Source organism: Ischnura elegans, chromosome 2, assembly GCF_921293095.1.
Source record: "Ischnura elegans chromosome 2, ioIscEleg1.1, whole genome shotgun sequence".
In the NCBI taxonomy this organism is placed as follows: domain Eukaryota; kingdom Metazoa; phylum Arthropoda; class Insecta; order Odonata; family Coenagrionidae; genus Ischnura; species Ischnura elegans.
Genome location: NC_060247.1, coordinates 137,745,499 through 137,817,587, shown reverse-complemented (window position 1 = coordinate 137,817,587; position 72,089 = coordinate 137,745,499). Strand labels below are relative to the sequence as shown.

Sequence of the window (72,089 nt, the reverse complement as noted above, 5' to 3'; positions counted from 1 at the left end):
TCGTAATTAATAATTGGCAAGAGATACATTGTTTTTTCTTTCGGATATCATTTTCATACGTATTTTTAACGACAATATGTAAAAATCAGGGTAAAATTAGCATGTTTCAAACCTTCGGCATAAATGGGTTAAAGCTCTCTATTACATCATCAATCTATATTTTTACAAGATGCCGTGAAGGCTAGTACTACAGACAATTCAGACACATACCCAAATTCGAAATTCATTTAAATCATTCAGTTAATGAAATGGAAGGGAAGCTACATTAAAGAAGAATCTTCCTTGTTCAACCAATCTCCATCTACTTGCATATATAAATAAAGCAGAAGTTGTAGCCTACTTTTCATGAGTTGGTGACATCTGTATAGTGTTGTAGCTCAAATTGTCTACTCTTTGTAGCTGGTATGTACCACTCTTTAACCATTTCCACCCATAGTCTTGGTGATTTATTTAATAAATTTTACAACAGAAATCCCTAAAAATATAAGTAGTAGTTCTTACATTCCCCTTCCTCCAATCACCTGATGATATGGGTTGTGTACCCCTGCTTAACTGTGATTTCTGATCCTTACTTAACACTAGCACCGCGGATGGGACTTTTTTGTCCCATATGGGGAAAACATACAATTTCAGTTTTTTTTGTACACTAATTTTTTATTTACCAAAATTTAGAGTTTATTACGAAGGGGATCGATGCACAGATATCATTATTCTGCCAGTTAGAACCGTAGAAGGGAATAATCTTTGCACTGCGCCGGCCACCTACTCACGCAGCACCGGCCGCGTCACCTCTGCCCGGCACGTCTGCAGGTCTGAGCTTGCAACCAACACGCTTTACCTTGCAGCACATTTAAACATTAAACATTACCTAAACACATGTTTTGTTCACACAAACCACAAAAAAACCGTCAATTATACTCAAACGTGACAGGATAAACGTATTTTGTCAATGGGACAAAAAAGTCCGCTGTTTTGGTGGGGTTGGAAAGTTCAGCGGTTCTAGTGTTAAAGGCATTACAGAAAGACATGTTTATTTCAACACATATGGTGATACACCTATAGAGTGCAAAGTGCCTCTTTTAATGAGACCCATTTGATCTTGTGATTTATTCCTGGTTAGATTGGTTAAAACAATGAAACATTATTTTTAATATTAATACTGGAAGATATGAATGTTTTACCCTCCCCTTTATAATTACCATGGACATTTTTGGAAAAAAGGGGGGGGACTATATTCAGATAAATACGTACGGTGCTTTTAATTTGATCTAATGCTGGCATAAATTGCTGATTAGAACTTATTCCTAATCAAACTTCTGATTGCATCCACATCATCATATAATATTGCCTCGTCAAACTTTTTCGAAGAGTCTGTATCATCATGAATGTCTTGAGGGATGGTGATATTTGCATTGAAGGCTGAGTCTATGTCATTGTAGATGGCATCATTCTCCGCTCTCCTTTGGACTGTTCGATTCTCATTCTGTGCACCTTGGAGACTTCCTGACTCTCCCTGGAGATGTGCACAAACAAGATCCACATCTTCATATGTGCTTGTGTTGTCCTCATCTGGGATTGTTGTGTCTGAGCTTCTAATGTTGCTTGATGAACCACTTCCTTTGTTTATGGCTGTTACCCACTGCTCCATATCATTTGGTGAGCTTGCTATGAACTGTTGTGGAATAAATAGTAATGGCTTCATAGCATTACGTACAACCCATTTTTCGATGATTAATATTTTCATCCATACACATACATATTATTCCTTTACACTTTCCCATTGTGTTATAGCATGCTTCAAAACTTTCAAACACAAAAAAAGAAAAACAAAGTACATAATGGGTTTGCTTCCTCACAAATATTTTGGCAATTCATGTGCCTCTGAAATTTAGAAAAGCCTTTCACATAATTCACTAACTCTTCGTTAACCTTGTGGTATTCCATTATAAGTTTTTCCTGAATATACACAATTACTTATACCACTTTTTCTTATTTATATAAGAGCGCAACCCGGGTTTCAATGAATAATCATCATCATCAGGCGCTAATTATGATTTGTTTATCTTACCTAGTTACTTGATGAATTTTAAAACAGACGCCAGAATAGGGGAAAAGGATGGGTACAGATATTCATTTATAAGAGTACTGTCATGACTTTCAATAATTTTTAAAATTTCTAACTGTTCCCTAGAATCCAGTTCACGGCGGTCATTGCAAAAATTTAAAATAGTATTCATTTTAAAATCGCTTCTATGGCAGTTACATATTAGGTGTTTAGCAAAATTACTTTTTCATCTTTGTTATGTTTGTAAGCACTTAAATGTTCTTTCTTGCAGATTTCAAAACTTCTTCCTGTCTGTCCCACGTATGCACCATTGCAATCGCTGCATTTCAATGAATATACTCCACATATATCCAATTGGTCTATCTGATCCTTACATTTTACGATCAGTCTCCTTGGAGTGGCATAAGGTTTGAAAGTCATGCCGAATTTGTCCTTGGGTAAATGATGAGCTATTTTCAGAGAAAGTGCATCGAGGTACGTCACTGTGCACCACCGCTTCTTTTTATCCTCGTCCGCTGAGAACATTTGGTCGATAGCCAATCTTCTCTGTTTTTTAAAAATCAGTTTATCTATTAAATTTTGAGAATAACCGTTGGCAGAAGCAAATTGTTTAATGGTGGTGATTTCTTTCTTAAAGTCTTCTTTTGAAAGTGGTATGCTTAACAGGCGATGAATCATGGAATGAAAAGCCATATTAAGTTTGTGTGAGTAATGGTGTCTGGGATGACATGATCGGTATCACAGGGTTTCCGAAAAATGGAGAAGGAATGCCGGCATTTATCGAGTTTGATTGTAAGATCCAGGTAATTTAAGCAATGGTTGCAGTCTCTTTAACAGGTAAATGAAATTGTAGGATGGATATCATTCAAAAAACTCAAGAACATATGCAGTTGCCGATCAGTTCCATTCCAAAGCACAATAATATCGTCAACGTACCGGTACCAGTATACCACAGAATTTAGTATGCTATGTCTGAGCTAAAAATTTTCCTTTCCAAATTATCAACAAAAAAATCTGCAAGCAACAGAGAAAGTGGTGAGTGTTGTGGAATTTAAATATGTTGCTAAACATGTGACCTTCTTTTGTCCACTTCCCATTATCCCCTTCACTACTTGGTTTTAATGTGTTTTTTGTTTTTACCACACTATTACTTCCGGTTACCATTTTAATATGCGTCTATGTATTTTGTCGTACTGCAATAACCCTAGCAGTCCTATGGCATCCTGCGCCTTATTGCACTCCCAACAGGTCATGGGCCCAGCAAAATAACCAATTTAGGACTGTGAAATAAGTTTTCAATTCGAGTGCGTGCGTATGGCGTAAAGTGAATAATTACTAGCCGAGCACATGGCCGCGATAGCCGTTTAAATCTTTAATAATCCAGTGTTGTGTTTCCTCTCCATTCCAAAATGCAGAGTCAATCGACAGCTTTGTCGTTTCAAATTAAAAAGTTAACTGGTGCTGAAGATTATAAAACATGGTGCTTCGCTACTCGAATGTACTTAACACACGAGCGGTTATGGGACTACGTCATTAATGCCGTTGATGAAATGGACTTTAGCCAGGAAAAGAGTGAAATAGCTCTCTTGAAAATTTGCCTCCTAATTGATCCTTCTCTGTACGTGCATGTTTCGGAAGCGAAAAGTTCGAAAGAGGCTTGGGATAACCTCAAGGATCTCTTTGAGAGTAAGGGTTCTGCTGGACGGTTGTGTCACCTAAACAAACGCTTAGAGATGAAACTGTCAAATTATATGGGCATGTCAGAATATATTACTGACCTAGTGAGCACTTCTTTAAGTAAGAGCAAGTCTCTTTGAGTAAGAGCTTTACTGAGAATTGTGACGATTTTATAGATGTGAAGGAAAACGTTGTGCTGGTGCTGAAAAAGTTTTCTTGCTGCTGAAACTATTTCCGATCGGGGGTGGATGGAGTAGCTCCTGGTTGGTTATTGTTCTCAGCTTATTTCTTATTTCCGCTACTTATTCTATTTGTCCATTACACTACCATTCGACTGATAACTTATAATATCTTTTTAATGGCTCTCGATAAAACAGTATGTGCGATATGCATGAAAAAAGTATTAGACAGTGAAAAAGGTATCCGATGTGATAATAAATGTGATCGCTGGTTGCATTCAAAGTGTGCTGGCCTCTCTGACAGTGAGTACAAGTCACTCTGTAATAAAAATGAGAAATGGTATTGCAGTCGAGCCGCGATTGTACTCCTGAAGATGAAAATCCTCTGATCAAGCTATCAAACCAATTGGCGTCCCTAATTCAAAGTGTTTCTCAACTGGCTACTAAGGATGAAGTTGGTGCAATCCACAGTGGAATTGAGAAATTGAGGGAAAGCATAGAGCAGCGTCTTGCGAATTTTGAATCTCGTGTTGATGTTCTTGAAGTTAAGATAAAGTCCCTAGAAAATGAGCAAAGTGCTTCTGGTCTTAATGTCGAAGACTTGATTGGTGAAGTCAGTGATCGAAATAGGCGTGTGCTCAATGTTCTTGTGTTTAATGTACCAGAAAGCCAGAGCAGAGATCTTGCAACTAGGGTTAACTACGACGGGAGCTGGATGCTTGAGCTCGGACATGCTATTAACTACACTTTGGATTTTGAAGATTAACTACACTTTGGATTTTGAAGTAACAAAACTGTACAGAATTGGAAGACCTAAAAAAGATAAAATCCGCCCATTGAAGCTGGTGTTCAAAACTCCAACCGAGGTCAAAGCCTTCCTCGATAAATTTGCTGATGCCAAGTTAAAGGGAGACGGAGGCAAATTTTCTACGGTTGGTGCCTCCAGGGATAGAACTGATCGGGAGCGCAAGCACTTGAGTTCTCTGAGAGATGAACTTGAGAGGCGGCTAAAGGACGGCGAGAAGGATCTCACTATCAAGTACAAGAACGGAGTGCCTACTATTGTCTCACTTCCAAAAAACGGTTAAACACCCCATGTAACAAGTCAGTTTGTGCCTACTATCAAAACGTGAATGGGCTACGGAGCAAACTCACTTTGCTAAAAGAATCAATTACCTCTAGTATTTATGAAATCATTATACTCACTGAAACAAACTTTTCTTCTGAAATTCTTACTTCCGAACTTGGTCTAAGTAACTATAATATTTTCCGCAAAGACAGATCTAATGAAACTAGTGCCAAGATGTCTGGGGGTGGTGTTCTTGTGGCTGTCCATAAAAGTCACTTATCTTCAATGGTCACGTCTTCAGTCACCAATGTTGAATCAGTCTTCGTATATGCCTGCATCTATGGCAAGCCCATCTTGATCGGAGGAGTCTACATTCCCCCGCAATCCTCTAGTCAAATCGTTGCCAGCTTCTGTGACTCTGTGGAGGAGATCTACGCTTCTTGTGAACCAAATACCAAAATTGTCATTGCCGGGGACTTCAATCAACCCGATAATGATTGGACTGGTTCATCCCGTGTCGCTCCTAATAGTGCATCAGCTGTACACATTTGGAATTTGGCTAACTACATAAATGTGTTCCAGCTCAACTCTGTACTCAATACTCCTCCTGTGGAGTCCTCCTCGATCTCGTGTTTGCCTCTGATGCTGGTATTTGTGTTGTTGCCGCATCTGATCCCCTTCTAGCTCAGGAACCCTTTCACCCTGCTCTTGAATTCACTATACCGTTTGTCAGCTCACAAGTACCTAATCAAGATGTATTTATCCACGACTTTAGAAAGTGTAACGTTGCTGAAGTTCGGTGGTGGATTGAGTCATTGCAGTATCCTGATCCTGGGAGTCAAACAATTGAGGAGTTGTTTTTGCAATTCTGCTTGGAGCTTGGAAACTGTATCTGCACTAACTCCCCTCTGATGAGAAAATCTAGATCTAACTTCCCTCATTGGTTTTCACGTGATCTGAAGTCTCTCATAATCCATAAGAAAATCCTACACAAGAAATTAAAAAAAAGCATGTCAGATGTTGATTATCATGCCTTCAAGACTGCTAGAAGCCACTGCAAAGATCTTACTAGGGCATGCCTCAATAATTACCTGAGAAGAATTGACCTTGGAGTGAAGGACAACCCTAAGAGCTTTTGGGGTCATATGAAGACCCTTTGTCAGACCAACCCGATTCCTGGCAGACTCTACTTCGATGGGGTCTCGGTGGATGAGCCAAAGCTGATGAGTGAGCCGTTCTCCGACTACTTCTCGACTGTTTATGCACCTCCATCATCCAACCCTACTGAATATGAATATGAAACTGATGTTAATATCTCAACTCTGCTCGTGTCTGCACTTGAGGTAGAAGAAAAGCTTCTCTGTCTTGACTGTAATAAGGGTGCTGGGCCAGATAATATAACGCCTGCAATTCTGAAATCATGCAGCTCTGTCATCGCCCCTCATCTCTCTACCTACTTTAATCATTTCATGAAAAAAGGAATATTCCCTGATGTACTCAAACCAGGGTTTCTGGTGCCTGTTCACAAGTCTGGTAATGCGTGTGACGTGAAGAATTATAGACCTATTGTTATCCAATCTGCTGTCGCTAAAGTCTTCGAGAGTTTGGTGCTTGATGTACTGTCCTTCGCATTCAAGAATGTTGTCATATCTGAGCAGCATGGATGGAAGATCTACAGTTACCAATCTTTGCGTCTTCACTAATTATGTGTACTCTGCCTTTTCTCAGTATCACCAGGTCGATTGTATTTACTTGGACTTCGCAAAGGCGTTTGATAGAGTCAGTCATGATCATCTCATCTCCAAAATAAAGGCACTTGGCGTGTCAGGTCCTCTTCTTCAATGGTTCCGGAGCTACTTGACAGGACGAACTCTTCGTGTGAGGTTTGCTGCCCATGTCTCTGATTTTGTCGTCTATGTTACATCAGGAGTACCTCAGGGCTCACTCCTGGGACCATTCCTGTTTAGCCTCTTTGTTAAAGACATTGTACTGAACCTGTACATTATGTACCTGAACTGCAAGTTTTTGCTCTTTGCTGATGATGTAAAGATTTTTCTGGAAGTGTCTTCAGCAAATGATCAGCTCACTCTCCAAATGGATTTGGACAGGATTAATGTGTGGTGTCGTGAGAACGATCTTCATCTGAACGCAGCCAAGTGCCAGGTGATGACCTTTGGCAGAACAAAACTTCTGCAATCCTTCGACTACCATCTTAATGGAACCCAGCTGAAGAGAGTTCATGTGATAAAGGACCTGGGTTTGTACTTCACTCCCAATATGGATCCTGGTGAACATATTGCCAGGGCTTGTGCGAAAGCTAACAGAGTTCTTGGCCTTGTCACCCGTGCTTCAAGAGGTGCTTTCACTCCTGGAACAATCAAAATCTTGTATGAGTCACTTGTTCGTCCCATCTTGGAGTACGGGTCTATAATACGGTCACCATATCAAATTGGACATTCAAACTCGCTCAACGCAGTCCAGGAGAGATTTCTCCAACTGATGGGAGTCAGAAGCGGCTTGGACTATCGTAACGTGAATACAAATGAGATCGCTCGTCAGCATGGCATTTCTTCCCTGTCTTCCAGGAGGTCAGTCATCGGCCTGGTTTTCCTTTTTAAACTTGTCAATGGACAAGTAGACTGCCCGGAGCTCTTGTTGATGATCGACTTCCATATCCCTCATCGGACTAGATCAACCCAGCTGTTCGCCAAGAAACTGCAACTTACTGCCTACGCCTACCACTGTACCATACCTCAACTCATGCGTTTGGGTAATGCTTCCCAATTAGAGTTCTTCGGACCGTCCCTCCAGAATTTCAAAAGGCAGGCTCACAACTTTGTTTCTAATCTGTTGCAGTATTACTATTGAAATATACACTGTGTTGGATTCAGTCCTAGTGTTCTAGCAAATGTAATATAATGTTATATTATTTAAGTTATTTATTATTAAAACTATTTATCACTTGTTATTATACCCTATTATGGTTACTAATTGTCATAGTGTTTTTTGTATCGATATTCGTTATTGTTACTTATCATTATGGCTAGGTATTATCATTACTATTTGTTATTAAGTTATTTATTGTTGTTACTCATAATTATAATTATTCATTATTATTATTGTTATTATTAAATTATTCATCTTTTAGTTATCAAATGTATTTTAGAAATTGTAACTCCTTTATCCGCCCTTAAATAAATTTGCGAAAAAGAAAAAAGTTAAAGAAGCATAAAAAATGGCCTGAAGGGAGACTAAATTAAATTAAAATTAAACTTATCAAACTGCTAATTTATTAGTCTCGGCAAATAGCCATAGCAGCAGCAAACTTGTTACATGTGATGATTGTTAATTAATTTTGTTCAGCCATAACAAATCATGAATGTAAAATGGTGTTTCTCCTGAACTTTGGCACAGAAGACTCGGTCATATCGGCCAAAAAGGTCTCTCTGGTATCAAGGATATGATGACAGGTGATAAACAGTCAGATAATGGAAGTAAAGTCAATAATTGTGTTCCTAATGCTGAAGAAACCCCTGGTCAGAGCTTGAATTCTGATTCTTTAGCTAATCTTGATGACAATACAGTGCCTGAGCGTAGATATCCTACACGGATTCGAAACCCCAAGGTCATGCATGATTTTCATATGTACCATACTGAATTGTGTGAACTTGACATTCCTACTTCTGTTTCTGATGCACTTTCTCGGCCAGATGCTTGTAAGTGGAAGGAAGCAACGAATGATGAGTTGAAATCACTCCATGATAATGAAGCTTGGGTTCTGATTGATAAACCAACTAATGCATGTATTGTAAAATGTAAATGGGTTTTCAAAATTAAGAGTGGGTCTAATGGAAATCTGGTGAAATATAAAGCTAGGCTAGTAGCAAAAGGTTTTTCTCAGCAACCTGGTGTAGACTTTGAGGAAACGTATGCTCCAGTAGTGAGACGAGAAAACATAAGAATGCTCTTATCCATGGCTGCACTTAATGACTGGGACATTTTGCACTTAGATGTGAAAACTGCCTTTTTGAATGGAAAGCTAGACGAAACCATTTACATGTGCCAACCAGATGGCTTTATTGAGAAAGGGAATGAAGGAAAGGTCTGTCTTCTTCAGAAGGCTATTTATGGCCTTCGCCAGGCACCTAGAGCCTGGAATAAGACCATTCATAGCTCATTGATCAATCTTGGGTTGACTCAATGTAAAAGGGAACCGTGCATATATTTTAAGGTGAATGATAAATGTATCCTTATTGTAGCATTGTATGTAGATGACATGCTAATAATTAGCAATAATCAAGGTGAAACTGTTCAAATCAAAGAATCTCTGATGTCTCCTTATGAAATGCAAGATTTGGGTGAAGCTGAGTATTGTTTGGGTATGCGCATCAGGCGCGATAGACCCAATGGTCTTTTGATGTTAGATCAGACAAAGTATATTGAAGATCTACTCATGAAGTACAAAATGAGTGAATCAAATCCCGTTGGTACCCCAATTGAACCGAAGAGCAAGTTGAAGCCATTATCTAAGGGGGAGTCATCTCCTGATGTTCCATATCAACAACTGATTGGTGCTCTTTTGTATTTGTCTCTTTCTACTCGCCCAGATATTGCAAATACTGTAAATAGGTTAAGTCAGTTCAATACATGTTTCTCTCTTGAGCACTGGAATGTGTTAAAGAGGTTGCTCAGGTATCTGAAAGGAACAAAGGGCTTGTGTCTTGTGTATGGTAATGCCAAATTACCCCTGACTGGTTATGTTGATGCTGATTGGGGTGCGTGTGAAATGGACATACATTCTTATACTGCGGTTATGTATTTAGTCATGGAGGTACTGCTGTGTCATGGGCCAGTGTGAAGTGTTGCATTGTCAAGCACGGAGTCGGAATACATAGGGCTCACAGAAGCATTGTATTTAAATTCTGTTCTTTCTGAAATTTTTGACTGTCAAAACTGTCCTGTTCTCTACAATGACAATCAAAGTGCTAAAAACTTAGCCATCCATGATGTATATCACAGCAGAACTAAGCACATTGATATTAGATTTCATTTTATACGTGAAATGGTAAACAGTAAAAAGATTGACTCACAGTATGTCTGCACTGATGATATGATGGCTGATAAACTAACTCAAGGTACACCAAAACCTAAGCATTTCAAATGTGTTAAATTACTGGGACTGTCTCATGTTTAAGGGGGAGTGTTGTGGAATTTAAATATGTTGCGAAACATGTGACCTCCCAGTGAGAAATGGGTGGTGGAATCCACGTGGAACCCACGTGGAATCCACGTTGAGTGGTGGATATTTGGTGGTGGTGGATATTGAGTGGTTGGACCCACGTGGAATCCACATTGATTTCAAGTGGATTTGTGGTGATTATCATAAAATGTTAAACAGAATTTCTAATTTGTGGAACTTAACTCTCTGGTGACATTGCGTCATTTATCATCCTGAAACCACGCTGGTTATGTGAAAATGTATCGCACATTCTATTTTTATATTATTCGTGGAAAGGCAGCCATGAGAGCACATGAAAAATCGTAGACACATATATAGAAGGTTTAGATATAGAGTGGTTGAGGTTTTAATGGTTTTAGGACAGCACCAACTGCTGTTTTAATTTTTCCACCAAATTTCCACGTGGGTTCCACGTTGATTCCACGACCAAAAACACGTGGTATCCACGTTAATTCTCCAAGTGGGTTCCACGTGGATTCCACCACCCATTTCTCACTGCCCAATGTATTTTGTCGTGCTGCAATAAACTCTAGCAGTCCTATGGCATCCTGCGTCTTATTGCACTCCCAACAGTGAGCCCATAGCCACTACTTTGTTTGTAAAATTTACCATCGAACTTGAAATAATTTTGTGCCACACATATTTTGAGAAGGGTGGATAATTCGTCTTTCATTTTTTCTGCAATCTTGGCTGCCTCCAGGAGATCTATTGCTAGGCCAGTTTCTCCCTCTGGTGGCACACCAGTGAAAAGGTTGACGATATCAAAAGATACTAATCTTGAGTTTTTCGGAGGTATGATGTCTTTAATTTTGTCCACAAGATCAAGCAAATTTTTGATACCACGCTTAGACTTGAATGCGGTGTGCTGCGAGATCAGTTGAGTCCAGGGCTGGCCTTAGGGCGGGGCGGTCGCCCCGCCCTAAGGCCAGCAAGATATTTGGTAGATAGATTTGCAAGATATTTGGTAGATTTACAGAAGTTATAATTGCTAGCAAATTAGCAAATGACGACAGCTGTCATCATCCCTGAGAGCACAAGACACGAGGTAGACAAATAAAATCTGTCTAATTTGAGTATATGGGTAACTTAACAGATGGAACTTTGTTGTAGACCACGAATATATGCAACGTATACTACGATTGCATAAATTCTATACCATTGCATACAAATGCCTCCACTGCACAAATGCTCAACTATCACCCACTGAATCAAATCCACTCATCTAGGAGCACAACGATACGCATTCGCTCAGGTGGCAATAGCCGAAGCACAAACGCTCACTTCTGAAGGTTGGAGAATTGGAGGTGGGCTTTCATGCTCCAGCCATGGCCAGCTGAGTGCATTCGTATTACTGGGCTCCTATCATGGTGATTGTTGTGAGCTTGCACAATGGAGGTTGCAATATGTAGAGTGGTAGTGGTGGGGGCTGCTGGTGCTATGATGCATCTAAAGGTCTGGTTTTGCTGGGGCGTCCCTGGGCTGCGTCCGACTGCCGCGGCCGGCCGTCACTGACTCATTCTATGTACTACACTTTGTAGTGGTATCTTCGAGGCTGCTCGGCCGTCACGTTCAACGGCTGGCCGCCGCGCCGACGTCTGCGGCCTGGCTGCTCGTGAACAGCAGTCGAGACGCAGACGTCGCTGCAGTCAGTCGTGCACTTGATCGTGAGCTGAGCGATGCCTACCAAATTTTCTGCCGGAGAAAAATGTTCCTGATAGAAGAAGGAAGGAAATATGCACCTCTTTACGACCATGAAAATTCTAACTTTAAATATTACGCGATAAAGTAGAATTCCTCGCCCGTGATTACATAGAAATTAGGGAAAAAGCGAGAAAATGTTTTCTTCTTATATTTATTAATAAGTTTACATCATTGGCACACACATATATTTCACTTCCTTTGCTCATATACAATGGGTCTGTCAATGCTCATGAGTCGAAGTACATGTTCCTGCGCCCATTTGAAGCTCCTTCTTTATTGATAAACTTCAATAAAAATGTCTCTTATTTCAAAACCTTTTGATCCAGCGAAGCCCCCAGTTCTTCCCGAAGGGCGATGTTTGCTGGTGGGTCTACATTAGTATCGAACTCATATTATGGCCGCTGTTGCTTCTGTAATACCTAACCATCTTTCAATAAATTATGCAGACAGCATGCTGCTGTTACACTGTTCTGCAAAACAAAGTTCAAAAAATGCCGGGCTACAAATTAGGGTGTTTCTGACTAATTTTGGGTCGCTGACTCCGAAAATGACCTCCATTTTTACGAGCAACCCCCCCATTAGGGAAAACTACCCCGTATCAAAACTTATGGCTTTTCAAGTGACTTTTACTAATGTTATCTGCTTCTGATTGAAAAAAACTGACGTTTTAAGGCAATCAGGGTCCCGAGAGAGGCAAACCAGACTGGGGTAGAAAAGAATTAGGGGGTGAAAAATTGAAAAAAAAAAATAAAAAAAACATTAAAATAACCATTTTACTTCGCTCTTTATTGCATATGATAGGGTAGCTAATGGATAATGTTTTAAGGGATGAATACACTGTTCATCCCCCGCCCCATTTTGTAATGGATTAATATATAATAAATAAAATGTAAGAGGGTAAGGGGGTATAAAGAGCTGCCACAAATATCTGGAATATAGGTTTCCTTTAAAAAAGTGGCATATCTAACAGCAACCGAAGGTAATTCGTGGCCGTAGTTCAGTAAAACTATCCTTAAACTTAAGTTAAACGCGTGGGCACCGCCTGCAGCGCTACGGTATAGCGCTGTTGCAGTGGTTCAGTACCTATTTGTGTTTAAAGGGTTGTCTTCAACAAGTCGCTGAGCAGCCTCCATTGGTCTGGATCATTAATAATCGCTAATGCCCTCATCAGCCTTCAGTATCATTGCAGAAAATCATATCATTTTCATCATCAGTTGAAAAAAATTGAGTGATGGTTGACTGTCTGCCTCTGTAATAAGAAACATTCACACTATCGGCCAAAAGATTCCACTGCTGCAAGTGCGAGCCAAGAAGTTGTGGTTTACACTTAGGTGAGTCTAACTCTTGTATTAGATCACTCGGGACCTCTTGTGTTATGGGATGAGGTGCCCTTTTTGACTTGTCTGGGGTTCTTCCACATCAGGGCTGTAATCTTCATCTTGGTGGCTAGGACCAGCTTCCACTTACGGTGTAGTTACGTTCACTAAGACATCAGAATCATCGAAGGTGCTAGTAGCTTCATCTTTAGGGATGGGAATAGCATCACTATGCTTCACCGGCCGAAATGCAGATGGTAAATTCGGATAAATAAATAAATTGAGGATTATTTTTTTTAAACCCATAGTATCGGTTTGGCAAAAATAGCTATCCGTTTAACGGCAAGTGGGTTCAACTAAATCATTGGCACTCCGAAATTTAGGGAACGATTTCCCAAGTTTAGCCATTCACAAATCTTCTATGACAACCACTGCAACAAAATTAGTGCAGCCCACGATTTGTCTTGGTCACCAATTTTACACTCGAGATAAAGTTCATAAGATTTCCGCACAATTGCAGCCATAGCTTTCCTTTGGTCTTTAAACACTAAATAACTAGAGGTATTAGGGAATGAATGGGGATGATTTATGCAAGATCGCGGAACGATCGCGAGAAAACACTTTATCGCTTGCAAAATAACAAGCTAAATCGAACTTAAGCTAGAAATAACTTGGAAGACTATAACCCGACACCCAGGAAAGAGCGTGACATACTGAATAGACCTATAGTTTATATAATAGATGAACATCCGCAAGTGTGACTGCCAAGACTCATGAAGACACCTTAAAACGTGTCGAATTGTGTCCAAACGTGTGGTTAGTAACTCTTACAGTGCAATCCCCAATTTTTACCAATATATTTACAATGTATTTCCCAACGTTTTCGAATGTATTTAATGGAAAGGTCTCAGCTCTTCCTTTAAGGAGGACAACGAAGTCAAGTCATGAGCCCCCAAAACGCTGTTACAATAACATTTTGACAAATATGATTTGTGTCCAGATTTTTTTGGCAGCTCATTAAACTACCTCCTCTACTCACTCGTACCCCCTTATCCTCTTAAATTTTATTCTATATTAATCCTTCACAAAATGGAGAGGGATTGAACAGTGTATTCATCCCTTTAAAAATTTTCCATTAGCTACCATATCATATGCAATAAAAAGCGAAGAAAAATGGTTATTTCAATGTTTTTTAATTTTTTTTTTTCAATTTTCACCCCCTAAATCTTTTTTACCCCAGTCAAGTTTCAGTGGCGTCTTGCCCATAAGGACTCTCGGACGCCGCCCCTCCCAAAGATTTGAAAAAGGAAAAAAATAAATACCCATTAATTTATAATTATACATCTAAGTAATCGAAGTTTTTTTTCAATCGCATGCATCGAGAGTGTACGAAAAATACGAAAAAAAATAGCGCGAAAAGTTCGTATTTGTAGCCGCGGGGCGCTGGCCAGAACGTCCCAATCCATCCCAATGCAGTTATATGGAGAGTGGTAGTGGTGGGGGCTGCTGGTGCTATGACGCGTCTAAGGCTGTGCCTTATGGGAGTCTTGGGACGTCGTCCGGACATGCGCAGAGCGACGAGTGTTTTGGCATCGCTGCGCCGGCCGGAGCGGCGGGCGTATAATCTGGCACCTGCTTGGTGTTGCCATAGAATAGGCTCCTACGGAAACAGAATGGTCTCTGTTCTGGGTGTAGTCATACGATTTTAATTTTAAATTACTGTTAAGTATTGCTAAAGAAAATAAATTATTTCATTATGCTTGCATTTTCGGGCGTTCGAATCCCGGAACACATAAATTCCGACCAGTTAAAGACCGTATTTGACGCAGGAAAACTATTCTCGAGTATTAGCCACAGTTCCACAATGTAGTCCTAACTTCCCGATGATTAGAAATGCGGTACCTATTCTTCAGATAAATTTATCAAAAGACCTGCAGTATTGGAAAAAATCAGGTAATATTTTCCAGTACTGATTAATAATTTAGGAAATAGGTGCGTGCGTGATAGTGTAAGGATTGAACTTGATTTAACCCGTAAAACGTGACTTTAAATAGAGGAATTCAATGAATGTCAAGAAGTGCCGCGTGCAATGTACCTTTTGTGTACAGTTTCATCATTTTTCTAGCCGCCCATGTCCTATTACGTAGTTCATGTTCACCTAATTCCTCATCGGCAGGGCGGTAGCTGTCTGACGGAAAATGTCCACTTGTGTCTGATTTAAGGGGCTTCGAAGAGTTTATCTGAGTGCGGAGATCCTTACAGCTCCCATCTGTGGCTTAGAGCCGTCTTCTTTTACGTTCCAGAATTTATTTTCTATTTTATCATGGCAATGATTTCGAAGGCACGGTTATTCCAAGTGCGACCCGTTGGCGTTTCGTGTGTTTACCACATGTGAATCTTAGACTCGAGGAGCTGGTAGTTACGTCTATCGTTTGCTTGAATGCCTTTACTGACCTTAAATTCGTCCCTCAGCTGAATCAGGATTTGTGGACCACGGCTTCTATATCTCTTGAGTCGTCCTAATAGTAACGGCAAGACTCTCGGAAAGAACGGAGTGAAATGAGTTCAGACATCATTTTCGAGGAGTTAACTGTGCGTACTTGCAGATTAAGAAGTTTCTTAGTGCTGTGTGTACATTCAAGAAGGTAATTTAGAATTCATCAACTGTGCTCCTTTTTGTTTTCAATGAAAGTGTAGTTTAATAGGGAAAAATTGTCCCAATTCTGTGTGGAGGCACCTTGTTCTCCTTGATCGTATTTTTCGTTGGCCTACATTGTGTCTCCCCTTGTTTATTAAGTAAACCCAATCATAAGAGTCCTTTTCTTTTTTAAAGGCTAAAAGTATTAGTACCTCGCGACCCCCCCCCCCCCTTGAATTTTACTGTATCGGACACTAATCAACATTGAAACGAATAAACACATTTACTACAAGCACGATAAAAGAAGATAGACTTAGTGCCCTTGCCAAGTGTTCAATCGAAAAAAAATTGTTGCCCGGAGCTGATTTCAACGAACGTGTAATTAATCACTTTGCTGTACAAAGGAAAACAAGGATGGACTTATGCTACCAGCAATATAACTGACGGCAGGTAAGTAGAGTATTTCAGAATTGGTGAAAAATGTGTGAGAAATGTTTAATTATTGATTTGAAATCATACAGTATTCAAGAAACAACGACACCACAGCAATCGAAGGTTACACCTGCCATAACGTCAAATCGCGCGCATTCTGAAAGTGTTTCTTGCCTGGTGGAGGTCGTTGACACTCCCTTCCTACTCAGGTGTTACAAGTGTCATTGCTTCCTAAATCATTGCAAATATTGTATAGATTTGACAAATAACGCATTATGATTGCAAAAAGGAAAAAGAAGTCTATTACGGTCATATCCGCGCGAAAAATGTAGGCGCTAAAACGAAAAGTTAAGTATTTTCGTTTGTATTGGTAAAATATCGCAGCAAATATATTTTTATTCTTCAAGATCATTCATAAGTCAATCGAGAGTCCGGACTAAGCTGATCCGTATGACTGAGAGTCTACTGCATTTAGTATTTATTAATCAAGCTTTATTAGGGAAACTAAGTATTTTTGTTGAAAAAACGGAACATATGGTATCACAAAATTTAATACATAATTTGCCTTAAAAAACTCAATAAAATACACAAAATATTAAAAATTTATGACTCCTGTGTGGAGTGAGCCCCCCCATCATTTGACTCGGGACCATCCACCATAGATTCTCCTCCAAAGCCTCAGAGAAATATATACGAAATATTTAGAACTAATGGACATCAAATTAATATCGTCGGGATTGAAGGACGAAGGATTAATAAAGGCAAGACACAGACGAAAATATATTTTATTTGAGTATTTAATTTACATGGATCGATTTCAATTTTATTTGGGTTGAACAATTGTCGTGTTCCACCGTTTCTTCAGCGCATTCCATGCCGAGCCCAGGAGGCCGCGCTTTCGGCTCGTTATCCTGTTTAATGTGGGGATTCCCCTTCCGGTCCCCTTCGGTTCCGGTCAGGCCTCTACCACGCACCCCCGAGGTCAGAGTAGGGCCGTGACCCTCCTCTGGCCCCGTTCATTCTCACTCACTCCACAGCTTGCTGACTGAGGTACGCATGGCCTCCTTTAATACTAGTATTAAAGAAGGTCATGCAGGAACCACTCGTGGAAGATGTCATCCATCGAGAAGTCACCTCCAGCCATCAGGCTGCGCTCGAAAGACCCATGGCCCCTCTCAACCAGCGGCTGAAAGTGGTGATAGGACTCCGAGCCCTCACCGCGGCCATCGTGGGGGACAGGTAGAAGGTCCGCCTCTCCTTCGTCTTCTATGTCCCCCAGGTAGCCCTCCTCCGAGATTTCGCTGGACGCATCCAGCGAAATCTCGGAGGGATCATCTCCCTCCACAACTCCCTCCATCACTGCTTCAGCCAGGACCGTCACCTCCTCCTCCGTCTCCTCCTCCTCCTGGCGTCCGCAGCAGCAAAGAATGCAGCCCATTTTTTCTCTTAGAAATGGCTTAAAGATAGCAAGTCCACAACTAAGCAGCTAAAAAGGGCAAATGAGGAACCCGAGAAGTGGTCTCCATGGAAGTCCCATTGTTGCTCAGCGCCAGAGCCTTGAACATCTCATCCATGCTAACGAATGAAGGGTACTTGAAATCAATTGTTTCCTCCGTCGTGATTGAGATTTTAGAGTAATCATAAGATTAATAAAGTTGAAAAGAGACATGGTATGATACAATAATTAATCCTTTGAATCGAAAATTATTTCGATTTCAAATTGAAATCCCTCGTTTTTATTGATTTTTTAAATTTATTCTCATGTGAGATATCAGAAGCTGGTTCAATTTAACTTTGAATGAAGGTATATCAGTTATTATTGCTAGCGGAGGAAATTAACCATAAAGAAGTGGTTTGGTTACTCACATATTATATATTTAAATATAGCGCGGTGGAAATTGCCATTACCTCGCAAAACAAAAAGTCGTAATACCTACTTCGACATTGAAGTGCAGTAGTCCATACGTCCTTCCCCAACCTGATTATTTCATATTGGAACAAGTAGAGCTCCTTCCGCATAGATATTGGATTTCCCCCAGTGACGCACCGACATCATTGTAGGCTTGGGACACTGCTCAATAAAGGCCCTACCCACTATCAGAAATTTATCCCATTCATTTTTTAAATGCAGAGAAAACTGGAAAAAAAAATTGGAATATAAGTGGAATTTTCGAAGTGGTGCGACCTTTGGAAGTTCCTCTGTGCTATAAGTTCTATTATCATGATATTTGAATTTAGATCATTAAATATGTAGGTAATTAAAAACAGTTCTAGGTCCGGATAATAATTAAAGGCGAATTTTTGAGAAAAATAGAAAATAATGTTGGTCACTCGGAGGGTAGAATCGGTAGAAGGTAGGTTTCGACAATTTCTGCTGAAGTTATTTGGAGCTTACAGATGCAAAATATATGTCCTCTAGTCAAGGGGAGGAGCTTCATGTGTTTTTGGAAATCTCATTTTCGCAAGAACTAAATCTAAATCACCGGGCAAGGAAAGCGAAATTAGAACATAATTCCCTGAATAATTCACACGATCACAGAGATATTTTACTTGGAAAACGTACCTTTTTAACTTTCCGAGATATCCTTCACTAGTGGTAGTTCGGCCTCAACGCTGACATTTCACGATATAGGGAAAATAAACCCTGGTTCTTCGCTTCCATAGCACAAGCACTTACATCCTTTCTCATTCACGAAGACAAACTGACTAATTTTCTCGGTCAAAGAGAATAGTTTTCAACCAATTGGTAAGAAGCATTTGTGGAAAACCCCGTGCGAGCTACTTCGTAGAAAACGTTTGTGTGGAAGTCGAAGGGAAGCGATACTCAACAGTGCAAAGAACCCTTCCAAAGATCGAGGCAATAAAGCAATAAGCGGCATTTCTAAACAGGGAGAGTTATGAAACGAGTACAGAACTTCATTAACGCTAGATAAGCATCATAACACGGTAGTTGGGTTTTCCGGTGCAATAGGGATTACCGCGGTCGGCAGGGTAGTGCCCGCCGACAGTGGTCACAAATCGAAAAAAGCTGGCCAAAATTAATAACGTCGTAATTTTACCTAAAATAGCAACAAAAGTGGAAGTCCCTTGCTGATTTTGATCGTTTGAATCTTGTTTTGGCATTATTTTTACGATATCTCTTCATGTTAACATTTTTTGAGCCGTTATTATTTAAACAATTTTTAGAAAATCTCGATATAGACGTCATTGCCATTGGCGATAACTTGGTGTTCATGGAAGGCTTAAAACTGTATAAATTTAAGGTAAAAGATGTATAAATTGTAGTTAAAACCCATTACAGAATTTACGACATCAAATTGGTGAGATTCGAACCCGCGACCATCAGCAATGTCAGTGAGATACCAAAATCGGATAAAATACTCACACTCACTCAGTTTTGTCTTCCAAGTATTTGATAAGTCACATTAGATGAAATAAAATGACTGATATTAAGAAAATTGAGGAAATTAATGATGGAATTGCAATAAAATCACTTTCATGTAGGTATCTCAAAAAACGAATTTTAAGAATCGTCTTCCGATGTCGCCCCATCGGACTCATCGTCGCTCTGCGAATCATTTAAAATTAGCAAATTTTCACCTCACCTGATAGGCCGACCTCCTTGTTTTGTAACTCCTGTTGTAATTAAAATGTATGATTCAGATATTTAAAGGAGTCTTCGAAAGATATCTTCATAATTTAACATTGTTGAGGATTTTCTTGTACGCTGCTCTCGGAATTTCCTCAAGTCTATGTTCCTGGCCTCCAATGCTTCCTCCGCTAAAACTTCCACTTTTGTTGCTATTTTAGGTAAAATTACGACGTTATTAATTTTGGCCAGCTTTCAGAATTCAATCGTCAGCCAAGCGATAACCGTAACTGAGACCAGCGTTGAATCTGTGTGGTGTTTAATTAAATGTCCTAAATTCAAAACTATTTTATTATGTTCGTATTACAGACCACCTAACTCAGATATAACGTCAATGTTGGATTTTCAAAATCAAATAAACAGCGTAGCATCCAAGTATCCGGAAAGAAACTTGATTGTGGGTGGAGATTTCAACGTACCTTCTATAGATTGGGAGACTTATAGCTTCATTCCTGGTGGGAGGGATAAAGTGATCTGCGAGGCTTTATTACACACTTTCACATCTATTTCATTGTTTCAAATAGCATCCGCACCAAACAGAGGAGAAAATATTCTTGATTTATTAGCGACAAATATACCACATCAGGTAATAAACGTTGGCACTGTCGAAGGAATAAGTGACCATAGGGTAGTAACTGCAAAGTTTTCTCTAAATACCGCTGTAAACTTTAAAAAAGAGCGTAAAGTTTTCATTTTTAAAAGAGCTAATTTTGATGGGTTTAAGAGTCATATGAAAAATGCTTTCCCCGAGTTTCAAGAATCAGTATTAAAGTTAAATGTAGAGAATACTTGGAAAGCTTTTCTTTCGCTCGTAACTTCGGGAATAAATAGCTACATCCCTAGTAAAATAGTAAAAGAAGGCAGCGAACCGAGATGGTACGACGCGGAAGTGAGAAAATCATTGAGGCGACAGAGAGCGTGTCATGCTAAAATGAAAAAAGTCAGCACGGATTTATCCGCTAATGAACGCGAGCTAATAATTAAAAAATATAGGATGACTAAAGCCGCCACGAAGGAAGCGTTCAGGAATGCGTTCACGAATTTTAAAAGAAAAACACTAGTAGAGCAGTTACAGGATAACCCAAAAGCATTTTGGTCATATGTTAGGGAAGTTCAAGGTAAACGATCTACCGTATGTTCGCTGAGAAACGACAATGGAGATGTGTTGACAAGCAGTTACGATAAAGCCAATTTATTAAATTCCTACTTTAAGAGCGTGTTCACGGAGCCTTCCGAAAACTCACCCGAGACCGATGACAATCCCTGTCTACATAAGATGCCAGCTATTGACATTAGTACGCTCGGAATAGAAAATATATTGAAATCGCTTAGTCCAAATAAATCACCTGGTCCAGACGAAATCCCTTCTCGCGTATATAAAGAACTAGCCTCAGAACTTGCCCCCTACTTGCAGTTAATATTCAGTAAATCCATCAAGCAACACGAAGTACCTAATGACTGGAAAATCGCTAATGTAACGCCTATATTTAAAAGTGGAGACAAGGAACAGCCATCTAATTACAGACCGATATCTTTAACGTCCATCTCTTGCAAAGTCCTTGAACACATCGTAGTCAGCTCGGTAATGAAACACCTAGACGCGCAAAACTTATTAATGGGAAATCAACATGGATTCAGGAAAAGCAGATCCTGCGAAACTCAGTTAGCGCTTTTCGCCCACGATATTTTAGTCTCCGGGGAAGACAACATTCCAGTAGACGCGATTTTTCTTGATTTCAAAAAGGCATTTGATAAAGTACCCCACGGAAAGTTAATAATAAAACTGAAATCTTATGGTCTAGACGAAGATGTCATTTCCTGGATTAGAGAATTTTTGAGCGACCGCGTCCAAAGAGTAGTATTAGACGGTGCAGTCTCCAATGAGGTTAGAGTGACTTCTGGCGTTCCTCAGGGTAGTGTCATTGGCCCACTCCTATTCCTTCTTTATATAAACGACATTGGCGAAGTAGTGCAGAGTAAGTTACGATTATTTGCAGACGACGCTGTAGTTTACAGAGAAATCCGTTCCAGCAAAGATATAGATGAACTAACGAATGACCTTGCTGCTATCCAAGCTTGGTGCGATGCTTGGCAGTTAGAATTCAATTTGGAAAAATGCGTCGTAATGAATTTCTGGAAGAAGAATAACTCCCTACAGCGTAACTATGTCATTCGGGGCGCGCAGTTAAAGGCAGTTGAATCTGTGAAATATCTAGGGGTTAGACTCAATAATGATCTATCGTGGAATAAACATATTCGAGAAATAACCGGTCAAGCTAATCGTAAAATGGGTTTTGTTAAAAGAATATTAGGAAAGTGCGACGACAAAGTGAGAGAAATTAGCTACTTTTCCCTCGTTAGACCACATTTGGAATACGCTGCCAGTGTTTGGGACCCTCATGAAAAAGGCTTGATAACAGAGTTAGAACGCGTGCAAAGAAGAGCTGCCAGGTATGTGAAAGGTCGTTACGATAGTCTTGTTAGTGTAACTGACCTCTTAGATAAACTCGGATGGGAATCTCTGTCGGACCGTAGATTGAAAAATAGACTAAACCTTTTAGATAAATTCAAGAGCAGTGCCTTTTCTGACGAAGTTAACCATATCTTGCGGACGCCAACGTACTACGGAAGATCAGATCATATAAATAAAATAAGAGAGATAGATTGCAGAACAGACAGATTCCGAATGTCATTTTTTCCACGATCAATAAGAGATTATAACGGCAGCAATAGAACGCGTAAATAGATTGCATGACTTGTAGTGTAGCCTACTAACCTATGTAAAACTTACTGCATGTTTCTGAATTTCTATTCTATATTCTATTTCTAACAGCATATAGTAGTATAGTTTGTTATTATACGGGACGTTTCTTGGACGGTGTGGTGTGCATGTGGGAGTCCAAATGCATGCTGCATGCTGGTGATTGATCACCCCCTGCCAAACACCCTAGAGGTGGCTCGCAGGGTAATTTGTAGATGTAGATGTAGACTTCAAATGTAAGAAAGGATTCTTTGGATATTGCTGTTCCTTGTATCAGCACTTTATGCACCATGAGTAGCATATAATACCAACCACAATCGATGTACAGCTCAGCTATTCCCATGCAATACTAGCTGAAGGCTTCATTATTTATCTCATTGGCGCAGGATAGAGATTTTAATATCACTGAAGATCTATGGATAAGTCTTTCATCGATACCTGTCGTTAAAATTGCAAATCACATAAATAATTACATTTCATACACATGAAGCATTTGTTCTTAGATTTTTTAAACTTATGGAAACGGTTCCAATATTTCTTACTTATTGACTATAATTTTATATTTACACGTAATTTCATCTCATCTTAAATGAAATCCTGAATTAAAACTCCACTTTAAAAAATATGATGATTGAGATTTAAGAACGATTATTTTTACACGCTGCATATATTCGCCGACAATATATGCGCGGTAGTCAATTACACTCACTAGATGTGAGAGAGAGATATTGATATACTTCTGAAGGGAACTTCGTTTCCCTCTGCAGCCAGCTTTTGAACGTCTCTTTGAAATGCACATCTGTCCTCGAGCTTTGATTCCATTTTCTCAGGTATTTCGGGAAAACATTCTTCGCGTAAAACGCGTCAGAATATTTTTGGTATGTTTGATTTCATTCTGTCGAAATCTTGTTTTCAAATATTCCACGACATATTCCTTCTTCTTCGCTTATGAATATTCTTTTCTCTCTGTATTTGTATCGTACACCGCAAGGTACGAAAACATTTGCGGCACCCATAAATCAAATTTAACAGGTGTACTTACGGCTGAAACGATGAATGTGATTTCTAAAAGTTGTCTATTTTTAACCAATAATAAACCGGAAATTATGAGTTGACATTGAATAAAAGACATACAAGCTCATATAGACTTGCCTCTGAGTTTCCGGCGTATCCTGAAATTTGCGTGCCAAACATTGGCAAACCAAGTGCTTTAATTATCTGGACAGGAGAAGTTTCTCGAGTTAGCCGTTTTACCAAAGTTCGGAGCACAGCACTTGTTCAATAAGAAATTCATTAAATAAAACTGAGTGGGAAATATTCACCACATCCATGCAGTGAATCTGGTGACGGAGGCGGTCATCCTCATTCCGTTATTATATGAGAAAAAATGCACTTGCAAGATGCACGCTTCCCTGGTGGGTTTAGACGAATTTTTCTCTCCGAATTCCATCCTATCTACGTCTATGGGTTGTTTGAATGATCCTGTGAACAATCCATGGCATTATGGATCATTTATTACTCTTCGCGCCAAGACCTTATTTCGGAATAACGTGCTGACAACGCTGTACAGCATGTAAAGGATCTCTTCTCCATAAAAATATGGAGAAAGTTTTGCAGAGAAAAGCATCTTGTGGTTACTGTAAGGATCTCGCATAGTGGCTGAAGTAGTTGCTTTTGATCACACATACGTTTTCTCATTAAGAGCATTGAAACCGGCCCTCATTGGTTTCATGAATATTTGAAAGTGAGTGCACAAATGAGAAGTGTGCATACGATAGGCGTGAAGCACTTGATGTATGTAATCTTACAGGATGTAGAATTATGCTGAGTATACACCATGCGGGTTCGACCACCGATACAAAAGTATTTTAGCGATAATGCCATTCGGTCTTCCGCAGGCCGCCGGCCAGCCGCCTTCATCGGAGCGGTGCACCGGTCAACTTAAAACCCTCTACATGTCGGATAGGCAAGTATAGGCAAGATTTTTTTCTCCCTCTTGTTGTACATACTTTTCCCAAGGATTCAGCATAGGAATCTTTGAGGAGCACGGAGGAGCACAAAACTATATCGACACATTTGACTAAAAATAGGCCCAAAAATAGCTAACATTACAAATAATTAAATATTTATATAAGCAATTCTGAAACGAACAAAAAATACTATGATATTGTGAAAAAATATGCAAACTTATGGAATTAAAATTGACAGATGAACCCCATGAAATTAAAATAGTCATTTATTAAGTTTAATTACCCTAAAATCGACTATTTCTACGCCTCGGGCGTTTTAGGCTGAACATGCCCATGTTTGACGGGTTACACAAGTCAGCACAATAATCACAAAGACCAAAAAGGTAAGAAATATTGTAGGCCATATCTTGTAGAATCCGAATATATAATTCAAAAATTCCTCTTAAAAAGTCGAAAACATGACTTTTGGCCAGCTTTTTTCGATTTGAGACCACTGTGCAGCGCTCCGATACACGTGTGCCCTTTTCAGCGTTTGAGCTGATGGCAGCTACATAAGGCCTTGAAGAGTAGGGATAGCAGAATATGTGAGTTTATAGTTGTTAGAATTGGGTTTTCGAAGAATTAATATGTAATGTTTTGCAGCCGCCCGCTAACCGAGACAAGAATCTGACTTGCCTGCGCAATCGTTGAGTCCATCATATGTCTTATGAAGGAAATCGTTACGTGCCCTTGGAAAAATTGAAACAATAAGACTAATATGGAATGCTAAATGTATGTAGTGTACGTAAGTGTAGACTACTTTCATTTCGTCTCACTTTTAGCGAATTATCCTCGACTTCAGCTAAGACTGAACAAATGTTCGCATATAACCACCGCGTTGGGCGGTTGGACATTCACGCACATAACTTGATAGGAGAGGCGGGGTGGCCAATTGGGGCAAGATTTTTCAATTGATAACTAAAGTTGACACTTTATTTTATAATGTGGAGCTATAAACACTTCGTGAAGCAAGGTGAAAAACATAGAGTTTTTCTCTACATTATGTTAAAAATACACGAAAAATAGGACATTTTATTTGTTTAAATAAATGTTTTAAAAATTATCGCTAGAATAAAAACTTTCACTTTACATGATTGTAAAAATGTTCATTATTATTTTAGAATGATTTTGATTCAGGCATATTGAAACATAACGCAACAGTAGCAAAAAACATAAGTCAATTTTTTGAAAAAATGGGAAAAAAAATTTGAGATCATTTTTCATTAAATTGATATACCTCTTCTGCTTTAAAAAAATGAGTTAAAAATAAAATTAATTCAGTGATGTGGTCATGGGTGATTCTATAATTTGGAAATATAATAGTTTTTTTTAGCAACAAATTATTTCAACTCCGAATATAAACCAATGGGGAACATGCACACTTTTTTAAAAGTACTAGAACAATAAGATACTTACCTCAAATGTACTTGCCGAAAATTTCGCGGTTGAATAATGTTTTATAGCTGAAATATGAGTCATTAAAAATAATCTTCATCGACTGTTTGAAAACACGTGACGGAGCGTGCGCACGTTACATCACGGCACGGTATCCACTGATGACAGACCTAGGAAGTGGATAGAAAAACTGTCCATGTGGGGCCTCAAACGCATATTTGGCGAATATAATTGCTGTTTTAACGTCAAACTTCGGATTGTGAATATTTTGGGTTGCCAAGGCGTTGTTGAAATAAATAAAGGCCATTGTTTGGGGAGCATTGGAAAAAATAAATCCAAATAAGTTGATTGCAGATTGTGATCTACATTACACACCTACATCATTTGCTTAATGCAGTAAGTGTATTGCAGCGTGGACCTTCAATAGAAAATCGTGTGAAAACCATATAAATCGTGTATCCCATATAAAACCATATGAAGTGCTCCGTCGTCTAGTACCTCTATTTACTCGCCGGAGAAGTTTTTTGCTTGTGTTCGAAAGGACATAAATAAGAGGAATAAGTGGTTAATGATTCACAGAATGGAGTCAAATGCATTATCTATATTGTGAACGGGATATCCTCAACGTAAGTACACTCTTAAATCATGGTTACCGCAGGATTTTATCAAGTTACTTATTTCCCTTTGTAAACAACTCTATAAATTTACCTATCATTCTACCCATTGTAGGATTAAATTATAAGGAAAGTGGTTGTTTACGAGAATAAATACTGATTACGATTAAACCACGGAGAAAAATAAGGAATGTAAAGGGCGGCCGGCCTCTCGTCCAAAGGAGCCCCTAACAAGGAATATTCACGAAGTGTCTTTCGCCGATATCGTTCAAATTTTGTTGGATAGTAGTGTTCCATAATAAAAGCACATTTTAAAATTTTCTCGTGCCCTTAAGCCTTGTGATATCAAAAACAGGACATAATAAAGGCAGTTGAATTTTAGTCTTGAAAGCGAGTGTGTCGTGATTTCCCTCCATCCTTCTCCTGTGAATCGGCGCGCGCTACAGGAATATACTAGAAATATGAGGCTTTTGGCAAGGTAAATTCAACATTTATTACTGCGATGCCCATAGCGTTCGCTGCATGTGAACGCAACACCTAAAATTTCGACTCGTATTGCAGTCGGTCTGGATTCAAAAACAGGAACTCGAGTAAATACAGCGTAAATAGTAAATGAAACTTATTTCTTTGCCTATCACATGCTTTTTTATGACCTTTTAACGATCATTTGGATCTCATTCTTGGACAATTCTCGCGGTTCATACATTAATGGCCTTTCCATCTGATCCTTCCTTTTACCCATCCCCTTTTCTTGTGTTCCATTCTTTCGCTACCCATATCCAATCAGTGAGATATCAGGGTCAAGCAAGATCATATCAAATCCAAATAACTATCGGGGCCGTACGTAAACAAAGAAGTCGCCTATACAAGCCAGATGAAATGAATGTGTCGTTTTCGTGTACCGTGTGACCAGGTCTTTAGCATGGATGAGATGTTCATGGTCCTGGCGCTGAGCAACAATGGGACTTCCATGGAGACCACTTCTCGGGTTCCTCATTTGCCCTTTTTAGCTGCTTAGTTGTGGACTTGCTATCTTTAAGCCATTTCTAAGAGAAAAAATGGGCTGCATTCTTTGCTGCTGCGGACGCCAGGAGGAGGAGGAGACGGAGGAGGAGGTGACGGTCCTGGCTGAAGCAGTGATGGAGGGAGTTGTGGAGGGAGATGATCCCTCCGAGATTTCGCTGGATGCGTCCAGCGAAATCTCGGAGGAGGGCTACCTGGGGGACATAGAAGACGAAGGAGAGGCGGAGCTTCTACCTGTCCCCCACGATGGCCGCGGTGAGGGCTCGGAGTCCTATCACCACTTTCAGCCGCTGGTTGAGAGGGGCCATGGGTCTTTCGAGCGCAGCCTGATGGCTGGAGGTGACTTCTCGATGGATGACATCTTCCACGAGTGGTTCCTGCATGACCTTCTTTAATACTAGTATTAAAGGAGGCCATGCGTACCTCAGTCAGCAAGCTGTGGAGTGAGTGAGAATGAACGGGGCCTGAGGAGGGTCACGGCCCTACTCTGACCTCGGGGGTGCGTGGTATAGGCCTGACCGGAACCGAAGGGGACCGGAAGGGGAATCCCCACATTAAACAGGATAACGAGCCGAAAGCGCGGCCTCCTGGGCTCGGCATGGAATGCGCTGAAGAAACGGTGGAACACGACAATTGTTCAACCCAAATAAAATTGAAATCGATCCATGTAAATTAAATACTCAAATAAAATATATTTTCGTCTGCGTCTTGCCTTTATTAATCCTTCGTCCATCAATCCCGACGAGAGTAATTGGATGTCCATGAGTTTTAAATATTTTTTATATTTCTCTGAGGCTTTGAAGGAGGATGTATCCCCTCACTCCCCCCATATTTACGCCACTGTCAGGAGACATCAAAGCCTGATGGAGTCGAGGTACAACTGGATGGCAGGAACGGAAAAGGAAGACCACGAATAAACTACGTGGAACAGATTAAGAAGGACGTGAAATATAATATATACCTAGTTGTCAAAATATTAGTTGACGAGAGAATTAAGTTGAGATCTGTGTGTAAAAAACGAAAGAAATAACGACAACACAGCAATAAGGTTACATCTGCAATAACAAAGCGCGCGCATTCCGGAAGTATTTCTTGCCTAATGGAGGTCATTGACACTCCCCTCCCTCCTCAGGTGAAAAAAGTGTCATTTCTACCTAATTAATTTGCAAATATTCTATAGATTTGACAAATAACGCATTATGATTGAAAAACGAAAAAGAAGTCTATTGCGGTCATATCAGCGCGTAAAATGTAGGCGCTAAAACGCAAAGTTACGTATTTTCGTTTGTATTGGTAAAAAATCTCGCAGCAAATATATTTTTATTCTTCAAGATCATTGATCAGTACAATCGAGAGTTCGGACTAAGCTGATCCGTATGACCGAGAGTCTACTGAATTTAGTATTTATTAATCAAGCTTTATTAGGAAAACTAGGTATTTTTGTTGAAAACAACGGAACATATAGTATCACAAAAATGAATACCTATACAGTCTTAAAAAAACTCACTAAAATACACAAAATATTAAGAATTTATGACCCCTCGGTGGAGTGCGCCCCCTCTGCATTTGACTCACGAGCCGCCACTGCCGCCATGAGCGACACCTATGCTTTGCTGACAGGTCCCGTTCAATGATTTTCGGAGGCCCATTTGGTTTGGCTGTTTGGTTGAATATGTTTTCAGGGAAGAGATTATTGGTAGGTACTTCCATTTCAACTGTGTCTTTTACGTGTCACCATCATGAGGAATGCCATTCGTCTGGCTCTTGCCATTCGGCCTATCAGACATGGGTGGACCTACCGGGAGAAATTGAGAGGTTTGAGTAGTATGGTAAGCAGAGGATAGTGTGGTGCTGAATTCCCTGAAAGCAATGTTGTTACGCTCTTTTACATCCTGTTGTATATGCGACCATTCACTCACGTGTGCCAGTGGTTTTGTCATCATTTGTGTGAGTGATTGCCTACTATTTAGGATGCTGTTTCCCACAGTCTTGCCACCTTAACAATCGCAGTGCTGTGCTGCAGGATGAAGTAAATTTCCGCATTCTGTTACGGTATGTATCAGCAATAAACATCCTCTTCTGCGTTGACTTTCTTGCAAAAATTGCTACTAATCCACTTAGCTAACAATACCAGTAGCTCAAGGGTAGTGGGGTAGCTCAAGTCTTTCAGAGTCGCTAATCTGGATTTTTCATACCTTTACTTGCAAATCCCAGGATAATCCCTAAAACTCTGAACAGTATGAATTTATTCTATTGCTCTATTTAGTGTCAACTGCCACATTCCTCATAAAAAAAATTCAACTCAGAGATTTACTGAGACAATCCTTTCAGATATTTTTGTGAAATAACCCCAATATAGGCACATACATTTATTCAATAAATATTTGATTATAAGTTACATTGCACATCACTCTGTATAAAAACTTCTCAATCAAATTGGCAGAATTATTTCACCTCTCAACAATAACAAAGTATTTATATTAGGTACGCAAGAATAGTGCTATCTACACGTTATTTTCTGACAGTTAATTGTGCAAAATGTTAACATTATCGTCTAATATTAAGAAATGCAATTTTTCGTATCTCAGGAATGATTTTGAATGACACTGTGGATAAAATCATGGATTTAAACTCTACCATAGGTAATGCTGTTTTTTCATCTGCCTTCCACATCAGTAGACCAGATATAATTGTTATATTGTTATTTGTATGTAGAATTCATTGAAAAATGCTACTCATTCAAGAATTGAAAGAGAAACAAATGTGCATAGGGGGGATTAGAGTGAATAAACATTCTTGACTCACCCAGCACAGCTGGTCAGCTATCAAAAATCCTCCAGTAGTACTATCAAGTGATGCACACCCATTGTATGGAGTCTTTCTCATGTAGAAGGAATGATCCAGTAATGAACCAACTGTAATATTTAATTTAATCCAACATTTAATATAATTGTTTCAACTCTCTCTCGTAGGATATTTTGTTTTAAAAATACCTATTTGATCTGATAAGGGTGTGCAAACATTGACCATGATGGAAAATGCAAGCCAAATTTTAACCCTCAATCTTGAGGAGATAACATCTACTATTTCTTATCTGCCAGTGTTCAAAAACCATGTAAAGAATTTACCTCTTGAAAAAGCGTATTATTGCATTTCAGATTTCATGGCATCTAAGTGTGAATGCTGTCATACTTAAACTTATTTTATTTTACTGAGTCCTGTTATGTTTTTATTCAGTCAGTCTCCTTGGAGTGGCATAAGGTTTGAAAGTCATGCCGAATTTGTCCTTGGGTAAATGATGAGCTATTTTCAGAGAAAGTGCATCGAGGTACGTCACTGTGCACCACCGCTTCTTTTTATCCTCGTCCGCTGAGAACATTTGGTCGATAGCCAATCTTCTCTGTTTTTTAAAAATCAGTTTATCTATTAAATTTTGAGAATAACCGTTGGCAGAAGCAAATTGTTTAATGGTGGTGATTTCTTTCTTAAAGTCTTCTTTTGAAAGTGGTATGCTTAACAGGCGATGAATCATGGAATGAAAAGCCATAAGTTTGTGTGAGTAATGGTGTCTGGGATGACATGATCGGTATCACAGGGTTTCCGAAAAATGGAGAAGGAATGCCGGCATTTATCGAGTTTGTTGTAAGATCCAGGTAATTTAAGCAATGGTTGCAGTCTCTTTCACAGGTAAATGAAATTGTAGGATGGATATCATTCAAAACATTCAAGAACATATGCAGTTGCCGATCAGTTCCATTCCAAAGCACAATAATATCGTAAACGTACCGGTACCAGTATACCACAGAATTTAGTACGCTATGTCCTGAGCTAAAAATTTTCCTTTCCAAATTATCAACAAAAACATCTGCCAGCAACAGAGAAAGTGGTGAGTGTTGTGGAATTTAAATATGTTGCTAAACATGAGACCTTCTTTTGTCCACTTCCCATTATCCCCTTCACTACTTGGTTTTAATGTGTTTTTTGTTTTTACCACACTATTACTTCCGGTTACCATTTTAATATGCGTCTATGTATTTTGTCGTACTGCAATAACCCTAGCAGTCCTATGGCATCCTGCGCCTTATTGCACTCCCAACAGGTCATGGGCCCAGCAAAATAACCAATTTAGGACTGTGAAATAAGTTTTCAATTCGAGTGCGTGCGTATGGCGTAAAGTGAATAATTACTAGCCGAGCACATGGCCGCGATAGCCGTTTAAATCTTTAATAATCCAGTGTTGTGTTTCCTCTCCATTCCAAAATGCAGAGTCAATCGACAGCTTTGTCGTTTCAAATTAAAAAGTTAACTGGTGCTGAAGATTATAAAACATGGTGCTTCGCTACTCGAATGTACTTAACACACGAGCGGTTATGAGACTACGTCATTAATGCGGTTGATGAAATGGACTTTAGCCAGGAAAAGAGTGAAATAGCTCTCTTGAAAATTTGCCTCCTAATTGATCCTTCTCTGTACGTGCATGTTTCGGAAGCGAAAAGTTCGAAAGAGGCTTGGGATAACCTCAAGGATCTCTTTGAGAGTAAGGGTTCTGAGATGAAACTGTCAAATTATATGGGCATGTCAGAATATATTACTGACCTAGTGAGCACTTCCCAGAAGTTGAAGGACTTGGGTTTAGAATCACGGGATGAGTTGGTTGGTGCAATGCCCTGATTAAAATAAACTCCTCCATTAAGGAGAGGTTTACCCTCCATTGAGGGTACAGGAAGGATAGGTGTACCCTTCCTGTACCCTTGAGCAAGGGTACACGAAGGGTATTTTAGAACATTGGTGGGTACCCTCTCTCCTTCCTGGAGGGTACGGGAAGGGTTTGGCCAGCCTCGATGATGGGTACAGGAAGGATAAGTGTACCCTTCCTGTACCCATCACTCTAGCGATGTCTCATTGTCAGCCACACAAATAGGTTACATCCTAAAACGTGAATGGAAGAACTTCTAAATGAGCTTTTTTCACACAATTACAGAAACTATTGTGTACAGTGGCGTAGTCAGGAATTTCGTTTGGGGGGGGGGGGTCAAAAACCAGGTGGGAAAAGTTTTGAAAAACAGGATAGTAAGTATTGGAATTCAACTTATTCTAACACTTTTCATAATCGAAAAAACTTCAATAGTCAAATAAATATTTTTTAAATTCATTATTTTTTAATAATTTGATTTCTATTATAAAGGAAAATAATTGTGTTTTTATACTTCGGAGGGGCGGAGGGTCCGAACCCTCCGGACCCCACCCCTGGATACGCCACTGAATATGTATATTATTGTTTTCCTTAAGGAAATTTTAAAGATTAGTTGTGTAGCCCGTCTATATTTGCTTTCAAAGACTGCTTACGTTCTTGTACGGAACTCAATACTCTTTAGCAGGTGAAAGTAGCTAAGGAGAGTCTTTCAGGATATGTTTTCTTCAGTTATAAACACTAAGTCCCAAGGAAGGGTACACGAAGGATTTTTCTCTCCTTCCCTTACCCTTAATGGTGGGTAGAGGAAGGGTACACGGATGGTAAGGGAAGGAGTTCCAAGGAAGGGTACACGAAGGATTTTTCTCTCCTTCCCTTACCCTTAATGGTGGGTAGAGGAAGGGTACACGGATGGTAAGGGAAGGAGTTCCAAGGAAGGGTACACGAAGGATTTTTCTCTCCTTCCCTTACCCTTAATGGTGGGTAGGGCGTGGGTTCTGCAAGGGTAACTACCCACCATGAAGGATGCCACCCTTCCTGTACCCTTCCTGTACCCACCATGGTGGAGTTTATTTTTGTCAGGGTGATGCTGACGAAACTAACTCGGACGTATGAGCCTATGGTTATGGCGTTGGATCACTCCGGCAAAGATCTAACCGTAGATTTCGTCAAGTCCAGACTTCTAGCGGAGGAGAGCAGACGGGCCATGCATACTCCCGGTGATGCAGCATTGGCGGTTCACAGAGGACCACGAGAGCCAGCATTCGCGAGACATCAGAAACCGTCGTACAAGTGCGGCTTTTGTCATAAAGTCGGACACAAAAAGGCGGGCTGTTATGCTAAGAAGAGAGCGGATGAGAGGAACAAACATCAGCAAGATGGGGAATTCAAATTTACACCCCACGGTCACAAGAAAAAACCTGAAATCATCGGACTTTTTTCTGCGGCACTTAGTGCTGGAATTCCGAACTCAGGTTGGATAATGGACTCTGGGTGTACTAACCATATGGCGAAGGATGGTAAGATGTTTGTTGATTACCATGAAAGTATTACTGAAATACCAGTGGCTGTCGCTAACAACACTCTTTCTCATGCTAAAGGGTCAGGTTCTTGTAAGGTAATTGTTGCTGATGGTACAAAAATTGTTAGTGATGTAATATGCACATTCCAAGTTTAACTGCTAATTTAATGTCCATTTCCAAATTATCTGAAAAAGGATTGATTTCTATTTTTTCGTCAAAAGGTTGTGCAGTGTATCATAAGGATGATTTCAATGTCAGAATCCAACATGGCAGACTTCGCTCTTGTGTTAACTTCTCCGTCTCACTATAACTATTATTTTCTGTTTTAAAGGGGTAACTGTTGTTAAATGTAAGAGCTTTACTGAGAATTGTGACGATTTTATAGATGTGAAGGAAAACATTGTGCTGGTGCTGAAAAAGTTTTCTTGCTGCTGAAACTATTTCCGATCGGGGGTGGATGTAGTAGCTCCTGGTTGGTTATTGTTCTCAGCTTATTTCTTATTTCCGCTACTTATTCTATTTGTCCATTACACTACCATTCGACTGATAACTTATAATATCTTTTTAATGGCTCTCGATAAAACAGTATGTGCGATATGCATGAAAAAAGTATTAGACAGTGAAAAAGGTATCCGATGTGATAATAAATGTGATCGCTGGTTGCATTCAAAGTGTGCTGGCCTCTCTGACAGTGAGTACAAGTCACTCTGTAATAAAAATGAGAAATGGTATTGCAGTCGAGCCGCGATTGTACTCCTGAAGATGAAAATCCTCTGATCAAGCTATCAAACCAATTGGCGTCCCTAATTCAAAGTGTTTCTCAACTGGCTACTAAGGATGAAGTTGGTGCAATCCACAGTGGAATTGAGAAATTGAGGGAAAGCATAGAGCAGCGTCTTGCGAATTTTGAATCTCGTGTTGATGTTCTTGAAGTTAAGATAAAGTCCCTAGAAAATGAGCAAAGTGCTTCTGGTCTTAATGTCGAAGACTTGATTGGTGAAGTCAGTGATCGAAATAGGCGTGTGCTCAATGTTCTTGTGTTTAATGTACCAGAAAGCCAGAGTAGAGATCTTGCAACTAGGGTTAACTACGACAGGAGCTGGATGCTTGAGCTCGGACATGCTATTAACTACACTTTGGATTTTGAAGTAACAAAACTGTACAGAATTGGAAGACCTAAAAAAGATAAAATCCGCCCATTGAAGCTGGTGTTCAAAGCTCCAACCGAGGTCAAAGCCTTCCTCGATAAATTTGCTGATGCCAAGTTAAAGGAAGACGGAGGCAAATTTTCTACGGTTGGTGCCTCCAGGGATAGAACTGATCGGGAGCGCAAGCACTTGAGTTCTCTGAGAGATGAACTTGAGAGGCGGCTAAAGGACGGCGAGAAGGATCTCACTATCAAGTACAAGAACGGAGTGCCTACTATTGTCTCACTTCCAAAAAACGGTTAAACACCCCATGTAACAAGTCAGTTTGTGCCTACTATCAAAACGTGAATGGGCTACGGAGCAAACTCACTTTGCTAAAAGAATCAATTACCTCTAGTATTTATGAAATCATTATACTCACTGAAACAAACTTTTCTTCTGAAATTCTTACTTCCGAACTTGGTCTAAGTAACTATAATATTTTCCGCAAAGACAGATCTAATGAAACTAGTGCCAAGATGTCTGGGGGTGGTGTTCTTGTGGCTGTCCATAAAAGTCACTTATCTTCAATGGTCACGTCTTCAGTCACCAATGTTGAATCAGTCTTCGTATCTGCCTGCATCTATGGCGAGCCCATCTTGATCGGAGGAGTCTACATTCCCCCGCAATCCTCTAGTCAAATCGTTGCCAGCTTCTGTGACTCTGTGGAGGAGATCTACGCTTCTTGTGAACCAAATACCAAAATTGTCATTGCCGGGGACTTCAATCAACCCGATAATGATTGGACTGGTTCATCCCGTGTCGCTCCTAATAGTGCATCAGCTGTACGAAACATTTGGAATTTGGCTAACTACATAAATGTGTTCCAGCTCAACTCTGTACTCAATACTCCTCCTGTGGAGTCCTCCTCGATCTCGTGTTTGCCTCTGATGCTGGTATTTGTGTTGTTGCCGCATCTGATCCCCTTCTAGCTCAGGAACCCTTTCACCCTGCTCTTGAATTCACTATACCGTTTGTCAGCTCACAAGTACCTAATCAAGATGTATTTATCCACGACTTTAGAAAGTGTAACGTTGCTGAAGTTCGGTGGTGGATTGAGTCATTGCAGTATCCTGATCCTGGGAGTCAAACAATTGAGGAGTTGTTTTTGCAATTCTGCTTGGAGCTTGGAAACTGTATCTGCACTAACTCCCCTCTGATGAGAAAATCTAGATCTAACTTCCCTCATTGGTTTTCACGTGATCTGAAGTCTCTCATAATCCATAAGAAAATCCTACACAAGAAATTTAAAAAAAGCATGTCAGATGTTGATTATCATGCCTTCAAGACTGCTAGAAGCCACTGCAAAGATCTTACTAGGGCATGCCTCAATAATTACCTGAGAAGAATTGACCTTGGAGTGAAGGACAACCCTAAGAGCTTTTGGGGTCATATGAAGACCCTTTGTCAGACCAACCCGATTCCTGGCAGACTCTACTTCGATGGGGTCTCGGTGGATGAGCCAAAGCTGATGAGTGAGCTGTTCTCCGACTACTTCTCGACTGTTTATGCACCTCCATCATCCAACCCTACTGAATATGAATATGAAACTAATGTTAATATCTCAACTCTGCTCGTGTCTGCACTTGAGGTAGAAGAAAAGCTTCTCTGTCTTGACTGTAATAAGGGTGCTGGGCCAGATAATATAACGCCTGCAATTCTGAAATCATGCAGCTCTGTCATCGCCCCTCATCTCTCTACCTACTTTAATCATTTCATGAAAAAAGGAATATTCCCTGATGTACTCAAACCAGGGTTTCTGGTGCCTGTTCACAAGTCTGGTAATGCGTGTGGCGTGAAGAATTATAGACCTATTGTTATCCAATCTGCTGTCGCTAAAGTCTTCGAGAGTTTGGTTCTTGATGTACTGTCCTTCGCATTCAAGAATGTTGTCATACCTGAGCAGCATGGATGGAAGATCTACAGTTACCAATCTTTGCGTCTTCACTAATTATGTGTACTCTGCCTTTTCTCAGTATCACCAGGTCGATTGTATTTACTTGGACTTCGCAAAGGCGTTTGATAGAGTCAGTCATGATCATCTCATCTCCAAAATAAAGGCACTTGGTGTGTCAGGTCCTCTTCTTCAATGGTTCCGGAGCTACTTGACAGGACGAACTCTTCGTGTGAGGTTTGCTGCCCATGTCTCTGATTTTGTCGTCTATGTTACATCAGGAGTACCTCAGGGCTCACTCCTGGGACCATTCCTGTTTAGCCTCTTTGTTAAAGACATTGTACTGAACCTGTACATTATGTACCTGAACTGCAAGTTTTTGCTCTTTGCTGATGATGTAAAGATTTTTCTGGAAGTGTCTTCAGCAAATGATCAGCTCACTCTCCAAATGGATTTGGACAGGATTAATGTGTGGTGTCGTGAGAACGATCTTCATCTGAACGCAGCCAAGTGCCAGGTGATGACCTTTGGCAGAACAAAACTTCTGCAATCCTTCGACTACCATCTTAATGGAACCCAGCTGAAGAGAGTTCATGTGATAAAGGACCTGGGTTTGTACTTCACTCCCAATATGGATCCTGGTGAACATATTGCCAGGGCTTGTGCGAAAGCTAACAGAGTTCTTGGCCTTGTCACCCGTGCTTCAAGAGGTGCTTTCACTCCTGGAACAATCAAAATCTTGTATGAGTCACTTGTTCGTCCCATCTTGGAGTACGGGTCTATAATACGGTCACCATATCAAATTGGACATTCAAACTCGCTCAACGCAGTCCAGGAGAGATTTCTCCAACTGATGGGAGTCAGAAGCGGCTTGGACTATCGTAACGTGAATACAAATGAGATCGCTCGTCAGCATGGCATTTCTTCCCTGTCTTCCAGGAGGTCAGTCATCGGCCTGGTTTTCCTTTTTAAACTTGTCAATGGACAAGTAGACTGCCCGGAGCTCTTGTTGATGATCGACTTCCATATCCCTCATCGGACTAGATCAACCCAGCTGTTCGCCAAGAAACTGCAACTTACTGCCTACGCCTACCACTGTACCATACCTCAACTCATGCGTTTGGGTAATGCTTCCCAATTAGAGTTCTTCGGACCGTCCCTCCAGAATTTCAAAAGGCAGGCTCACAACTTTGTTTCTAGTCTGTTGCAGTATTACTATTGAAATATACACTGTGTTGGATTCAGTCCTAGTGTTCTAGCAAATGTAATATAATGTTATATTATTTAAGTTATTTATTATTAAAACTATTTATCACTTGTTATTATACCCTATTATGGTTACTAATTGTCATAGTGTTTTTTGTATCGATATTCGTTATTGTTACTTATCATTATGGCTAGGTATTATCATTACTATTTGTTATTAAGTTATTTATTGTTGTTACTCATAATTATAATTATTTATTATTATTGTTATTATTAAATTATTCATCTTTTTAGTTATCAAATGTATTTTAGAAATTGTAACTCCTTTATCCGCCCTTAAATAAATTTGCGAAAAAGAAAAAAGTTAAAAAAGCATAAAAAATGGCCTGAAGCCCAGTGAGAAATGGGTGGTGGAATCCACGTGGAACCCACGAGGAATCCACGTTGAGTGGTGGATATTTGGTGGTGGTGGATATTGAGTGGTTGGACCCACGTGGAATCCACGTTGATTTCAAGTGGATTTGTGGTGATTATCATAAAATGTTAAACAGAATTTCTAATTTGTGGAACTTAACTCTCTGGTGACATTGCGTCATTTATCATCCTGAAACCACGCTAGTTATGTTAAAATGTATCGCACATTCTATTTTTATATAATTCGTGGAAAGGCAGCCATGAGAGCACATGAAAAATCGTAGACACATATATAGAAGGTTTAGATATAGAGTGGTTGAGGTTTTAATGGTTTTAGGACAGCACCAACTGCTGTTTTAATTTTTCCACCAAATTTCCACGTGGGTTCCACGTTGATTCCACGACCAAAAACACGTGGTATCCACGTTAATTCTCCACGTGGGTTCCACGTGGATTCCACCACCCATTTCTCACTGGGAGGGAGACTAAATTAAATTAAAATTAAACTTATCAAACTGCTAATTTATTAGTCTCGGCAAATAGCCATAGCAGCAGCAAACTTGTTACATGTGATGATTGTTAATTAATTTTGTTCAGCCATAACAAATCATGAATGTAAAATGGTGTATGCCGTAAACAACAATTAAAATAAAAAAGAAAAAGGAGAAGTAAGAATTTCAGGGTCATTAGTTAATGGATTGTATATCCTTGATGAAGTGCCTGCAAATGATAATATCACCTTTGTTAATCCTCATTTGTCTAATGTAGTGGTTAATGCATGCAGAGAACAAGCTCTTCAATCTGTGGTTCCTTCTAATTCTAATAAAGTTGAAACTAATGTTGCCCTGTATCAACCTGAGTTGGTGATTTCAGCGAATTCTCCCGAACTTTGGCACAGAAGACTCGGTCATATCGGCCAAAAAGGTCTCTCTGGTATCAAGGACATGGTGACAGGTGTTAAACAGTCAGATAATGGAAGTAATGTCAATAATTGTGTTCCTAATGCTGAAGAAACCCCTGGTCAGAGCTTGAATTCTGATTCTTTAGCTAATCTTGATGACAATACAGTGCCTCAGCGTAGATATCCTACACGGATTCGAAACCCCAAGGTCATGCATGATTTTCATATGTACCATACTGAATTGTGTGAACTTGACATTCCTACTTCTGTTTCTGATGCACTTTCTCGGCCAGATGCTTGTGAGTGGAAGGAAGCAATGAATGATGAGTTGAAATCACTCCATGATAATGAAGCTTGGGTTCTGATTGATAAACCAACTAATGCATGTATTGTAAAATGTAAATGGGTTTTCAAAATTAAGAGTGGGTCTAATGGAAATCTGGTGAAATATTAAGCTAGGCTAGTAGCAAAAGGTTTTTCTCAGCAACCTGGTGTAGACTTTGAGGAAACGTATGCTCCAGTAGTGAGACGAGAAAACATAAGAATGCTCTTATCCTTGGCTGCACTTAATGACTGGGACATTTTGCACTTAGATGTGAAAACTGCCTTTTTGAATGGAAAGCTAGACGAAACCATTTACATGTGCCAACCAGATGGCTTTATTGAGAAAGGGAATGAAGGAAAGGTCTGTCTTCTTCAGAAGGCCATTTATGGCCTTCGCCAGGCACCTAGAGCCTGGAATAAGACCATTCATAGCTCATTGATCAATCTTGGGTTGACTCAATGTAAAAGGGAACCGTGCATATATTTTAAGGTGAATGATAAATGTATCCTTATTGTAGCATTGTATGTAGATGACATGCTAATAATTAGCAATAATCAAGGTGAAACTGTTCAAATCAAAGTATCTCTGATGTCTCAATATGAAATGCAAGATTTGGGTGAAGCTGAGTATTGTTTGGGTATGCGCATCAGGCGCGATAGACCCAATGGTCTTTTGATGTTAGATCAGACAAAGTATATTGAAGATCTACTCATGAAGTACAAAATGAGTGAATCAAATCCTGTTGGTACCCCAATTGAACCGAAGAGCAAGTTGAAGCCATTATCTAAGGGGGAGTCATCTCCTGATGTTCCATATCAACAACTGATTGGTGCTCTTTTGTATTTGTCTCTTTCTACTCGCCCAGATATTGCAAATACTGTAAATAGGTTAAGTCAGTTCAATACATGTTTCTCTCTTGAGCACTGGAATGTGTTAAAGAGGTTGCTCAGGTATCTGAAAGGAACAAAGGGCTTGTGTCTTGTGTATGGTAATGCCAAACAGCCCCTGACTGGTTATGTTGATGCTGATTGGGGTGCGTGTGAAATGGACAGACATTCTTATACTGAGGTTATGTATTTAGTCATGGAGGTACTGCTGTGTCATGGGCCAGTGTGAAGTGTTGCATTGTCAAGCACGGAGTCGGAATACATAGGGCTCACAGAAGCATTGTATTTAAATTTTGTTCTTTCTGAAATTTTTGACTGTCAAAACTGTCCTGTTCTCTACAATGACAATCAAAGTGCTAAAAACTTAGCCATCCATGATGTATATCACAGCAGAACTAAGCACATTGATATTAGATTTCATTTTATACGTGAAATGGTAAACAGTAAAAAGATTGACTCACAGTATGTCTGCACTGATGATATGATGGCTGATATACTAACTCAAGGTACACCAAAACCTAAGCATTTCAAATGTGTTAAATTACTGGGACTGTCTCATGTTTAAGGGGGAGTGTTGTGGAATTTAAATATGTTGCTAAACATGTGACCTTCTTTTGTCCACTTCCCATTATCCCCTTCACTACTTGGTTTTAATGTGTTTTTTGTTTTTACCACACTACTACTTCCGGTTACCATTTTTATATGTGTCAATGTATTTTGTCGTGCTGCAATAAACTCTAGCAGTCCTATGGCATCCTGCGTCTTATTGCACTCCCAACAGTGAGCCCATAGCCACTACTTTGTTTGTAAAATTTACCATCGAACTTGAAATAATTTTGTGCCACACATATTTTGAGAAGGGTGGATAATTCGTCTTTCATTTTTTCTGCAATCTTGGCTGCCTCCAGGAGATCTATTGCTAGGCCAGTTTCTCCCTCTGGTGGCACACCAGTGAAAAGGTTGACGATATCAAAAGATACTAATCTTGAGTTTTTCGGAGGTATGATGTCTTTAATTTTGTCCACAAGATCAAGCAAATTTTTCATACCACGCTTAGACTTGAATGCGGTGTGCTGCGAGATCATTTGAGTCCAGGGCTGGCCTTAGGGCGGGGCGACCGCCCCGCCCTAAAGCCAGCAAGATATTTGGTAGATAGATTTGCAAGATATTTGGTAGATTTACAGATGTTATAATTGCTAGCAAATTAGCAAATGACGACAGCTGTCATCATCCCTGAGAGCACAAGACACGAGGTAGACAAATAAAATCTGTCTAATTTGAGTATATGGGTAACTTAACAGATGGAACTTTGTTGTAGACCACGAATATATGCAACGTATACTACGATTGCATAAATTCTATACCATTGCATACAAATGCCTCCACTGCACAAATGCTCAACTATCACCCACTGAATCAAATCCACTCATCTAGGAGCACAACGTACGATACGCATTCGCTCAGGTGGCAATAGCCGAAGCACAAACGCTCACTTCTAAAGGTTGGAGAATTGGAGGTGGGCTTTCATGCTCCAGCCATGGCCAGCTGAGTGCATTCGTATTGCTGGGCTCCTATCATGGTGATTGTTGTGAGCTTGCACAATGGAGGTTGCAATATGTAGAGTGGTAGTGGTGTGGGCTGCTGGTGCTATGATGCATCTAAAGGTCTGGTTTTGCTGGGGCGTCCCTGGGCTGCGTCCGACTGCCGCGGCCGGCCGTCACTGACTCATTCTATGTACTACACTTTGTAGTGGTATCTTCGAGGCTGCTCGGCCGTCACGTTCAACGGCTGGCCGCCGCGCCGACGTCTGCGGCCCGGCTGCTCGTGAACAGCAGTCGAGACGCAGACGTCGCTGCAGTCAGTCGTGCACTTGATCGTGAGCTGAGCGATGCCTACCAAATTTTCTGCCGGAGAAAAATGTTCCTGATAGAAGAAGGAAGGAAATATGCACCTCTTTACGACCATGAAAATTCTAACTTTAAATATTACGCGATAAAGTAGAATTCCTCGCCCGTGATTACATAGAAATTAGGGAAAAAGCGAGAAAATGTTTTCTTCTTATATTTATTAATAAGTTTACATCATTGGCACACACATATATTTCACTTCCTTTGCTCATATACAATGGGTCTGTCAATGCTCATGAGTCGAAGTACATGTTCCTGCGCCCATTTGAAGCTCCTTCTTTATTGATAAACTTCAATAAAAATGTCTCTTATTTCAAAACCTTTTGATCCAGCGAAGCCCCCAGTTCTTCCCGAAGGGCGATGTTTGCTGGTGGGTCTACATTAGTATCGAACTCATATTATGGCCGCTGTTGCTTCTGTAATACCTAACCATCTTTCAATAAATTATGCAGACAGCATGCTGCTGTTACACTGTTCTGCAAAACAAAGTTCAAAAAATGCCGGGCTACAAATTAGGGTGTTTCTGACTAATTTTGGGTCGCTGACTCCGAAAATGACCTCCATTTTTACGAGCAACCCCCCCATTAGGGAAAACTACCCCGTATCAAAACTTATGGCTTTTCAAGTGACTTTTACTAATGTTATCTGCTTCTTATTGAAAAAAACTGACGTTTTAAGGCAATCAGGGTCCCGAGAGAGGCAAACCAGACTGGGGTAGAAAAGAATTAGGGGGTGAAAATTGAAAAATAAAATAAAAAAAACATTAAAATAACCATTTTACTTCGCTCTTTATTGCATATGATAGGGTAGCTAATGGATAATGTTTTAAGGGATGAATACACTGTTCATCCCCCGCCCCATTTTGTAATGGATTAATATATAATAAATAAAATGTAAGAGGGTAAGGGGGTATAAAGAGCTGCCACAAATATCTGGAATATAGGTTTCCTTTAAAAAAGTGGCATATCTAACAGCAACCGAAGGTAATTCGTGGCCGTAGTTCAGTAAAACTATCCTTAAACTTAAGTTAAACGCGTGGGCACCGCCTGCAGCGCTACGGTATAGCGCTGTTGCAGTGGTTCAGTACCTATTTGTGTTTACAGGGTTGTCTTCGACAAGTCGCTGAACAGCCTCCATTGGTCTGGATCATTAATAATCGCTAATGCCCTCATCAGCCTTCAGTATCATTGCAGAAAATCATATCATTTTCATCATCAGTTGAAAAAAATTGAGTGATGTTTGACTGTCTGCCTCTGTAATAAGAAACATTCACACTATCGGCCAAAAGATTCCACTGCTGCAAGTGCGAGCCAAGAAGTTGTGGTTTACACTTAGGTGAGTCTAACTCTTGTATTAGATCACTCGGGACCTCTTGTGTTATGGGATGAGGTGCCCTTTTTGACTTGTCTGGGGTTCTTCCACATCAGGGCTGTAATCTTCATCTTGGTGGCTAGGACCAGCTTCCACTTACGGTGTAGTTACGTTCACTAAGACATCAGAATCATCGAAGGTGCTAGTAGCTTCATCTTTAGGGATGGGAATAGCATCACTATGCTTCACCGGGCGAATTGCTGATGGTAAATTCGGATAAATAAATAAATAAATTGAGGATTATTTTTTTTAAACCCATAGTATCGGTTTGGCAAAAATAGCTATCCGTTTAACGGCAAGTGGGTTCAACTAAACCATTGGCACTCCGAAATTTAGGGAACGATTTCCCCAGTTTAGCCATTCACAAATCTTCTATGACAACCACTGCAACAAAATTAGTGCAGCCCACGATTTGTCTTGGTCACCAATTTTACACTCGAGATAAAGTTCATAAGATTTCCGCACAATTGCAGCCATAGCTTTCCTTTGGTCTTTAAACACTAAATAACTAGAGGTATTAGGGAATGAATTGGGATGATTTATGCAAGATCGCGGAATGATCGCGAGAAAACACTTTATCGCTTGCAAAATAACAAGCTAAATCGAACTTAACCCTCATATGGATTCGCTGCGCCTTAGCGGCGCTCGTGGTTTTAAAAGTGGTGTAAAAATTTTCCATTCCAATGAATCATTTTGAAATTTTCAGTAGTCTATTTTTTCTGCTTTGTGCGTCTAAATATAAAATTTTATTAGCGTAGTGTCTATAGTTTACATTTTATTGGCCTCTAATGGAAAAAGTTACGTCGTTGGATTTTCGGCGCCGCTGCGGCGCTCAGTATTTCCTCGTCGCTACGTCGTTGACTGCACTCTCAATGTTAATGTCAAAGCAATTATATTTCGTATGAAATGCTATAATATATTTATAATCATATTATTTATATTTCTAAACGTTATAAACAAAATAAAATTGTTAAACAAAAGGAAAATATTACCATACCAATTTTGCTTTCTATTTTAGCTAAGAATCAATCTATTTGCCTCGTTATGATGTTCATTGACAAAACTTCATCTTTTTACGAGAATTATTCATAAAAACTCATGGCTAGTCAAAGTTGTTTTTTCATGGGCCTCCGACTTAGTTTTGCTTGGGCCAAGAATTTCCTCGTCGCTACGTCAGGGTCTGCACTCTCAACGCTAATGTCAAAGCAATTATGTTTCATATGAAATGCAATAATACATTTATAATCCTATTATTTATTTTTTTAACTTATAAACCAAGTGAAATTGTTTAACAAAAGGAAAATATTACAATACCAATTGTGCTTCCTCTTTTAGCTAAGAATCATTATGTTTGCTTCGTTGTAATGTTCATTGACAAAACTTCATCTTTTCGCAAGAATTATTCATAGAAACTCATGGCTAGCCAAGTTTTCCTTGTTTTTTTCCGTGGCTTCCGACTTAGTTTTGCTTGGGCACCTTCTCCGCTCCGCGCCCACGTACCTGCCGTGGTGATAGTCACCTTTGGGTACATCCTAGGGTGACTCTGTTTAGAATTACTCCAAGCCGCAATTCTAAGAAAAATTTAACACAATGCATTATCCGAATTCGTAGAATAATGCTTCCTCACCGTTGTGTGAATATTTCTCGCTGAATGAGTAACTGTAACTTGCCAGGAGATTCAGAAATTTCACCGACTACCGTGAAGAACACATCGCACAGTTATTGTTATATGTCTTGTACCTTTCATTCGAAAAAAAATCCCTTTGCGTCTAAGATAGTCTATACAAAATTGCAAGCGTTTATACAGTTACTGGTGACGTGACAGTTTACCATTGGGGTGAAATCCAGATAACTACCCAACTAATTGTGTGATAGAAAATAATATCTCTTTCCTGACGATGAGTTTAGACTTTACATGGTAAAAATCGTTTCATTATGAATAGGTGAAAAGACAATTTACCGTGAGGTGAACATTTGTGAACATATTTCTCGTTTCTTTGTGTAATGAAATGCACAGATGTTTTATGCATTGGGGGTGTTACTAACGTAAAGGGGTGAGTGAGGAGGAGAAAGGAGAAGGAATGCCAAGAGGTTGTTTTGAGGTGAAGTGGTGGTAGTGTGTCGACTGCCAAGGATCGGGGAATACCCAGATCGTTAGGACAGGTACCTAGGAGTAGAAATTCCTTATCGCGGAAAAGGTTGGGAGTGCAAGGAGGCAATTAGATACAAAAGCATGCTTTTTCTTCTTCCTTCCATCGCTGCACGAGGGACAGGGAACAAAAGCCTTGTCAAAACGCCCCGCGGTGGCCCTCCCTTCATTCCGAGAAGGTCTAGCTCGGGTGGGTCATCAGGGTGGAGAGAAGTTCAATCAAGTTTTGTGGGAGGGGGGAAGAAGGTGGTGAATGACGAATAAGGGAGCTTAGTGGGAAGGTATGGACAGTCTCAATGTTTGGGTCAGTGAAACGCTAAGAAAGAAAACGGAAAGAAAATGTAAGGGAAGTCCTTCCAAAGTGAGGGTATTTTTGTCACCCCAGAGCATTCTTTCATTGGTTTCTCACGCAGAGCTGGACGAAAAAAAGGCAGCTGCTCCTTCTCCCCTACCACCAATAACACATACTTCTAAGAATTTATTTTTTTTGGATTTCCCACCAATCCAGGAGTAAAACCTAATCTGATGCACTCCCACGCAAAACATTTACCCGTCCATATCTAAGGAAACCTTTTCCTTGGGCTACACGTCCCCAGTGGGGGAATAGGGCTCCGTGGTAGGAAAAGAGTACCGACTCTTCTAGCTTCAACTCCAAAGAAGCGTAGGGTTCTTTGACACGTCGCTTGTCATCCCATATTATTTATATTTCAAAACCCATAAGACTTGATTTTTTTTATGCCGGACATAAGCTCCCAGAATATTCGTAAGATTTGTCTTGATCGCCAGAATCTTGTAAAAATCACGAAAGTAACACTCGTCTCTTCTCACTTAACCTACAGCTGTTCCATTATTAACGTTTAATAACTTTTCCTTCTATATACACTGCAAAGATATAACAAATGGGTGGACGTAGTGAAGCAAAATTATGTCATATGGGCATAAACGAATTTTATTCGGTCATCATTTTTAGTATTTAGATACATAAAATTATAAACAATATAAACATTAAAAAGCGGAGTTTGTCGAGCTCTGCATATCAGAAAAATATTTCAAACAACAATAACACATGAAATTAAAACTTTCATTCAAAAATAACAAACAAAGGGAACTGAAATAAAGAGCATTACGGCAAGAAATGGAAAAGAATGCAGCGTTCAAGATTTTTTGTTATAACTTCAACAATAAGGGTTTAAATCTAGCAAAACACGGTGAGAAATAAAGATAATAGATGTATTTACCATTATCAATCGGAAAACTTGTAAATTCTGGCTAACTTTGAAAGATAATAGCAAAAAATGAGGCGGCGCCGCTGCGGCACCGAAAATCCCACGACGTAACTAATTTTGTAAATCCATATGAGGGTTAAGCTAGAAATAACTTGGAAGACTATAACCCGACACCCAGGAAAGAGCGTGACATACTGAATAGACCTATAGTTTATATAATAGATGAACATCCGCAAGTGTGACTGCCAAGACTCATGAAGACACCTTAAAACGTGTCGAATTGTGTCAAAACGTGTGGTTAGTAACTCTTACAGTGCATTCCCCAATTTTTACCAATATATTTACAATGTATTTCCCAACGTTTTCGAATGTATTTAATGGAAAGGTCTCAGCTCTTCCTTTAAGGAGGACAACGAAGTCAAATCATGAGCCCCCAAAACGCTGTTACAATAACATTTTGACAAATATGATTTGTGTCCAGATTTTTTTGGCAGCTCTTTAAACCACCTCCTATACCCACTCGTACACCCCCCTTACCCTCTTAAATTTTATTCTTTATTAATCCTTCACAAAATGGGGAGGGATTGAACAGTGTATTCATCCCTTTAAAAACTTTCCATTAGCTACCATATCGTATGCAATAAAAAGCGAAGAAAAATGGTTATTTCCATGTTTTTTAATTTTTTTTTTCTTCAATTTTCACCCCCTAAATCTTTTTTACCCCAGTCAAGTTTCAGTGGCGTCTTGCCCATAAGGACTCTCGGACGCCGCCCCTCCCAAAGATTTGAAAAAGGAAAAAAATAAATACCCATTAATTTATAATTATACATCTAAGTAATCGAAGTTTTTTTTCAATCGCATGCATCGAGAGTGTACGAAAAATACGAAAAAAAATAGCGCGAAAAGTTCGTATTTGTAGCCGCGGGGCGCTGGCCAGAACGTCCCAATCCATCCCAATGCAGTTATATGGAGAGTGGTAGTGGTGGGGGCTGCTGGTGCTATGACGCGTCTAAGGCTGTGCCTTATGGGAGTCTTGGGACGTCGTCCGGACATGCGCAGAGCGACGAGTGTTTTGGCATCGCTGCGCCGGCCGGAGCGGCGGGCGTATAATCTGGCACCTGCTTGGTGTTGCCATAGAATAGGCTCCTACGGAAACAGAATGGTCTCTGTTCTGGGTGTAGTCATACGATTTTAATTTTAAATTACTGTAAAGTATTGCTAAAGAAAATAAATTATTTCATTATGCTTGCATTTTCGGGCGTTCGAATCCCGGAACACATAAAATCCGACCAGTTAAAGACCGTATTTGACGCAGGAAAACTATTCTCGAGTATTTGCCACAGTTCCACAATGTAGTCCTAACTTCCCGATGATTAGAAATGCGGTACCTATTCTTCAGATAAATTTATCAAAAGACCTGCAGTATTGGAAAAAATCAGGTAATATTTTCCAGTACTGATTAATAATTTAGGAAATAGGTGCGTGCGTGATAGTGTGAAGGATTGAACATGATTTAACCCGTAAAACGTGACTTTAAATAGAGGAATTCAATGAATGTCAAGAAGTGCCGCGTGCAATGCACCTTTTGTGTACAGTTTCATCATTTTTCTAGCCGCCCATGGCCTATTACGTAGTTCATGTTCACCTAATTCCTCATCGGCAGGGCGGTAGCTGTCTGACGGAAAATGTCCACTTGGGTCTGATTTAAGGGGCTTCGAAGAGTTTATCTGAGTGCGGAGATCCTTACAGCTCCCATCTGTGGCTTAGAGCCGTCTTCTTTTACGTTCCAGAATTTATTTTCTATTTTATGATGGCAATGATTTCGAAGGCACGGTTATTCCAAGTGCGACCCGTTGGCGTTTCGTGTGTTTACCACATGTGAATCTTAGACTCGAGGAGCTGGTAGTTACGTCTATCGTTTGCTTGAATGCCTTTACTGACCTTAAATTCGTCCCTCAGCTGAATCAGGATTTGTGGACCACGGCTTCTATATCTCTTGAGTCGTCCTAATAGTAACGGCAAGACTCTCGGAAAGAACGGAGTGAAATGAGTTCAGACATCATTTTCGAGGAGTTAACTGTGCGTACTTGCAGATTAAGAAGTTTCTTAGTGCTGTGTGTACATTCAAGAAGGTAATTTAGAATTCATCAACTGTGCTCCTTTTTGTTTTCAATGAAAGTGTAGTTTAATAGGGAAAAATTGTCCCAATTCTGTGTGGAGGCACCTTGTTCTCCTTGATCGTATTTTTCGTTGGCCTACATTGTGTCTCCCCTTGTTTATTAAGTAAACCCAATCATAAGAGTCCTTTTCTTTTTTAAAGGCTAAAAGTATTAGTACCTCGCGACCCCCCCCCCCTTGAATTTTACTGTATCGGACACTGATCAACATTGAAACGAATAAACACATTTACTACAAGCACGATAAAAGAAGATAGACTTAGTGCCCTTGCCAAGTGTTCAATCGAAAAAAAATTGTTGCCCGGAGCTGATTTCAACGAACGTGTAATTAATCACTTTGCTGTACAAAGGAAAAACAAGGATGGACTTATGCTACCAGCAATATAACTGACGGCAGGTAAGTAGAGTATTTCAGATTTGGTGAAAAATGTGTGAGAAATGTTTAATTATTGATTTGAAATCATACAGTATTCAAGAAACAACGACAACACAGCAATCGAAGGTTACACCTGCCATAACGTCAAATCGCGCGCATTCTGAAAGTGTTTCTTGCCTGGTGGAGGTCGTTGACACTCCCTTCCTACTCAGGTGTTACAAGTGTCATTGCTTCCTAAATCATTGCAAATATTGTATAGATTTGACAAATAACGCATTATGATTGCAAAAACGAAAAAGAAGTCTATTACGGTCATATCCGCGCGAAAAATGTAGGCGCTAAAACGAAAAGTTAAGTATTTTCGTTTGTATTGGTAAAATATCGCAGCAAATATATTTTTATTCTTCAAGATCATTCATAAGTCAATCGAGAGTCCGGACTAAGCTGATCCGTATGACCGAGAGTCTACTGCATTTAGTATTTATTAATCAAGCTTTATTAGGGAAACTAAGTATTTTTGTTGAAAAAACGGAACATATGGTATCACAAAATTTAATACATAATTTGCCTTAAAAAACTCAATAAAATACACAAAATATTAAAAATTTATGACTCCTGTGTGGAGTGAGCCCCCCCATCATTTGACTCGGGACCATCCACCATAGATTCTCCTCCAAAGCCTCAGAGAAATATATACGAAATATTTAGAACTAATGGACATCAAATTAATATCGTCGGGATTGAAGGACGAAGGATTAATAAAGGCAAGACACAGACGAAAATATATTTCATTTGAGTATTTAATTTACATGGATCGATTTCAATTTTATTTGGGTTGAACAATTGTCGTGTTCCACCGTTTCTTCAGCGCATTCCATGCCGAGCCCAGGAGGCCGCGCTTTCGGCTCGTTATCCTGTTTAATGTGGGGATTCCCCTTCCGGTCCCCTTCGGTTCCGGTCAGGCCTATACCACGCACCCCCGAGGTCAGAGTAGGGCCGTGACCCTCCTCTGGCCCCGTTCATTCTCACTCACTCCACAGCTTGCTGACTGAGGTACGCATGGCCTCCTTTAATACTAGTATTAAAGAAGGTCATGCAGGAACCACTCGTGGAAGATGTCATCCATCGAGAAGTCACCTCCAGCCATCAGGCTGCGCTCGAAAGACCCATGGCCCCTCTCAACCAGCGGCTGAAAGTGGTGATAGGACTCCGAGCCCTCACCGCGGCCATCGTGGGGGACAGGTAGAAGCTCCGCCTCTCCTTCGTCTTCTATGTCCCCCAGGTAGCCCTCCTCCGAGATTTCGCTGGACGCATCCAGCGAAATCTCGGAGGGATCATCTCCCTCCACAACTCCCTCCATCACTGCTTCAGCCAGGACCGTCACCTCCTCCTCCGTCTCCTCCTCCTCCTGGCGTCCGCAGCAGCAAAGAATGCAGCCCATTTTTTCTCTTAGAAATGGCTTAAAGATAGCAAGTCCACAACTAAGCAGCTAAAAAGGGCAAATGAGGAACCCGAGAAGTGGTCTCCATGGAAGTCCCATTGTTGCTCAGCGCCAGGACCATGAACATCTCATCCATGCTAACGAATGAAGGGTACTTGAAATCAATTGTTTCCTCCGTCGTGATTGAGATTTTAGAGTAATCATAAGATTCATAAAGTTGAAAAGAGACATGGTATGATACAATAATTAATCCTTTGAATCGAAAATTATTTCGATTTCAAATTGAAATCCCTCGTTTTTATTGATTTTTTAAATTTATTCTCATGTGAGATATCAGAAGCTGGTTCAATTTAACTTTGAATGAAGGTATATCAGTTATTATTGCTAGCGGAGGAAATTAACCATAAAGAAGTGGCTTGGTTACTCACATATTATATATTTAAATATAGCGAGGTGGAAATTGCCATTACCTCGCAAAACAAAAAGTCGTAATACCTACTTCGACATTGAAGTGCAGTATTCCATACGTCCTTCCCCAACCTGATTATTTCATATTGGAACAAGTAGAGCTCCTTCCGCATAGATATTGGATTTCCCCCAGTGACGCACCGACATCATTGTAGGCTTGGGACACTGCTCAATATAGGCCCTACCCACTATCAGAAATTTATCCCATTCATTTTTTAAATGCAGAGAAAACTGGAAAAAAAATTTGGAATATAAGTGGAATTTTCGAAGTGGTGCGACCTTTGGAAGTTCCTCTGTGCTATAAGTTCTATTATCATGATATTTGAATTTAGATCATTAAATATGTAGGTAAATAAAAACAGTTCTAGGTCCGGATAATAATTAAAGGCGAATTTTTGAGAAAAATAGAAAATAATGTTGGTCACTCGGAGGGTAGAATCGGTAGAAGGTAGGTTTCGACAATTTCTGCTGAAGTTATTTGGAGCTTACAGTTGCAAAATATATGTCCTCTAGTCAAGGGGAGGAGCTTCATGTGTTTTTGGAAATCTCATTTTCGCAAGAACTAAATCTAAATCACCGGGCAAGGAAAGCGAAATTAGAACATAATTCCCTGAATAATTCACACGATCACAGAGATATTTTACTTGGAAAACGTACCTTTTTAACTTTCCGAGATATCCTTCACTAGTGGTAGTTCGGCCTCAACGCTGACATTTCACGATATAGGGAAAATAAACCCTGGTTCTTCGCTTCCATAGCACAAGCACTTACATCCTTTCTCATTCACGAAGACAAACTGACTAATTTTCTCGGTCAAAGAGAATAGTTTTCAACCAATTGGTAAGAAGCATTTGTGGAAAACCCCGTGCGAGCTACTTCGTAGAAAACGTTTGTGTGGAAGTCGAAGGGAAGCGATACTCAACAGTGCAAAGAACCCTTCCAAAGATCGAGGCAATAAAGCAATAAGCGGCATTTCTAAACAGGGAGAGTTATGAAACGAGTACAGAACTTCATTAACGCTAGATAAGCATCATAACACGGTAGTTGGGTTTTCCGGTGCAATAGGGATTACCGCGGTCGGCAGGGTAGTGCCCGCCGACAGTGGTGACAAATCGAAAAAAGCTGGCCAAAATTAATAACGTCGTAATTTTACCTAAAATAGCAACAAAAGTGGAAGTCCCTTGCTGATTTTGATCGTCTGAATCTTATTTTGGCATTATTTTTACGATATCTCTTCATGTTAACATTTTTTGAGCTGTTATTATTTAAACAATTTTTAGAAAATCTCGATATAGACGTCATTGCCATTGGCGATAACTTGGTGTTCATGGAAGGCTTAAAACTGTATAAATTTAAGGTAAAAGATGTATAAATTGTAGTTAAAACCCATTACAGAATTTACGACATCAAATTGGTGAGATTCGAACCCGCGACCATCAGCAATGTCAGTGAGATACCAAAATCGGATAAAATACTCACACTCACTCAGTTTTGTCTTCCAAGTATTTGATAAGTCACATTAGATGAAATAAAATGACTGATATTAAGAAAATTGAGGAAATTAATGATGGAATTGCAATAAAATCACTTTCATGTAGGTATCTCAAAAAACGAATTTTAAGAATCGTCTTCCGATGTCGCCCCATCGGACTCATCGTCGCTCTGCGAATCATTTAAAATTAGCAAATTTTCACCTCACCTGATAGGCCGACCTCCTTGTTTTGTAACTCCTGTTGTAATTAAAATGTATGATTCAGATATTTAAAGGAGTCTTCGAAAGATATCTTCATAATTTAACATTGTTGAGGATTTTCTTGTACGCTGCTCTCGGAATTTCCTCAAGTCTATGTTCCTGGCCTCCAATGCTTCCTCCGCTAAAACTTCCACTTTTGTTGCTATTTTAGGTAAAATTACGACGTTATTAATTTTGGCCAGCTTTCAGAATTCAATCGTCAGCCAAGCGATAACCGTAACTGAGACCAGCGTTGAATCTGTGTGGTGTTTAATTAAATGTCCTAAATTTAAAACTATTTTATTATGTTCGTATTACAGACCACCTAACTCAGATATAACGTCAATGTTGGATTTTCAAAATCAAATAAACAGCGTAGCATCCAAGTATCCGGAAAGAAACTTGATTGTGGGTGGAGATTTCAACGTACCTTCTATAGATTGGGAGACTTATAGCTTCATTCCTGGTGGGAGGGATAAAGTGATCTGCGAGGCTTTATTACACACTTTCACATCTATTTCATTGTTTCAAATAGCATCCGCACCAAACAGAGGAGAAAATATTCTTGATTTATTAGCGACAAATATACCACATCAGGTAATAAACGTTGGCCTTTTCGAAGGAATAAGTGACCATAATTTAGTAACTGCAAAGTTTTCTCTAAATACCGCTGTAAACTTTAAAAAAGAGCGTAAAGTTTTCATTTTTAAAAGAGCTAATTTTGATGGGTTTAAGAGTCATATGAAAAATGCTTTCCCCGAGTTTCAAGAATCAGTATTAAAGTTAAATGTAGAGAATACTTGGAAAGCTTTTCTTTCGCTCGTAACTTCGGGAATAAATAGCTACATCCCTAGTAAAATAGTAAAAGAAGGCAGCGAACCGAGATGGTACGACGCGGAAGTGAGAAAATCATTGAGGCGACAGAGAGCGTGTCATGCTAAAATGAAAAAAGTCAGCACGGATTTATCCGCTAATGAACGCGAGCTAATAATTAAAAAATATAGGATGACTAAAGCCGCCACGAAGGAAGCGTTCAGGAATGCGTTCACGAATTTTAAAAGAAAAACACTAGTAGAGCAGTTACAGGATAACCCAAAAGCATTTTGGTCATATGTTAGGGAAGTTCAAGGTAAACGATCTACCGTATGTTCGCTGAGAAACGACAATGGAGATGTGTTGACAAGCAGTTACGATAAAGCCAATTTATTAAATTCCTACTTTAAGTGCGTGTTCACGGAGCCTTCCGAAAACTCACCCGAGACCGATGACAATCCCTGTCTACATAAGATGCCAGCTATTGACATTAGTACGCTCGGAATAGAAAATATATTGAAATCGCTTAGTCCAAATAAATCACCTGGTCCAGACGAAATCCCTTCTCGCGTATATAAAGAACTAGCCTCAGAACTTGCCCCCTACTTGCAGTTAATATTCAGTAAATCCATCAAGCAACACGAAGTACCTAATGACTGGAAAATCGCTAATGTAACGCCTATATTTAAAAGTGGAGACAAGGAACAGCCATCTAATTACAGACCGATATCTTTAACGTCCATCTCTTGCAAAGTCCTTGAACACATCGTAGTCAGCTCGGTAATGAAACACCTAGACGCGCAAAACTTATTAATGGGAAATCAACATGGATTCAGGAAAAGCAGATCCTGCGAAACTCAGTTAGCGCTTTTCGCCCACGATATTTTAGTCTCCGTGGAAGACAACATTCCAGTAGACGCGATTTTTCTTGATTTCAAAAAGGCATTTGATAAAGTACCCCACGGAAAGTTAATAATAAAACTGAAATCTTATGGTCTAGACGAAGATGTCATTTCCTGGATTAGAGAATTTTTGAGCGACCGCGTCCAAAGAGTAGTATTAGACGGTGCAGTCTCCAATGAGGTTAGAGTGACTTCTGGCGTTCCTCAGGGTAGTGTCATTGGCCCACTCCTATTCCTTCTTTATATAAACGACATTGGCGAAGTAGTGCAGAGTAAGTTACGATTATTTGCAGACGACGCTGTAGTTTACAGAGAAATCCGTTCCAGCAAAGATATAGATGAACTAACGAATGACCTTGCTGCTATCCAAGCTTGGTGCGATGCTTGGCAGTTAGAATTCAATTTGGAAAAATGCGTCGTAATGAATTTCTGGAAGAAGAATAACTCCCTACAGCGTAACTATGTCATTCGGGGCGCGCAGTTAAAGGCAGTTGAATCTGTGAAATATCTAGGGGTTAGACTCAATAATGATCTATCGTGGAATAAACATATTCGAGAAATAACCGGTCAAGCTAATCGTAAAATGGGTTTTGTTAAAAGAATATTAGGAAAGTGCGACGACAAAGTGAGAGAAATTAGCTACTTTTCCCTCGTTAGACCACATTTGGAATACGCTGCCAGTGTTTGGGACCCTCATGAAAAAGGCTTGATAACAGAGTTAGAACGCGTGCAAAGAAGAGCTGCCAGGTATGTGAAAGGTCGTTACGATAGTCTTGTTAGTGTAACTGACCTCTTAGATAAACTCGGATGGGAATCTCTGTCGGACCGTAGATTGAAAAATAGACTAAACCTTTTAGATAAATTCAAGAGCAGTGCCTTTTCTGACGAAGTTAACCATATCTTGCGGACGCCAACGTACTACGGAAGATCAGATCATATAAATAAAATAAGAGAGATAGATTGCAGAACAGACAGATTCCGAATGTCATTTTTTCCACGATCAATAAGAGATTATAACGGCAGCAATAGAACGCGTAAATAGATTGCATGACTTGTAGTGTAGCCTACTAACCTATGTAAAACTTACTGCATGTTTCTGAATTTCTATTCTATATTCTATTTCTAACAGCATATAGTAGTATAGTTTGTTATTATACGGGACGTTTCTTGGACGGTGTGGTGTGCATGTGGGAGTCCAAATGCATGCTGCATGCTGGTGATTGATCACCCCCTGCCAAACACCCTAGAGGTGGCTCGCAGGGTAATTTGTAGATGTAGATGTAGACTTCAAATGTAAGAAAGGATTCTTTGGATATTGCTGTTCCTTGTATCAGCACTTTATGCACCATGAGTAGCATATAATACCAACCACAATCGATGTACAGCTCAGCTATTCCCATGCAATACTAGCTGAAGGCTTCATTATTTATCTCATTGGCGCAGGATAGAGATTTTAATATCACTGAAGATCTATGGATAAGTCTTTCATCGATACCTGTCGTTAAAATTGCAAATCACATAAATAATTACATTTCATACACATGAAGCATTTGTTCTTAGATTTTTTAAACTTATGGAAACGGTTCCAATATTTCTTACTTATTGACTATAATTTTATATTTACACGTAATTTCATCTCATCTTAAATGAAATCCTGAATTAAAACTCCACTTTAAAAAATATGATGATTGAGATTTAAGAACGATTATTTTTACACGCTGCATATATTCGCCGACAATATATGCGCGGTAGTCAATTACACTCACTAGATGTGAGAGAGAGATATTGATATACTTCTGAAGGGAACTTCGTTTCCCTCTGCAGCCAGCTTTTGAACGTCTCTTTGAAATGCACATCTGTCCTCGAGCTTTGATTCCATTTTCTCAGGTATTTCGGGAAAACATTCTTCGCGTAAAACGCGTCAGAATATTTTTGGTATGTTTGATTTCATTCTGTCGAAATCTTGTTTTCAAATATTCCACGACATATTCCTTCTTCTTCGCTTATGAATATTCTTTTCTCCCTGTGTTTTTATTGTACACCGCAAGGTACGAAAACATTTGCGGCACCCATAAATCAAATTTAACAGGTGTACTTACGGCTGAAACGATGAATGTGATTTCTAAAAGTTGTCTATTTTTAACCAATAATAAACCGGAAATTATGAGTTGACATTGAATAAAAGACATACAAGCTCATATAGACTTGCCTCTGAGTTTCCGGCGTATCCTGAAATTTGCGTGCCAAACATTGGCAAACCAAGTGCTTTAATTATCTGGACAGGAGAAGTTTCTCGAGTTAGCCGTTTTACCAAAGTTCGGAGCACAGCACTTGTTCAATAAGAAATTCATTAAATAAAACTGAGTGGGAAATATTCACCACATCCATGCAGTGAATCTGGTGACGGAGGCGGTCATCCTCATTCCGTTATTATATGAGAAAAAATGCACTTGCAAGATGCACGCTTCCCTGGTGGGTTTAGACGAATTTTTCCCTCCGAATTCCATCCTATCTACGTCTATGGGTTGTTTGAATGATCCTGTGAACAATCCATGGCATTATGGATCATTTATTACTCTTCGCGCCAAGACCTTATTTCGGAATAACGTGCTGACAACGCTGTACAGCATGTAAAGGATCTCTTCTCCATAAAAATATGGAGAAAGTTTTGCAGAGAAAAGCATCTTGTGGTTACTGTAAGGTTCTCGCATAGTGGCTGAAGTAGTTGCTTTTGATCACACATACGTAGCGAGTAGCATATTTGAGCACTGTAGGTCTTTTTTAGAGTAGAGAGTAGGGCAGAGTGTAGATATATTATTGGGTTGAAAAATAAAGGGGTAAGTTCAAAACTTTTCACAGACAAAGATTCTTCCAGAAATGAGAATAGAGAAGTAGAGAGAAAAATCAGCGTTTCAGGTATTACATTTAAGCACGAGAAGCGTCAGTCGAGCAACACGTTCAAAGGCAGTCAAGGCTCAAGTCATTTTGATAGTGTGTCAATAAGACATGCATTTCCATTTATCAGCGGTATAGAGCCTGTGAATAGTCTATTCGACAAAAGCAAATCAGAATTATTCCCGAATCGCAATAATACTAGTTCCGAAGTTTTAATCGTGGCTGTGGTTAATTGCCGTAGTTTAAGAAATAAGATTCCCGAATTCCACCATTTAATACATAGTACGAAGTGTAACGTCATTTTTGGAACAGAAAGTTGGCTAACAGATGATGATTCAGACAATGAGATCTTCCCAAAATCGTTCACTGTTTATCGGAAAGATAGAATTAATCGAGTTGGGGGCGGAGTTTTTATAGCTGTAAAGAATTCAATCGTCAGCCAAGCGATAACCGTAACTGAGACCAGCGTTGAATCTGTGTGGTGTTTAATTAAATGTCCAAAATTCAAAACTATTTTATTATGTTCGTATTACAGACCACCTAACTCAGATATAACGTCAATGTTGGATTTTCAAAATCAAATAAACAGCGTAGCATCCAAGTATCCTGAAAGAAACTTGATTGTGGGTGGAGATTTCAACGTACCTTCTATAGATTGGGAGACTTATAGCTTCATTCCTGGTGGGAGGGATAAAGTGATCTGCGAGGCTTTATTACACACTTTCACATCTAATTCATTGTTTCAAATAGCATCCGCACCGAACAGAGGAGAAAATATTCTTGATTTATTAGCGACAAATATACCACATCAGGTAATAAACGTTGGCACTGTCGAAGGAATAAGTGACCATAGGGTAGTAACTGCAAAGTTTTCTCTAAATACCGCTGTAAACTTTAAAAAAGAGCGTAAAGTTTTCATTTTTAAAAGAGCTAATTTTGATGGGTTTAAGAGTCATATGAAAAATGCTTTCCCCGAGTTTCAAGAATCAGTATTAAAGTTAAATGTAGAGAATACTTGGAAAGCTTTTCTTTCGCTCGTAACTTCGGGAATAAATAGCTACATCCCTAGTAAAATAGTAAAAGAAGGCAGCGAACCGAGATGGTACGACGCGGAAGTGAGAAAATCATTGAGGCGACAGAGAGCGTGTCATGCTAAAATGAAAAAAGTCAGCACGGATTTATCCGCTAATGAACGCGAGCTAATAATTAAAAAATATAGGATGACTAAAGCCGCCACGAAGGAAGCGTTCAGGAATGCGTTCACGAATTTTAAAAGAAAAACACTAGTAGAGCAGTTACAGGATAACCCAAAAGCATTTTGGTCATATGTTAGGGAAGTTCAAGGTAAACGATCTACCGTATGTTCGCTGAGAAACGACAATGGAGATGTGTTGACAAGCAGTTACGATAAAGCCAATTTATTAAATTCCTACTTTAAGAGCGTGTTCACGGAGCCTTCCGAAAACTCACCCGAGACCGATGACAATCCCTGTATTCATAAGATGCCAGCTATTGACATTAGTACGCTCGGAATAGAAAATATATTGAAATCGCTTAGTCCAAATAAATCACCTGGTCCAGACGAAATCCCTTCTCGCGTATATAAAGAACTAGCCTCAGAACTTGCCCCCTACTTGCAGTTAATATTCAGTAAATCCATCAAGCAACATGAAGTACCTAATGACTGGAAAATCGCTAATGTAACGCCAATATTTAAAAGTGGAGACAAGGAACAGCCATCTAATTACAGGCCGATATCTTTAACGTCCATCTCTTGCAAAGTCCTTGAACACATCGTAGTCAGCTCGGTAATGAAACACCTAGACGCGCAAAACTTATTAATGGGAAATCAACATGGATTCAGGAAAAGCAGATCGTGCGAAACTCAGTTAGCGCTTTTCGCCCACGATATTTTAGTCTCCGGGGAAGACAACATTCCAGTAGACGCGATTTTTCTTGATTTCAAAAAGGCATTTGATAAAGTACCCCACGGAAAGTTAATAATAAAACTGAAATCTTATGGTCTAGACGAAGATGTCATTTCCTGGATTAGAGAATTTTTGAGCGACCGCGTCCAAAGAGTAGTATTAGACGGTGCAGTCTCCAATGAGGTTAGAGTGACTTCTGGCGTTCCTCAGGGTAGTGTCATTGGCCCACTCCTATTCCTTCTTTATATAAACGACATTGGCGAAGTAGTGCAGAGTAAGTTACGATTATTTGCAGACGACGCTGTAGTTTACAGAGAAATTCGTTCCAGCAAAGATATAGATGAACTAACGAATGACCTTGCTGCTATCCAAGCTTGGTGCGATGCTTGGCAGTTAGAACTAAATTTGGAAAAATGCGTCGTAATGAATTTCTGGAAGAAGAATAACTCCCTACAGCGTAACTATGTCATTCGGGGCGCGCAGTTAAAGGCAGTTGAATCTGTGAAATATCTAGGGGTTAGACTCAATAATGATCTATCGTGGAATAAACATATTCGAGAAATAACCGGTCAAGCTAATCGTAAAATGGGTTTTGTTAAAAGAATATTAGGAAAGTGCGACGACAAAGTGAGAGAAATTAGCTACTTTTCCCTCGTTAGACCACATTTGGAATACGCTGCCAGTGTTTGGGACCCTCATGAAAATGGCTTAATAACAGAGTTAGAACGCGTGCAAAGAAGAGCTGCCAGGTATGTGAAAGGTCGTTACGATAGTCTTGTTAGTGTAACTGACCTCTTACATAAACTCGGATGGGAATCTCTGTCGGACCGTAGATTGAAAAATAGACTAAACCTTTTAGATAAATTCAAGAGCAGTGTCTTTTCTGACGAAGTTAACCATATCTTGCGGACGCCAACGTACTACGGAAGATCAGATCATATAAATAAAATAAGAGAGATAGATTGCAGAACAGACAGATTCCGAATGTCATTTTTTCCACGATCAATAAGAGATTATAACGGCAGCAATAGAGCGCGTAAATAGATTGCATGACTTGTAGTGTAGCCTACTAACCTATGTAAAACTTACTGCATTTTTCTGAATTTCTATTCTATATTCTATTTCTAACAGCATATAGTAGTATAGTTTGTTATTATACGGGACGTTTCTTGGACGGTAAGGTGTGCATGTGGGAGTCCAAATGCATGCTGCATGCTGGTGGTTGATCACCCCCTGCAAAACACCCTAGAGGTGGCTCGCAGGGTAATTTGTAGATGTAGATGTAGATGTACGTTTTCTCATTAAGAGCATTGAAACCGGCCCTCATTGGTTTCATGAATATTTGAAAGTGAGTGCACAAATGAGAAGTGTGCATACGATAGGCGTGAAGCACTTGATGTATGTAATCTTACAGGATGTAGAATTATGCTGAGTATACACCATGCGGGTTCGACCACCGATACAAAAGTATTTTAGCGATAATGCCATTCGGTCTTCCGCAGGCCGCCGGCCAGCCGCCTTCATCGGAGCGGTGCACCGGTCAACTTAAAACCCTCTACATGTCGGATAGGCAAGTATAGGCAAGATTTTTTTCTCCCTCTTGTTGTACATACTTTTCCCAAGGATTCAGCATAGGAATCTTTGAGGAGCACGGAGGAGCACAAAACTATATCGACACATTTGACTAAAAATAGGCCCAAAAATAGCTAACATTACAAATAATTAAATATTTATATAAGCAATTCTGAAACGAACAAAAAATACTATGATATTGTGAAAAAATATGCAAACTTATGGAATTAAAATTGACAGATGAACCCCATGAAATTAAAATAGTCATTTATTAAGTTTAATTACCCTAAAATCGACTATTTCTACGCCTCGGGCGTTTTAGGCTGAACATGCCCATGTTTGACGGGTTACACAAGTCAACACAATAATCACACAGACCAATAAGGTAAGAAATATTGTAGGCCATATCTTGTAGAATCCGAATATATAATTCAAAACTTCCTCTTAAAAAGTCGAAAACATGACTTTTGGCCAGCTTTTTTCGATTTGAGACCACTGTGCAGCGCTCCGCCACACGTGTGCCCTTTTCAGCGTTTGAGCTGATGGCAGCTACATAAGGCCTTGAAGAGTAGGGATAGCAGAATATGTGAGTTTATAGTTGTTAGAATTGGGTTTTCGAAGAATTAATATGTAATGTTTTGCAGCCGCCCGCTAACCGAGACAAGAATCTGACTTGCCTGCGCAATCGTTGAGTCCATCATATGTCTTATGAAGGAAATCGTTACGTGCCCTTGGAAAAATTGAAACAATAAGACTAATATGGAATGCTAAATGTATGTAGTGTACGTAAGTGTAGACTACTTTCATTTCGTCTCACTTTTAGCGAATTATCCTCGACTTCAGCTAAGACTGAACAAATGTTCGCATCTAACCACCGCGTTGGGCGGTTGGACATTCACGCACATAACTTGATAGGAGAGGCGGGGTGGCCAATTGGGGCAAGATTTTTCAATTGATAACTAAAGTTGACACTTTATTTTATAATGTGGAGCTATAAACACTTCGTGAAGCAAGGTGAAAAACATAGAGTTTTTCTCTACATTATGTTAAAAATACACGAAAAATAGGACATTTTATTTGTTTAAATAAATGTTTTAAAAATTATCGCTAGAATAAAAACTTTCACTTTACATGATTGTAAAAATGTTCATTATTATTTTAGAATGATTTTGATTCAGGCATATTGAAACATAACGCAACAGTAGCAAAAAACATAAGTCAATTTTTTGAAAAAATGGGAAAAAAAATTTGAGATCATTTTTCATTAAATTGATATACCTCTTCTGCTTTAAAAAAATGAGTTAAAAATAAAATTAATTCAGTGATGTGGTCATGGGTGATTCTATAATTTGGAAATATAATAGTTTTTTTTAGCAACAAATTATTTCAACTCCGAATATAAACCAATGGGGAACATGCACACTTTTTTAAAAGTACTAGAACAATAAGATACTTACCTCAAATGTACTTGCCGAAAATTTCGCGGTTGAATAATGTTTTATAGCTGAAATATGAGTCATTAAAAATAATCTTCATCGACTGTTTGAAAACACGTGACGGAGCGTGCGCACGTTACATCACGGCACGGTATCCACTGATGACAGACCTAGGAAGTGGATAGAAAAACTGTCCATGTGGGGCCTCAAACGCATATTTGGCGAATATAATTGCTGTTTTAACGTCAAACTTCGGATTGTGAATATTTTGGGTTGCCAAGGCGTTGTTGAAATAAATAAAGGCCATTGTTTGGGGAGCATTGGAAAAAATAAATCCAAATAAGTTGATTGCAGATTGTGATCTACATTACACACCTACATCATTTGCTTAATGCAGTAAGTGTATTGCAGCGTGGACCTTCAATAGAAAATCGTGTGAAAACCATATAAATCGTGTATCCCATATAAAACCATATGAAGTGCTCCGTCGTCTAGTACCTCTATTTACTCGCCGGAGAAGTTTTTTGCTTGTGTTCGAAAGGACATAAATAAGAGGAATAAGTGGTTAATGATTCACAGAATGGAGTCAAATGCATTATCTATATTGTGAACGGGATATCCTCAACGTAAGTACACTCTTAAATCATGGTTACCGCAGGATTTTATCAATTTACTTATTTCCCTTTGTAAACAACTCTATAAATTTACCTATCATTCTACCCATTGTAGGATTAAATTATAAGGAAAGTGGTTGTTTACGAGAATAAATACTGATTACGATTAAACCACGGAGAAAAATAAGGAATGTAAAGGGCGGCCGGCCTCTCGTCCAAAGGAGCCCCTAACAAGGAATATTCACGAAGTGTCTTTCGCCGATATCGTTCAAATTTTGTTGGATAGTAGTGTTCCATAATAAAAGCACATTTTAAAATTTTCTCGTGCCCTTAAGCCTTGTGATATCAAAAACAGGACATAATAAAGGCAGTTGAATTTTAGTCTTGAAAGCGAGTGTGTCGTGATTTCCCTCCATCCTTCTCCTGTGAATCGGCGCGCGCTACAGGAATATACTAGAAATATGAGGCTTTTGGCAAGGTAAATTCAACATTTATTACTGCGATGCCCATAGCGTTCGCTGCATGTCAACGCAACACCTAAAATTTCGACTCGTATTGCAGTCGGTCTGGATTCAAAAACAGGAACTCGAGTAAATACAGCGTAAATAGTAAATGAAACTTATTTCTTTGCCTATCACATGCTTTTTTATGACCTTTTAACGATCATTTGGATCTCATTCTTGGACAATTCTCGCGGTTCATACATTAATGGCCTTCCCATCTGATCCTTCCTTTTACCCATCCCCTTTTCTTGTGTTCCATTCTTTCGCTACCCATATCCAATCAGTGAGATATCAGGGTCAAGCAAGATCATATCAAATCCAAATAACTATCGGGGCCGTACGTAAACAAAGAAGTCGCCTATACAAGCCAGATGAAATGAATGTGTCGTTTTCGTGTACCGTGTGACCAGGTCTTTAGCATGGATGAGATGTTCATGGTCCTGGCGCTGAGCAACAATGGGACTTCCATGGAGACCACTTCTCGGGTTCCTCATTTGCCCTTTTTAGCTGCTTAGTTGTGGACTTGCTATCTTTAAGCCATTTCTAAGAGAAAAAATGGGCTGCATTCTTTGCTGCTGCGGACGCCAGGAGGAGGAGGAGACGGAGGAGGAGGTGACGGTCCTGGCTGAAGCAGTGATGGAGGGAGTTGTGGAGGGAGATGATCCCTCCGAGATTTCGCTGGATGCGTCCAGCGAAATCTCGGAGGAGGGCTACCTGGGGGACATAGAAGACGAAGGAGAGGCGGAGCTTCTACCTGTCCCCCACGATGGCCGCGGTGAGGGCTCGGAGTCCTATCACCACTTTCAGCCGCTGGTTGAGAGGGGCCATGGGTCTTTCGAGCGCAGCCTGATGGCTGGAGGTGACTTCTCGATGGATGACATCTTCCACGAGTGGTTCCTGCATGACCTTCTTTAATACTAGTATTAAAGGAGGCCATGCGTACCTCAGTCAGCAAGCTGTGGAGTGAGTGAGAATGAACGGGGCCAGAGGAGGGTCACGGCCCTACTCTGACCTCGGGGGTGCGTGGTATAGGCCTGACCGGAACCGAAGGGGACCGGAAGGGGAATCCCCACATTAAACAGGATAACGAGCCGAAAGCGCGGCCTCCTGGGCTCGGCATGGAATGCGCTGAAGAAACGGTGGAACACGACAATTGTTCAACCCAAATAAAATTGAAATCGATCCATGTAAATTAAATACTCAAATAAAATATATTTTCGTCTGCGTCTTGCCTTTATTAATCCTTCGTCCATCAATCCCGACGAGAGTAATTGGATGTCCATGAGTTTTAAATATTTTTTATATTTCTCTGAGGCTTTGAAGGAGGATGTATCCCCTCACTCCCCCCATATTTACGCCACTGTCAGGAGACATCAATGCCTGATGGAGTCGAGGTACAACTGGATGGCAGGAACGGAAAAGGAAGACCACGAATAAACTACGTGGAACAGATTAAGAAGGACGTGAAATATAATATATACCTAGTTGTCAAAATATTAGTTGACGAGAGAATTAAGTTGAGATCTGTGTGTAAAAAACGAAAGAAATAACGACAACACAGCAATAAGGTTACATCTGCAATAACAAAGCGCGCGCATTCCGGAAGTATTTCTTGCCTAATGGAGGTCATTGACACTCCCCTCCCTCCTCAGGTGAAAAAAGTGTCATTTCTACCTAATTAATTTGCAAATATTCTATAGATTTGACAAATAACGCATTATGATTGAAAAACGAAAAAGAAGTCTATTGCGGTCATATCAGCGCGTAAAATGTAGGCGCTAAAACGCAAAGTTACGTATTTTCGTTTGTATTGGTAAAAAATCTCGCAGCAAATATATTTTTATTCTTCAAGATCATTGATCAGTACAATCGAGAGTTCGGACTAAGCTGATCCGTATGACCGAGAGTCTACTGAATTTAGTATTTATTAATCAAGCTTTATTAGGAAAACTAGGTATTTTTGTTGAAAACAACGGAACATATAGTATCACAAAAATGAATACCTATACAGTCTTAAAAAAACTCACTAAAATACACAAAATATTAAGAATTTATGACCCCTCGGTGGAGTGCGCCCCCTCTGCATTTGACTCACGAGCCGCCACTGCCGCCATGAGCGACACCTATGCTTTGCTGACAGGTCCCGTTCAATGATTTTCGGAGGCCCATTTGGTTTGGCTGTTTGGTTGAATATGTTTTCAGGGAAGAGATTATTGGTAGGTACTTCCATTTCAACTGTGTCTTTTACGTGTCACCATCATGAGGAATGCCATTCGTCTGGCTCTTGCCATTCGGCCTATCAGACATGGGTGGACCTACCGGGAGAAATTGAGAGGTTTGAGTAGTATGGTAAGCAGAGGATAGTGTGGTGCTGAATTCCCTGAAAGCAATGTTGTTACGCTCTTTTACATCCTGTTGTATATGCGACCATTCACTCACGTGTGCCAGTGGTTTTGTCATCATTTGTGTGAGTGATTGCCTACTATTTAGGATGCTGTTTCCCACAGTCTTGCCACCTTAACAATCGCAGTGCTGTGCTGCAGGATGAAGTAAATTTCCGCATTCTGTTACGGTATGTATCAGCAATAAACATCCTCTTCTGCGTTGACTTTCTTGCAAAAATTGCTACTAATCCACTTAGCTAACAATACCAGTAGCTCAAGGGTAGTGGGGTAGCTCAAGTCTTTCAGAGTCGCTAATCTGGATTTTTCATACCTTTACTTGCAAATCCCAGGATAATCCCTAAAACTCTGAACAGTATGAATTTATTCTATTGCTCTATTTAGTGTCAACTGCCACATTCCTCATAAAAAAAATTCAACTCAGAGATTTACTGAGACAATCCTTTCAGATATTTTTGTGAAATAACCCCAATATAGGCACATACATTTATTCAATAAATATTTGATTATAAGTTACATTGCACATCACTCTGTATAAAAACTTCTCAATCAAATTGGCAGAATTATTTCACCTCTCAACAATAACAAAGTATTTATATTAGGTACGCAAGAATAGTGCTATCTACACGTTATTTTCTGACAGTTAATTGTGCAAAATGTTAACATTATCGTCTAATATTAAGAAATGCAATTTTTCGTATCTCAGGAATGATTTTGAATGACACTGTGGATAAAATCATGGATTTAAACTCTACCATAGGTAATGCTGTTTTTTCATCTGCCTTCCACATCAGTAGACCAGATATAATTGTTATATTGTTATTTGTATGTAGAATTCATTGAAAAATGCTACTCATTCAAGAATTGAAAGAGAAACAAATGTGCATAGGGGGGATTAGAGTGAATAAACATTCTTGACTCACCCAGCACAGCTGGTCAGCTATCAAAAATCCTCCAGTAGTACTATCAAGTGATGCACACCCTATGTATGGAGTCTTTCTCATGTAGAAGGAATGATCCAGTAATGAACCAACTGTAATATTTAATTTAATCCAACATTTAATATAATTGTTTCAACTCTCTCTCGTAGGATATTTTGTTTTAAAAATACCTATTTGATCTGATAAGGGTGTGCAAACATTGACCATGATGGAAAATGCAAGCCAAATTTTAACCCTCAATCTTGAGGAGATAACATCTACTATTTCTTATCTGCCAGTGTTCAAAAACCATGTAAAGAATTTACCTCTTGAAAAAGCGTATTATTGCATTTCAGATTTCATGGCATCTAAGTGTGAATGCTGTCATACTTAAACTTATTTTATTTTACTGAGTCCTGTTATGTTTTTATTCAGTCAGTCTCCTTGGAGTGGCATAAGGTTTGAAAGTCATGCCGAATTTGTCCTTGGGTAAATGATGAGCTATTTTCAGAGAAAGTGCATCGAGGTACGTCACTGTGCACCACCGCTTCTTTTTATCCTCGTCCGCTGAGAACATTTGGTCGATAGCCAATCTTCTCTGTTTTTTAAAAATCAGTTTATCTATTAAATTTTGAGAATAACCGTTGGCAGAAGCAAATTGTTTAATGGTGGTGATTTCTTTCTTAAAGTCTTCTTTTGAAAGTGGTATGCTTAACAGGCGATGAATCATGGAATGAAAAGCCATAAGTTTGTGTGAGTAATGGTGTCTGGGATGACATGATCGGTATCACAGAGTTTCCGAAAAATGGAGAAGGAATGCCGGCATTTATCGAGTTTGTTGTAAGATCCAGGTAATTTAAGCAATGGTTGCAGTCTCTTTCACAGGTAAATGAAATTGTAGGATGGATATCATTCAAAACATTCAAGAACATATGCAGTTGCCGATCAGTTCCATTCCAAAGCACAATAATATCGTAAACGTACCGGTACCAGTATACCACAGAATTTAGTACGCTATGTCCTGAGCTAAAAATTTTCCTTTCCAAATTATCAACAAAAACATCTGCCAGCAACAGAGAAAGTGGTGAGTGTTGTGGAATTTAAATATGTTGCTAAACATGTGACCTTCTTTTGTCCACTTCCCATTATCCCCTTCACTACTTGGTTTTAATGTGTTTTTTGTTTTTACCACACTATTACTTCCGGTTACCATTTTAATATGCGTCTATGTATTTTGTCGTACTGCAATAACCCTAGCAGTCCTATGGCATCCTGCGCCTTATTGCACTCCCAACAGGTCATGGGCCCAGCAAAATAACCAATTTAGGACTGTGAAATAAGTTTTCAATTCGAGTGCGTGCGTATGGCGTAAAGTGAATAATTACTAGCCGAGCACATGGCCGCGATAGCCGTTTAAATCTTTAATAATCCAGTGTTGTGTTTCCTCTCCATTCCAAAATGCAGAGTCAATCGACAGCTTTGTCGTTTCAAATTAAAAAGTTAACTGGTGCTGAAGATTATAAAACATGGTGCTTTGCTACTCGAATGTACTTAACACACGAGCGGTTATGGGACTACGTCATTAATGCGGTTGATGAAATGGACTTTAGCCAGGAAAAGAGTGAAATAGCTCTCTTGAAAATTTGCCTCCTAATTGATCCTTCTCTGTACGTGCATGTTTCGGAAGCGAAAAGTTCGAAAGAGGCTTGGGATAACCTCAAGGATCTCTTTGAGAGTAAGGGTTCTGAGATGAAACTGTCAAATTATATGGGCATGTCAGAATATATTACTGACCTAGTGAGCACTTCCCAGAAGTTGAAGGACTTGGGTTTAGAATCACGGGATGAGTTGGTTGGTGCAATGCCCTGATTAAAATAAACTCCTCCATTAAGGAGAGGTTTACCCTCCATTGAGGGTACAGGAAGGATAGGTGTACCCTTCCTGTACCCTTGAGCAAGGGTACACGAAGGGTATTTTAGAACATTGGTGGGTACCCTCTCTCCTTCCTGGAGGGTACGGGAAGGGTTTGGCCAGCCTCGATGATGGGTACAGGAAGGATAAGTGTACCCTTCCTGTACCCATCACTCTAGCGATGTCTCATTGTCAGCCACACAAATAGGTTACATCCTAAAACGTGAATGGAAGAACTTCTAAATGAGCTTTTTTCACACAATTACAGAAACTATTGTGTACAGTGGCGTAGTCAGGAATTTCGTTTGGGGGGGGGGGGTCCAAAACCAGGTGGGAAAAGTTTTGAAAAACAGGATAGTAAGTATTGGAATTCAACTTATTCAAACACTTTTCATAATCGAAAAAACTTCAATAGTCAAATAAATATTTTTTAAATTCATTATTTTTTAATAATTTGATTTCTATTATAAAGGAAAATAATTGTGTTTTTATACTTCGGAGGGGCGGAGGGTCCGAACCCTCCGGACCCCACCCCTGGATACGCCACTGAATATGTATATTATTGTTTTCCTTAAGGAAATTTTAAAGATTAGTTGTGTAGCCCGTCTATATTTGCTTTCAAAGACTGCTTACGTTCTTGTACGGAACTCAATACTCTTTAGCAGGTGAAAGTAGCTAAGGAGAGTCTTTCAGGATATGTTTTCTTCAGTTATAAACACTAAGTCCCAAGGAAGGGTACACGAAGGATTTTTCTCTCCTTCCCTTACCCTTAATGGTGGGTAGGGCGTGGGTTCTGCAAGGGTAACTACCCACCATGAAGGATGCCACCCTTCCTGTACCCTTCCTGTACCCACCATGGTGGAGTTTATTTTTGTCAGGGTGATGCTGACGAAACTAACTCGGACGTATGAGCCTATGGTTATGGCGTTGGATCACTCCGGCAAAGATCTAACCGTAGATTTCGTCAAGTCCAGACTTCTAGCGGAGGAGAGCAGACGGGCCATGCATACTCCCGGTGATGCAGCATTGGCGGTTCACAGAGGACCACGAGAGCCAGCATTCGCGAGACATCAGAAACCGTCGTACAAGTGCGGCTTTTGTCATAAAGTCGGACACAAAAAGGCGGGCTGTTATGCTAAGAAGAGAGCGGATGAGAGGAACAAACATCAGCAAGATGGGGAATTCAAATTTACACCCCACGGTCACAAGAAAAAACCTGAAATCATCGGACTTTTTTCTGCGGCACTTAGTGCTGGAATTCCGAACTCAGGTTGGATAATGGACTCTGGGTGTACTAACCATATGGCGAAGGATGGTAAGATGTTTGTTGATTACCATGAAAGTATTACTGAAATACCAGTGGCTGTCGCTAACAACACTCTTTCTCATGCTAAAGGGTCAGGTTCTTGTAAGGTAATTGTTGCTGATGGTACAAAAATTGTTAGTGATGTAATATGCACATTCCAAGTTTAACTGCTAATTTAATGTCCATTTCCAAATTATCTGAAAAAGGATTGATTTCTATTTTTTCGTCAAAAGGTTGTGCAGTGTATCATAAGGATGATTTCAATGTCAGAATCCAACATGGCAGACTTCGCTCTTGTGTTAACTTCTCCGTCTCACTATAACTATTATTTTCTGTTTTAAAGGGGTAACTGTTGTTAAATGTAAGAGCTTTACTGAGAATTGTGACGATTTTATAGATGTGAAGGAAAACATTGTGCTGGTGCTGAAAAAGTTTTCTTGCTGCTGAAACTATTTCCGATCGGGGGTGGATGGAGTAGCTCCTGGTTGGTTATTGTTCTCAGCTTATTTCTTATTTCCGCCACTTATTCTATTTGTCCATTACACTACCATTCGACTGATAACTTATAATATCTTTTTAATGGCTCTCGATAAAACAGTATGTGCGATATGCATGAAAAAAGTATTAGACAGTGAAAAAGGTATCCGATGTGATAATAAATGTGATCGCTGGTTGCATTCAAAGTGTGCTGGCCTCTCTGACAGTGAGTACAAGTCACTCTGTAATAAAAATGAGAAATGGTATTGCAGTCGAGCCGCGATTGTACTCCTGAAGATGAAAATCCTCTGATCAAGCTATCAAACCAATTGGCGTCCCTAATTCAAAGTGTTTCTCAACTGGCTACTAAGGATGAAGTTGGTGCAATCCACAGTGGAATTGAGAAATTGAGGGAAAGCATAGAGCAGCGTCTTGCGAATTTTGAATCTCGTGTTGATGTTCTTGAAGTTAAGATAAAGTCCCTAGAAAATGAGCAAAGTGCTTCTGGTCTTAATGTCAAAGACTTGATTGGTGAAGTCAGTGATCGAAATAGGCGTGTGCTCAATGTTCTTGTGTTTAATGTACCAGAAAGCCAGAGTAGAGATCTTGCAACTAGGGTTAACTACGACAGGAGCTGGATGCTTGAGCTCGGACATGCTATTAACTACACTTTGGATTTTGAAGTAACAAAACTGTACAGAATTGGAAGACCTAAAAAAGATAAAATCCGCCCATTGAAGCTGGTGTTCAAAACTCCAACCGAGGTCAA

General features: G+C 39.7%; 1 long non-coding RNA gene across 1 annotated transcript; it reads right to left on the bottom strand.

Annotated features, from left to right (window-relative positions):
- Nucleotides 1-41,366: 41,366 nt before the first annotated feature.
- Nucleotides 41,367-69,095, bottom strand: LOC124174154. Its single transcript, XR_006868886.1, has 2 exons — nucleotides 68,752-69,095; nucleotides 41,367-41,402 (listed from the first exon to the last, which is right to left on the bottom strand). It is a non-coding gene; the product is annotated as an uncharacterized LOC124174154 (long non-coding RNA).
- Nucleotides 69,096-72,089: the final 2,994 nt, after the last annotated feature.